This window comes from Macaca nemestrina, chromosome 18 (genome assembly GCF_043159975.1).
Source record: "Macaca nemestrina isolate mMacNem1 chromosome 18, mMacNem.hap1, whole genome shotgun sequence".
In the NCBI taxonomy this organism is placed as follows: domain Eukaryota; kingdom Metazoa; phylum Chordata; class Mammalia; order Primates; family Cercopithecidae; genus Macaca; species Macaca nemestrina.
The window spans coordinates 83,888,987-83,960,253 of NC_092142.1; the positions used below are offsets into that span (position 1 = coordinate 83,888,987).

The window sequence follows — 71,267 nt, forward strand, 5'->3', positions numbered from 1 at the left end:
GACTTTGCAGAGGAAATAGCAGACCTCACTCAGATTTGGCCTGAAATACTAAACTCTGAAAAACAGACCATTCCATGTCATAGGATCCTTCCGGGGGGACAGTCAGGAAGCCCTGGGTTTTGCCCTGGCTCAGCTCCTTTCTAGCTGTGACCTTGGGAACTCACATGGCCTCTTGGTGCCTCAGTTTCCCCATCTTTGAGGCGGGATAGTGATAACCTCAGCCTCTATGAGCTGTGGTGAGGATTAAGTTATTTTGTTAGCAGCAGTGAATCCATACGGGTCTGCAGCAACTTGATTCTTGTCGCCTTCGAAGAAAGAGTTTGGCCAAGGGGCATAAGGTGAGAGACCAAGGCAAGTGTTAGAGGAGGAGTGAAGGTTTATTCAAAAGTTTTAGAGCAGAAATGAAGTAAAGTACACTTGCAAGGAGGGCTAATCAAGCGGGTGGCTTCAAGAGATGCAGGTGCTCTATTCAGCCTTTGACTTGGGGCTTTGTATGTTGGCGTGGTTCTGGGGTTTGCGTCTCTCCTCCCTTGATTTTTCCCTGGGGTGGGCTGTCTGCACGCGCAGTGGCCTGGCAGCACTTGGAAGGGGCTGCCAGCACTGTGTTTACTGAAGTTACGTGCATGCTCAGTTGAGGCGAATGGAACGGTGGAGTGCTCCTCCTAGAGGAAGGTCATCGAGTGAAAGTGAAACTCCACCATTTTGCCTCTTAGTGTGCATGCTTGAGCCCGCTAGCCCCACTCCTGAGATCTTATCAGGAAGCTGCCGAGCACCAGCTCCAGGTGTTTCTTTATTCTTTCTTTTTTTTTTTTTTGGAGACAGTCTCACCCTGTGGCCCAGGCTGGAGTGAAATGGCATGATCTCGGCTCACTGCAACCTCCGCCTCCTGGGTTCAAGAGATTCTCATGCCTCAGCCTCCTGAGTAGCTGGAATTACAGGCGTATGCCACCATGCCTGGATAATGTTTGTATTTTTAGTAGAGACGGGGTTTTCACCATGTTGGCCAGGCTGGTCTCAAACCCCTGACCTCAGGGGGTCCTCCCTCCTCAGCCTCCCAAAGTCCTGGGATTACAGGTGTGAGCCACCACGCTCGGCCTCCAGGTGTTTCTCTCTCTCGGGAGCCTGCCTTTCCCTGGTGCTGGCTGCAGCCAATTGTTATTTTAGAGACGGTTTAGCAACTGCCTGACCATCACCTGAGGGTCTCCTGATATTCCTGGGGGAGGGGGCCTTTCCTACCCTGCTCATGTCTGCCTTGTAGAGACAGCCTTTATGGACGTAACCCTCATATGAGCTAGGGCCCCAGACAGCTCAGTCTGGAGAGAGTCACAAACATGCACAGTCCAGTCTTGGAAAGGAATCTGGGATTTGACTTGCATGTCTCTAGAACATTGAAAGGAATCCACAATTATGTTTCTCGAAATCCTGCTTCCTCCCTCCCTGCTTCTCCTGTATCCTGCACTGGCTCCAGAACCTTCAGTCACCTAGAACTGCCCCAGACATCCAGCCCTCATTTCTGCCTCTTGTCCTCCCCTCGCCTCCCTCAGCCTTTGCTTGGATTAGGGGAAGGAGTTTCCTCTCTCCAGTTCTGCTTGTTTCCTCATGGCCTCCTCTAGAATCTGGATTCCCCGCCATAAAGGACAGCCTCCTGTCCTCTCCTTCCTCTCTAGGTCCTGTCTCCCACGGCCCCTTCCCTGACTCTGCTAGAGGGGGACCAGCCTGGGAAAGGCAGAGCTCCTCTTGGAGAGCAGAGGAGGAGGAAAGCCAAGGGTCAGACACAGTGCTCCTTAACTGGTAAGGAACAGTCCCTACATGCATCCTGTGTTTCTCTGTCTGCCCTGCATCTGGTCCCCCTCGGCCCTGTCACTGTCTCCTCTTCTGCTGGAGCCTTTTCTTGTCTTTATGAGCCTTCCCCTGGTTAGGCATGTTCTTTCTCTCTCCCACTCTGCCCAAGAGAGGTGAGGGGGGGTGAAGGAGACCCTGAACTTTGTGGCCAGAACACGACAGAGGCCCCAGCTTTGGGAGGGGTGGGAGTGGGCGGACCGTCTTCAGTGGCTGCTTTCTCCAGTCTTCCAATACCCTCCCCCAACCCCCCCACCACATTGCTGAAGGGCCTTAGTTAGTCCCCAGCTTCAGGGCATGTGTTCCAATCAAGCTCCTCCGGCGGGTCTCCTTCCTCCCCACCGGTCCTCACCCTCCTCACTGGAGTTCCTGAGAGCCCCAGCATGCCGGGAGGTGGTGCCCACCCCCATAGCCCACCCTTGCCCTGACCCATGTCCTCACCCCTAGCACCTGGAGGTGACTTTGCTGATGACACGGTGGGAGCAAGATTCAGGTGGGGAGGAGCAGAGGGGTGGGGTCAGCCTCGGGACAAGCTGAACCTCTCAGAGCCTCAGCTTCCTCCGTCGAATCGGTGTGGTGACCTCTCCCACCCCTCATGGGGCGCAGTGGGATCTGGAGCCCTTAGGTGTGCTTCAGATATGGGGTTGATGAGACGGCATGGGTCATTCCCTTACTCTGTGCCAGCACTTGCTTGCTGTTCATTCACTGTGCTGTGCTAGGAGGCGATACTGCGAGGAACCAGTCTGGTGGCCGGGACGGACGCAGCAGCTGTCAACCACATACCTGGGGTTCAAGTGCTGTTATGAGGGCATGGGCCTATGGGACTCTGAGGAGGGGAACTAACCCTGCCTGGGGATGACCAGGGAGGCTCCCTGGAAGAGGTAGTGTCTGAGCCAGGCCTTGAACAATGACTGAGCAGTAGCCATTCATTTTTTCATTCATGTTGTTAACAAGCATCTGTTCCAAGTCTGTAAAGCACAAATGCGCATTGAGTTGGAAAACAAGGGCCCATAGGAGCTGCCCTGGGAGGGTTGGCCGGGAGGACAGAGGACATCTCTGACCTCCCTTTCAGGCCAGTACCAGGTCCAGGGCTTGGCCAGGCTGGGTGTGGGTATGGGAGTGGGCATGGCTGGCCCACCCCAGTGGGCCACAGAGCCAAGGGAGCCTGAGCCTCATCCATTAGGTGTGGTGTGGCCACGCGGTGGGGGACAGGAAAGGAGCTCTGTGACTGTTGGTAGGGATAGATCTTCAAGACATGTTGTAACATGCACAATAGCAAAGTGAATGCTTGCTACCATTTGTGCATAAACACATCCGTGAGCAAATGTGTGTATGCACACACACACACCTGTCAGCTCGAAACGCAGGTACGCACGCACACGCACCTGTCAGCTCAAAACGTGGGTACGCACGCACACGCACCTGTCAGCTCAAAACGTGGGTACGCACGCACACACACCTGTCAGCTCGAAACGTGGGTACGCACGCACACGCACCTGTCAGCTCGAAACATGGGCACGCACACGCACCTGTCAGCTCGAAACGTGGGTACGCACGCACACGCACCTGTCAGCTCGAAACGTGGGTACGCACGCACACGCACCTGTCAGCTCGAAACGTGGGTACGCACGCACACACACCTGTCAGCTCGAAACGTGGGTACGCACGCACACACACCTGTCAGCTCGAAACGCGGGTACGCACGCACACACACCTGTCAGCTCGAAACGCGGGTACGCACGCACACACACCTGTCAGCTCGAAACGTGGGTATGCACACACACACACCTGTCAGCTCGAAACGTGGGTACGCACGCACACACACCTGTCAGCTCGAAACGTGGGTACGCACGCACACGCACCTGTCAGCTCGAAACGTGGGTACGCACGCACACGCACCTGTCAGCTCGAAACGTGGGTACGCACGCACACGCACCTGTCAGCTCGAAACGTGGGTACGCACGCACACGCACCTGTCAGCTTGAACATGCTCGGAGACCATCTAGGCCCTGAGTGGGTACCACCCACTCAAAACATGAACTTACTAGTTTTCAAATAAATAGAGGTTAAAAAACCCTAAAGACCCTGGCTTTAGAGGGTCCAGGTTTTGACCCTGAGCCTCGGTTTTCCCCTCACAGCTCCCGCTCCCGCTCCCTGGCGCTTTTGTGAGGAGTTGGCACACGAGGGGTGGGCGGACTGGGAGCCGGCCGAGCTAAGGGTTTGACTGTTGGTAGCTGCTGCTGCTGCTGTTTCTGTTTCTGGTGTTACAGCTACTTTCCCTGCCCCCCAACCCCTCGAGTGATGGGGAAGAGCCGGGGAAGCCCCAACCTTCCTTGGGTCTGGGTGCCTCCCGTGTCTCCAAGATTTCTCCCACTACAGTTTGGAAACGGAGCTTCAGAGACCTGAATTCAGTCTCGTTCCAAGCACGCTCGCGCATACAACCAGACATACAATCTCACAAAATTGCATACACACATTCAGCCATGCAAAATTACATGTGCACACAATCATCTCACGATCACTCAAAATCACATACAAAACCACACAGGGATGCCAACTACACTTATGTAATCACAAAATGTCACACACAATCACACAATCACAATCACACAGTCACACAATCACACACACGCAATCACGAGCACAATTGCAAACAGTCGCACACAGAATCATGCAGCTGCACACAATCACAATCACATATTCACACGCACAATCATGCACAATCATGCACACAATGATATACACAATCACATGATCACACAATCACACTCACACTCACACAGTCACACACTCACACACACACAATCACAGACGCACAATGCAGCAAGCCCAGCTGCTGAGGTACTCAGCTCCTTCTGGATGAACAAGTGTACCCCAATCCCAGCCCAGTCCTGGCTGCCCAGGCCCCAGCAAGGAAGCGCTGGGCCAGGAGGGCAGCCCCAACGATGTTGTCCCCAGACCCCGAAGGTGGGGCTCAGAGCCTCTGGCCCAGCAGGAAGCTCGTCTCTAAAGCGCCCCAGCCCACTGACCACTCACAAGCTCTAGCTTAACGGGGGCCCTGCTGTGATCTCAGCCTCCCAGGGAAGGAGGGGCTGGAGGGCTGCGAAGAGCCCAGACAGGAAGAGGCTGGCCCTGTGGTGCCCTCCTGGGGTAGATGGAGTCATCTTACGGCAGAGGCAGATCCTACAAGTGGTGATGTTATGCCCAGACTGTTTGTTCCCCAAAGAAGACCACCAGAGTCCAGAGTCAAAGCCAAGCGGCAAGGATCTTTACTACAAGTTCGAACTTGGTCCCTCCTTTACACAGTATACAAGAGGGCCCTGAACAATGCGAGCGTTTGCTTTTTATAGCCCGAAAGTTGCAGGGGAACAAAGAAATTCTTTTGGCTCCTGCGCTTTCAGTAACCTTGAACGGCTGTCCCCTTATCGGAGACTTTCCAGGTGGTGGTTATACTGGGCTCAGGGAGTTTGATATATGGTGGTGGGATGGGAGGATGGGATGTGTTTGTGCTAGGCTCAGGGAGTTTTGAGCCCGGGGCTGAGGAATGTGCCCAGCTCCTTTCAGTGCCTGTCCACTCAGCCCCTTCCCCTGTGAAGCTCCAGTTCTTGGCAGGAAGCCTGATCTTTGTGATGGGGGACAGTGGTGGCCATGACTGGCACTCCCTGCCTGTTTACTCCCCCCTCCGGAGCTGCTTCCCCTGGAAAGGAGCAGAGGCCCTAGATGGGGCACAGCAGAACCTGGATGTGTTCCTAAGGGAGCATCAGACAATCCCCAATTGAGGAACATTCTACAAAACATCTGGCCAGTGCTAGGCAGGAGAGACTGAGGAACTGTCTCCAGCTGAGGAGTCCCAGGAGATGTGACCACTGTGAGAGCCGGACTGGATCCAGGGCCAGGTGAAGGGCCCCGCAGGACATTGTGAGATCTGGAGAAGGCTGTGGACGAGTTGACAGTGGTGCCTCCATGCCAGCTTCCTAGTGTCAATAATTGCCCAGGGGTTACGCCAGGTGCGGTGGCTCATGCCTGTAATCCCAGCACTTCGGAAGGCCAAGGCAGGTGGATCACCTGAGGTCAGGAGTTCGAGACCAGCCTGGCCAACATGGCGAAACCCCGTCTCAAAATACAAAAATTAGCTGGGTGTGGTTGCATGTGCCTGTAATCCCAACTACTCAGGAGGCTGAGATAGGAGAATCACTTGAACCCAGGAGGCGGATGTTGCAGTGAGCCGCAGTTGTGCCACTGTGGTCCAGCCTGGGCAACAGAGTGAGACTCCGTCTCAAAAGAAAAAAAAACAAAAATTAGCTAGGTATGGTGGCGGGTGCCTATAGTCCCAGCTACTTGGGAGGCTGAGGCAGGAGAATTATTTGAACCTGGGAGGTGGAGATTGCAGTGAGCTAAGATCATGCCACTGCACTCCAGCCTGGGCAACAGAGTGAGACTCCACCTCAAAAAAAAAAAAAAAAAAAAAAAACTACACACATACAAACAAAAATTAGCCAGACATGGTGGTGTGTGCCTATAGTCCTAGCTACTTGGGAGGCTGAGGCAAGAGAATCATTTGAACCGGGGAGGCGGAGGTTGCAGTGAGCTGAGATCATGCCACTGCACTCCAGCCTGGGCAACAGAGCAAGACACCATCTCAAAAAAAATAATAATTGCTCAGTGGTTAGATGGGACATTAGCATTTGGGGATGCTTGACATTTTGACCTGGATGATTAAAAAATGGGGGATGGGCCAGATGTGGTGGCTCATGCCTGTAATCCCAGCACTTTGGGAGGTTGAGATGGGCGGATCACGAGGTCAGGAGATCGAGACCATCATGGCTAACACGGTGAAACCCTGTCTCTACTAAAAATATAAAAAAAAACTAGCCGGGCATAGTGGCAGGCGCCTATAGTCCCAGCTACTCAGGAGGCTGAGGCAGGAGAATGGCGTGAACCCGGGAGGCGGAGCTTGCAGTGAGGGGAGATTGTGCCACCGCACTCCAGCCTGGGTGACTGAGCAAGACTCCGTCTCAAAAAAAAAAAAAAAAAAAAACGAGGGGAGATGCTGGGCCAGACACAGTGGCTTATGCCTGTAATCCCAGCACTTTGGGAGGCTGAGGCAGGCGGATCACAAGGTCAGGAGTTCGAGACCAGCCTGGCCAACACGGTGAAACCCCGTCTCTACTAAAAATACAAAAATTAGCCAGGCGAGGTGGGCAGGCACCTGTAATCCCAGCTACTCGGGAGGCTGAGGCAGGAGAATCGCTTGAAACCAGAAGGTGGAGGTTGCAGTGAGCTGAGACCGCACCACTGCACTCCAGCCTGGGCAACAAGAGTGAAATTCTGTTAAAAAAAAAAAAAAAAAAAAAAAAGGCAGGGGGTGGGGAGTGCTGTGTAAAGGGTAGGTAGGAAATCTCTGCTATATTTGCAACTTTTTTGTAAGTCTGAAATTACTTCAAAGTGAAAAGTCAAAATTTTTTTTCTAATAAAACACAGCATACAGCTAGGAGGGTAAGCACAAGGGCTGCCTGCATCCATCAGAGACTTGCTCCTTGGAGGACGTTTGCCGCCAACATGAGTGCCCCCTGGGGCAGTGAGCTAGCGAGGCCTAGTAGAGAAGGGGGTGAGGCCAGAGCAGGCAAAAAGGAGCTGGGATCAGGACCCACCCTGCCTTGAGCTTGCTGCAGGATACTGGGTGGATACCAGCAGTACAGACGCAAACACGTGATGCTGTCATGTTCCGCCATAAAAAGGCATGAAGTCTGGACACGCGCTACCACGTGGACGGAACCTGAAAGCATAATGCCGAGTGAAAGAAGCCAGACACGGAAGGACATATTTTGCAAGATTCCATTTCTATGAAATGTTCAGAACAGGCAGATTCATAGAAACAGAGTAGTTGAGTAGGGGCCAGGGGAGGAGACGGGGAAGAGGAGGAGGCGGCCGGGAGGAGGGGGAGGAGGCAGGGAGGAAGGGGAGGAAGGAGCCGAGGGGAGGAGACGGGGAGGAGGGGGAGGGACTGGCTGCTAATGAGAATGATGCAATGTTTTAGAACTAGATAGGATTGAGCTGGTACAAGATTGCAAATATATGATGTTAAGCGCTATTGACTTTATGCGGTTTAAATCAGTTGCTCTACGTCACATGAATTTTACCTCAATACGTTATTTTTCTAGACTGAAATGCTGTCCTGGGTGGTGTGCACAGGCACAGCCTCCAGCTCCAGCGAGTTCGGCAGGAAGAACTGGGGCCCAGGAAAGCAATAAATCTGAATTTCAAGATGAAATCTCCTGATTTGTAGATCTTAGCAAACTGACTAAAGGTATTTTATCAACACCACTGGAGGCAGATCTAGATCTCAGTTGCCAGCTTCCATTCTTAACCCAAGATGACCTGGGGTGGAGTGTCTGTGTGTTCAGTCCAAGCACCTGGGAGAAGGCCACCCCTCATCTCATCTCATTGGGGTTTACTTAGAGAAAGGAGGACAGATGGAAAAGTACCTCCAGGCAGAGAGAAAAGCTCTAGACAAACACCAAGATGTTCGTGGTTTTAAAAGGCAAGAGCCGCAGCCTTTTAAAATCCCGCAGGCCTCTCTGCCATGGATAAAACACTTTCTGGGAAGGTTGTAAATGTTTACTCTGGTGGATTTTGTTATAAATGGACTTGGTTTTGTTTGGTTGGTTATGTTCTTGTTTGCTTTTTTTCTTTTTTAAAAAACCCACAGAAAACTGCTAGACCATCTTAACTGCGATCACCATGTTATCCCCAAAAAACCAAGTAAGGGGTAAACAAGATGGGCACGGAATCAGGCCTCTCCCGCTCTCTGCTCCATGGGTCTGGCTTCCAGTGAGGCGAAGGCTACAGAGCCCTCTGCAGCCCATCCTGTGATAGTCCTCACCATTTCTTTTCTCTTCTTCTTTTTTTTTTTGAGATGGAGTCTCGCTCTGTTGCCCAGGCTGGAGTGCAGTGGTACGATCTTGGTTCCCTGCAACCTCCATCTCCTGTGTTGAAGCAATTCTCCTGCCTCAGCCTCCCGAGTAGCTGGGACTACAGGCACCCACCACCACGCCAGGCTAATTTTTTTTTTTTTTTTTTGTACTTTTAGTAGAGATGGGGTTTCACCATATTGGCCAGGTTGGTCTCGAACTCTTGACCTTGTGATCCACCCGCCTCTGCCTCCCAAAGTGCTGGGATTACAGACATGAGCCACCACACCCAGCCATCCTTACTATTTCTTGAGCCACCTATGTGCCCAGCATCCTCTTGCCCTTCAGGATTCATTATTGCTGATCCTCCCAGCAGCTGCATGAGGCAGAAGTTGTCGTTTTACAGACAAGGAAACTGAGATGCAGAGGCAGGAGGTGACCCCCTCCGGGCCTCACGGCTAGTGAGCCTGGTGCTGGGATCCTGAATAGCTGGCAGATGACCGGATTTGGCGGTTTCTGGCTGCATTGAACTTGAAAAGCCTATTCCCCTCCACCCAGGGAATCCCCTACTCTTTCTGACCCTGAGTCCCAGAGCTGTGATTTTGAACTTGGAGCGTGTTGCTAAAACACAGATCACCGGGTGGACATCAGAGTTTCTGATTGGAGAGGTCTGGGGTGGGGCTGAGAATTTCCATTTCTAACAAGTTCCTAGTGATGCCGATGCTCCTGGTCCACGGAGGGGGATGTGCTTTGAAAACCACTGTCCTAAAAAAAACAAGTTCATTCACATGAAGGTGTGGGGGACAGAAGACAGCTTCGGTATGAGGCTTCTCCCAGTTAGATGTGATGCTGTGGTGGGGAAGTTACAGGCTGAGGGTGGGAAAGGAAGGGACATGTTTTGTTTGGTTTTGTTTCGAGACAGAATCTCATTCTGTTGCCCAGGCTGGAGTGCAGTGGTGTGATAGCTCACTGCAACCTCTGCCTCCTGGGTTGAAGCAATTCTCCTGCCTCAGCCTCCCAGGTAGCTGGAATTACAGGCGCGCACTACCATGCCTGGCTAATTTTTGCATTTTTAGTAGAGACAGGGTTTCCCCATGTTGGCCAGGCTAGTCTCAAACTCCTTACTTCAGGTGATCGGTCCGCCTCGGCCTCCCAAAGTGCTGGGATTACAGGCATGAGCCAGCGTGCAGAAGGGACATGTTGAGGGAGGGAAACCCTCGCAGCTCCCACTCATCACACCCAGAGCCCAGAGGAGGGGAGGGGGTGCAGGGCGAGTCCTGGCTGCTCATCTCTGGCCTGGCTGGAGCAGGGCCGCTTGAATCACACACGTGTGTGTCTGGGGTTGCTCTCCCTGCCTATACAAAGCAAAAGCCCCAGCAGGTGCTGCTCTGTCCCCGAGGGACCCAGCCATAGTCCCACCTCTCCCTGCTTCTCTGGAGCAGGTGCTCTGACTGATCAGAGCTGGGAGCTTCCCAGCGCTGATGGCTACAGGTGGAGGCTTCCCGGGCTCTCCACGGAGCTGGGCAACAGTCAGCCTTCCAGGCCACCCAGGGAGCAAGTGTCTGTCCCCTGGTGCTGCAGATGGCTGGGCCTCACCCAACAGAGACCAAAGAAAGGCCATGCGCAGACCCCTCCTGGCCTCTCACACCACCCCTCCACCCCTCCACCCCTGCTCCAGCTGACCTCAGCGTTCCCACCTGAGAAGCCCTCACAACCCACCCAAGAGGGAAAGGCCTTTGATGTCACTTCTCTTCGGAAGCCAAATTTTGCTTTGCTCCTAGGCTTTGGGGGAAGAGCTAGCCCATCTCTTAAGAAACCTGGCTTCAAGGAATCTCTCCCATAGTCAGCCTGCGACCCTCTGTGTGGCGTTAACCCCTCGGCGCCTTCCCCAGGCCTGGCAGAATAAACTGGATGAATTTTGCAGCTCAGAGCCCCAGCATTCTGGGGTCTTAACCAGTTCTGACTCCACACTGATGTGGGGAAAAGAGAGATCAGACTGTTACTGTGTCTGTGTAGAAAGAAGTAGACATAAGCGACTCCATTTTGTTCTGTACTAAGAAAAATTCTTCTGCCTTGAGATGCTGTTAATCGGTAACTCTACCCCCAACCCTGTCCTTGCAGAGACATACGCTGTGTTTACTCAAGGTTTAATGGATTCAGGGCTGTGCAGGATGTGCTTTGTTAAACAAGTGCCTGAAGGCAGCATGCTTGTTAAAAGTCATCACCACTCTCTAATCTCAAGTACCCAGGGACACAAACACTGCGGAAAGCTGCAGGGACCTATGCCTAGGAAAGCTAGGTATTGTCCAAGGTTTCTCCCCGTGTGATAGTCTGAAATATGGCCTCGTGGGTGGGAAGGGAAAGACCCGTTCGTCCCCCAGCCCGACACCCGTAAAGGGTCTGTGCTGAGGAGGATTAGTAAAAGAGGAAGGAAGGCCTTTTTGCAGTTGAGATAGAGGAAGGTATCTGTCTCCTGCCCATCCCTGGGCAATAGAATGTCTCGGTTTAAAACCCGATTGTATGTTCTATTTACTGAGATAGGAGAAAACTGCCTTAGGGCTGGAGGTGAGACATGCTAGTGTAATGCTGCTCTTTATGCACTGGAAATGTGTATGGAGATGTTTGCATATGCACATCAAAGCACAGCACTTTTCCTTAAACTTATTCAATGTCACAGATCTTTATTCATATATCTTCTTGCTGACCTTCTCCCTACTATGACCCTATTGTCCTGCCACTTCCCCCTCTCTGAGATAGTAAAGATAATGATCAATAAATACTGAGGGAACTCAGAGATCGTTGCCCTGGGCCCACTTTTTCTTTCTCTATACTTTGTCTCTGTGTCTCTTTCTTTTCTCAAGTCTCTCATTCCACCTGATGAGAAACGCCCACAGGTGTGGTGGGGCAGGCCACCCCTTCACATTGACATTAAAGAGACTAAAACTTGGCTGGATGTGGTGGTTCATGCCTGTAATCCCAGCACTTTGGGAGGCGGATCACCTGAGGTCAGGAGTGGCCAAGATGGTGAAACCCTGTCTCTACTAAAAATACAAAAATTAGCCGGGCGTGGTGGTGGGCACCTGTAATCCCAGCTACTCAGGAAGCTGAGGTGGGAGAATTGCTTGAACCCGGACAGTAGAGGTTGCAGGGAGCCGAGACCTCGCCACTGCACTGCAGCCTGGGTGACAGAGCAAGACTCTCTCAAAAACAAAACAAAACAAAACAAAAAAAAACAAAAAGTCCCACAGGAGTGTACTGCAACCAACCCAGCCCTTACCTGCCCCAGGGCCTTTGCACGTCAGGTAACCCAGTTACAGCCCCTCACCTCCCGCTGACAACTCTGTCCTTCACAATATCCACGCTGATAGTGGATATCTCCTGTTCTCAGCACTGATAGCAGAAATCAGTCTACAAATTGCATATTTAATTTATTGTATTAGTATCTTTTTTTTTTTTTTTTTGAGACAGAGTGTCACTCTGTTCACCCAGGCTGGAGTGCGGTGGCACAATCTTGTCTCACTGCAACCTCCGCCTCCTGGGTTCAAGCAATTCCCCTGCCTCAGCCTCCTGAGTATCTGGATTTAAAAACATGAGTCACCATGCCCCACTGATTTTTGTGTTTTTAGTAGAGACAGGGTTTTGCCATGTTGGGCAGGCTGGTCTCAAACTCCTGACCTCAAGTAATCCACCTGCCTTGGACTCCCAAAGTGCTGGGAGCACAGGTGTGAGCCAATTTGTGTCTATGGAGGGCAGGCGCCTTGCTGGCACACAGTAGGTGCTCTGTAAATATCTGTGAACCTGCTGAGCAGATGAGCCAGCGGTGGGTGAACTCGTTCCCGCAGGCTGAGTAGTGCGTATTTGCTGTATCATGGCGCCCCCTGGTGGTCGTCATGCAGCGCACGCTGATGGGCCAACCCCTTCTCTCCCCGCAGGGTTAAGTCCCTCACCTGGCACCCTCCTCTCGTGTGGCCACCATCGGTGACGTGTGAAAATCCACAAAGTGGCAGCTCTTGGCCCCCATGGAGTTCTGTGCTTCTGGATGATCAGGTGAGTTGCAGGAAAGTCCCTGTTACAGTTTCTCACATTATTAGTAATGGCACCATTATTAAACAGCTAGTTTTGATAATGTTAAAACATAATATGATCCTTGTTTGCTACCTATGGGCCTCTGAGCAACCTCTCTCGACCTCAGTTTCCCCATCCATGAGATGGTGGTGATTGCGAGAGTTCAGGGAAACCGTACATGTTAAATCTTAGCACAGGACAGGCAGCTCTTCCATAAACAAGGGCTATGGTATTTGGGGAAATTTTCTCCTGAGCATGGGCTGATATACCGTGAGAGGTCAGCCCTGTTACTCCCCCAGCTGGGCATGTCAGAAAGCTGCTTGGCCTCCATTTCCCCACCTGTGAAATGACCACCTTGGCCACACTGCCTCCCAGGGATGGGGGGAGAGCACCAAGGAACACCGGAGTTTGACAAGTGGTTCCCAGATATGAAGGATGGGGAAAGAATTTTCTGTAGGAGGAGGTCAGACTCCTAGGTACCACCCCCCAGCACCCAAAGGAGAGGGGCAGCTAGTCCTGGTAGATCATGGAGTCAAGGACACCAGGCACTACTCGGAGCAGAAAAGGAGAGAGGGACGGGTCTATTTACTGCCCAGCGAAGCTTCTGGGCCCTTCTCTACCGAGCCCCAGGAAAGCCAGCAGCCAGTTTTCCAGTCAGGAGCTGGGGACCTCCTCACAGAAAAGCTGGCTCCCTGCACAGCCCTGCCAGGCAGTGGGCTGGTGACTCACGCGGAACGTGGAGGAGAGCTTCCAATAGGAAAGCCAAGAGCACGCAGAGTAGAGAATGCGGAGTGGGGAGGCTGGGAGAAAACCACCCAGGAAGCCAGGGGAAATGCAAAACAAAACCCCAGTATCCTTAGAGACAGCGAACGGCAGGGCATCCGCAGAAGACACTCGAGATGATGTTTCCTCAGAACCACAAAGGAAAATAAAAAGTTTCTGGAAATTAAAACTACCATAGCCTGAATTAAAAAAAAAAAAAAAAAAAATCCAGAAGAGCTAAAAGACAAAGCTGGGCGGGGCATGCTGGCTCACACCTGTAATCCCACCACTCCAGAAGCCTAGGTAGGCAGATCACTTGAGGCCAGGAGTTCGGCCAGCCCGGCCAACATGGTGAAACCCCGTTTCTACTAAAAATACAAAAATTAGCCGGGCGTGGTGGCGCATGCCTGTAATCCCAGCTACTCAGGAGGCTGAAGCAGGAGAATCACTTGAACCTGCAAGGCCAGAGGTTGCAGTGAGAGGAGATCATGCCACTGCTCTCCAGCCTGAGGGACAGAGCAAGACCCTGTCTCAAAAAAAAAAAAAAGCAGGCCGGGCGCGGTGGCTCAAGCCTGTAATCCCAGCACTTTGGGAGGCCGAGACGGGCGGATCACGAGGTCAGGAGATCGAGACCATCCTGGCTAACACGGTGAAACCCCGTCTCTACTAAAAAAAATACAACAACAAAAAAAAACTAGCCGGGCGTGGTGGCGGGCGCCTGTAGTCCCAGCTACTCGGGAGGCTGAGGCAGGAGAATGGCGTGAACCCGGGAGGCGGAGCTTGCAGTGAGCTGAGATCCGGCCACTGCACTCCAGCCTGGGCGACAGAGCGAGACTCCGTCTCAAAAAAAAAAAAAAAAAGCAAAGCTAAAGATTTTCCAGAAAACAGAGTGTACAATAAGAACATTAGAGGATCAGTCTAGGCGGTTCAACATGCAATCTTAAAATTAGAAAAGAAAATGGAGTGAATGGGATTCCCAAAGACTTAACACAGAATGTCTGCCAGAACCGGAAAGCTGAGTGTCAGCTGGAAAGAATCTACTGAGCACCAGCACAGCCAGCAGAACTGAGGCCAAGGCACCTTGTCGTCAACCCTGAGAAACTGAGGACTAAAGAGAGGCTGTGGGCCAGGCGCGGCGGCTCACGCCTATAATCTCAGTGCTTTGGGAGGCCGAGGTGGGCAGATCACTTGAGGTCAGGAGTTCGAGACCAGCCTGGGCAACACAGCGAAACCCTGTCTCTTCCAAAAATACAAAAAAGTTATCTGGGCATTGTGACAAGCGCCTGTAGTCCCAGCGACTCAGAAGGCTGAGGAATAAGAATCGCTTGAGTCCAGAAGGTGGAAGTTGCAGTAAACTGAGATCATGCCACTGTACTCCAGTCTGGGCTGAGATCCAGCCTGGGTGACACAGCAAGAACCTATCTCAAAAAAAAAGAAAAGCTAAGTCACATAGCACAGGGGCCGGGAGAGTGTGGGCTCTCCATGGCTGCTCTGGGAGCTAGAAGATGGTGGGGTTGTGTCTCCAACAGGCTGAGTGAAAAGTACTTAGCTACATCATCAACCAAAGGTGAGGCAGAATAAGGCATTTTTAGGTGGGCCAAAATACCGGAAACTTGAAGAATAAGGCACCCCTTCTCCAGCAACTCCCAGGGAGCGGCTGTACCATTGCAAGGATCTGGAAGGTGTAGACCCTGGGACCTGGGAGATTGAACCCACCAACCCTGGAGAAGCCAGGCCCTCTCAGCAGGGAATGGGGGAGGCAGTGCAGGTGCTGCCCGTGGCAGAGGCTGGCTGGGGTGCAGGCACTCAGTGACAGCTGGAACAGGAACACACGAGGCAGCTTCACCTCTGTAAAAGCAAAAGGTGGACAAAAAAATCATAGGCCCCTATCTGGTTTAGCAGCAAAGTATTCAGTCATCACAACTAAACTTGATGATGTACGAAACATGGGACGCACATATATTCGGTGAATAGGGACGGGAGAGCAGGCAGGAAACCCAGAGTTTTCTGGACTGCAGATGTGCTGTGCCTAGAACCTTCTTCAGAAACTTGCTGGCCCTTTTAGGAAGCCACCTGCACGGGCCCATCGGGCCTGACCGCTGAGCAACTCGTTCTCTTATAGCTCAGAGACTGGCTCAGCTTTCAGCTCCCAGAACCAGCCACAGGGAAAACCAGACGATTTTCCCTCAGCCTCTTCAGGTTGTCTTGGTTAAAATTAGCAGCTGGATAAGCAGCAACGCAGTTTTAAAGAGGTTCCTCAGGAGATGCTGTAGGGTGCCTGTGCTTTTTTTATGGGCACCCTGCTTTTTGTGTGTGGCTCCCAGGCTACCCTTCAAGTTTTTCCCCTGCTTCCACACCCAACCCAAGTTCACATACAAGAGAAGATAAGATTTAGCCACCTTCCTATTTCGGGGATATTTTTGTTTTGTTTTAATGCAAGCGTCATACTTCTATATAATGAGCCTACATAACAATCTAATAGAAGGAATACAAATAACATTGCAGCAACGTGCAGCAGAGCCACAAATACAAGCTGGAGGGCTGCTGCCCATGCAGTGGCCCAGCTCTGGTGCGCGCCTCCGCGTTCAAGTCTCCTTCCCATTTCTGCGTCTCTGGAATGCCACCAGGTGCCCCAAGGCACAGCACATGCAAGGCAGGGCTGTGGCACACACTGACCATCTGGCCTCTGGAAGTTAAGTGGGCATTTTGGTTCCCTCACAGTGCAAATATTAGACAAATTTGTTGAATGAATTAAAATCGTAGGTACTTGAGATTCTGGACTATGGAGAGAGATTTTGAAACATTGTTTTTAAAGTGCACTAAAAAAAGGACTAAGTAAAAAGATGGGAGTCAAACGTTCAACAAGCAGCAGTACTCACTGGGCAACATTTATGAGTTGCGCTTGAGCGCCCAGGTCACTGTCATGGGCATGAAAGCATGTAGAGGTTCTGGAAACTGTTTGGGAGTGACCTTAACAGCCTGAGGCTGGATCCACGAACCACAGAAAGGCACCCCCTGAAAACACTGCCATCCATGAAGAACGGGCACTTTGGAAGCCATTTGAGAACTGTCAATTGATTACTTTATTTCATATAAAAGTTACATTGAAAGAAGAGGTTGAAAAGTCAAGTATACTTGATTTGCACACACTTGCCAAGTCTCACAGGATTCAACCACTTGGATAATTGTTTTATTGATATAACAGGATATACATATTAAAAGCCTCACACTGAAGCCCACACGCATGTCCAACCCAGACAACAATGTGCAAATGAGTATGCAAAACAATCCTGGAAACTCGTGTCTCCAGGATCACCCACAATCTATGCTTTGTCCCGGTGGCTGTGACGCAGTTCTTCCCCCAATGACGCACACACTTCTGCGGTGACCAAGTCCACTTCCAAACCCCCTGCAGGTTTGCTCGCTTGGCTAGGACGGTGGCTCAGGTAGGTCCCTTTGTGGTTTTGCATCAGCAGCGGTAGAAGCCCTGATTCGGATGGGGTACAGAGTAATTAAAAACAAAACAGTTCACAGATGAACAGAAAGGCAAAACCGTTCCGGGAGGGAGACGCCAGCTTCTCTTAGCGTGGAGGGCACGTTTAAAGGAAGACCCTCAGACTTGGTCACAGATTGCTTCTTGATGCGTCCGGCAAAAAATGTACAAACCAGGCAAGTTTAAGGCAAGTCCCCACGGAGGGGAGCTGTTGGCTTTCTGGCGTCATTTTAAGCTCCGCACCAAGGATCCCATTTTATCACCTGTGCCGTGGGTGGAGAAGAAAACAAACGCTAACCAAAAAATCCAACGAGGGCGCCAATCCGACCATTCCCAGCTGGAGCGCTGCCTGTGTGGTGGCACGATCGCCCCTGCCAGGGGCTGGCTGCCTCATGGTCCCCTCACCTTCCCAGAGGTACCCAAGAGCTGGGCCCTGCCTCTCCAGTTGGGATGCCTCCCCTGGCCCACACACCACTAACAGGATCCAGCTGCCCAAAGTATCAAGTCACTGAGCCATGGCTCTGCTCTTACCTAGGTGCCATCTATACACTGCTAATTTGGCTGGAACCAAAAAAAAATCGGTTCCAAGGCCCTCAAGCACTCAAGATTTCTTTAAAAAATGAAAGCAGGAGGGCAACGAAGGGCCGCACAGGAACGGCTGTTCTTTGGATCAAGATGTCCTCCAACAGCAATACATTCATAGTAACCACGGGCAGGACCCCGTGGTTCTCTCCCCTCTTCCCTGAAACGTCGGTTTCTAAAAAATAGCTTGTTTGCTGCACACAGCCGGTAAATGTTACACTGCCTGAACAACACTGGCAATTTTGACACACGTGCACACACGCGCACACACGCACAGACACGCGCACACACAGACTTGCTGAGAGTCAAAGGCTGTCTCTTCCGGGGCAGCGGGGAGTGGGCCGGAAGCCACCTTCACTGTTCAGTGCACAGATCTTTTGCAACTTCAGTGCAAAGCATCGGAGCTAATCGAGACCAAAACGTCTTTCTATGTAAACGCCCTGCTGTGATCCGGGGAGTGCACTGCTGAGCGGCGGGGTCAGCAGGAGCCCCCTGAAATGACTGCTCGGAGAATCCCTGTTCACTGGATTGACTGTTTTTCATGATTGGAAACAGCAGCTCAGTACACAGGATTTGAATAACCCATGTAATAACCCAGTCTTCTCCACAGAAGTCCCAACTCTGCAGGAGGCCATGGTGGTTGGCTTCTTTGCATGGCCACATACCTTTCCGTCATTGTACAGGTGGGGACTGAGAGCCTCTTCCTCTGCCATCTGTGACTATAAATATATAAAACTCTGCTTGCTGCAAGCAATTGGTTTGTGTAGGTTCCAGTTGCCCTGTTGGTCACAGATGAGCTGTTGATACCCTTCAGACCCCAAACAAGTAAGTGGACGTCTGTGAGCCAGTTCCAGGCTGATGAGCCGGGCCTCACACTGAGAACTCCGGGCCACCTTTTCTGGGTCTCGTGGGCAGTCGCCTAAATCGGAAGCCGACAAAGGGATTCATCCAGAGGAGTGAGGGGGGGCCCCCAAAGACGGACTTCATCCCTTCCCATCGCAGCCTCCGCTCCCATGTGGGCTTCTCACTTTTCAATCGCTCGATCTCCTGGAAGCAGAAAGAAAAGCAAGTGGCAGCGGCTCCAGGAAGCTTGGCAGACCCCACCAAGCCTTGGAATCACACCGTGCTCAAGCACAGTGTGGGCTCGATGGAGGGTCGGTGAGTGAACTCTCTTTCCCAGCTTTGCCCCAGTCCAGACCCCCACGGCCTCTGTGAGCCCAGCCCCGCTGCAGCCATGCAGCCAGCCCCAACTACCATGATGGCCCTCCCAGCCAGGCACCGACGTTTTTCACTTGTTAGTTACTGTGTACAAACATTTACTGAGCGCCACTCCAGGCCTGCAGAGCCAAGCCCCAAAGGCAGTCAATTCCCTAAAATTTACTGACTGCACTGGGAGCTGGGAATCTGCCTGGCTCTGCTGACTCGCAAATCAAACTGAGACTAGAAATATGCACCGCACAGAATGAAAGAAACAGCAAACACAGGGAGCCTGTTGAAGCTCATCAAGACCGTCCCATTACGCTCCCGAGTCAGTCCACAGGCACCTGTTGTTGACATTAGGACTTTCCATTCAAGCTTGGACCACATATGAAGTCCACACAGCCGAGAACAAAGCTTACCGTCTCGTCGTTGCATATGGAGTGGATTTGGGTGCCAAACATAACTGCAGTGAAAGTGAAAAACAGAAGACCCTCAAGGCACAGGAAGATCAACAGGATTACAGTTATCGGAGGTGAAAAATCACTGCATTCTGCGGACAAGAGGAAGTTGGTTATAACTAGTCCTGAATACCCCGAGTGGCAGAGTGTTTGGCCGGCTTCCAGGGGGAAGTTGTTCACTTGCTAAATGGGCGCATTCATTGTTCTCCAAGGAGCAACGAAGGGCCACCCCTCCGAGCAAAAATTCATACCATGACTTCCTGGCCAGTGGTTTCAAAAGAGTCTGAGGTTTCTATTGACACTGTATTTGTGAATTAAATGGCAACTGAAGCCAAACCAGAGGAGTTGTGTGCACCCATACCAGTGAGCAGTGCTCCCACCTGGGGTGGGACGAGCCAGTCCAGACCTCACTGCATATCTAAGGTAGGATAATGAGCGCCTGTTTTCATTACATTTGATCAGGGTCGATCACTCACGCAAGCAACGCGAAGACTAGTTTGAACAATGGTAGAGCTAGCTAGCTGACCAGGAGACAGACACAAGCTTTCGAGGAAACAATATACTAGCAAAATGGTGGTGTTAAAACTTAATTCTTTAAAATTCAATTCCTAAAATAATTGCAATGATTTCCTTCAAAATTGGAAACCTGGTTCTTCCTTTAAAGCCTTCCCCTTTTACCCAAAAACAGCATGCACGGCCAGGAATGACACACAGCCAGGGAACTTACCAGTCCACTGCCCTCGGACACAGGAGATAAACTGAAATCCACAAAGGATCAGAGCATGAACTGAAGACAGAGCTATGTACATCTACAATGAGGGGGAAATTGATTAGTCATTTTTATTTTTTATATTTTTTAGAAACAGTCTCCCTCTCTTGCCCAGGCTGGAATGCAGTGGGGTAGTCTCGGCTCACTGCAACCTCCGCCTGCCAGGCTCAAACAATTCTCCTGCCTCAGCCTCTCAAGTAGCTGAGACTACAGGCACCATGCCCGGCTAACTGTTTTGCATTTTTAGTAGAGATGGGGTTTCACCATGTTGGCCAGGCTGGTCTGGAACTCCTGACCTCAAGTGATCTATCCAGCCAGTTAGTAATTTAAACAATTAAATCTTTCTAGGAGCAAAGGCTGATGACACATCATGTTTATACCTCCATCTTATTTGTCAGGGAAAAAAATGAGGGAAGGATTAAATTGCAGTAGTTGACATTTTCCTACCCAAGATCATATTAGACCAAGTGGAATAATTTTACAGAAAAATACAGCTGGGCATGGTGGCTCACGCCTATAATCCCAGTACTTTGGGAGGCCAAGGCGGGCAGCTCGCTTAAGCTCAGGAGTTTAAGACCAGTCTGGGCAACATGGCAAAACCCCGTCTATAAAAAAATAAATAGCTGCGCACAGTGGCTCACAACTGTAATCCCAGCACTTTGGGAGGCCAAGGCGGGCAGATCACCTGAGGTCGGGAGTTCAAGACCAGCCCAATCAACATGGAGAAACCCCATCTCTACTAAAAATACAAAATTAGCTGGGCATGGTGGCTCACGCCTGTAATCTCAACTGCTTGGGAGGCTGAGGCAGGAGAATCACTTGAACTTGGGAAGCGAAGCTTGCAGTGAGCCAAGATTGCGCCACTGCACTCCAGCCTAGGCAACAAGAGTAACACTCCGTCTCAAAAAAAAAAAAAAAAAAAAAAAAAAGCTCTAACATACTTTAGGAAGATTCCTGTTATTATTAATAAACGATAGTGATTGAGAACATCTGGGAAAGAATTACAGTGAACACCTAAAATAATACAAACAACATACTGTTTATTTATTGGGACTACTTCCTGCCAATGATAGCACAGTATTATAATTTGAATCCTGGAGAAAAGGTTGGAGAGAAACTAGTCTGACGTTAGTAGATATCCCTGCTCCAGGCAAGAAGCAGTTAAAGAATTTCAAATTCGATGTAAGTCACTACAAAAATATTTTTACTTACAGTGAAGAGCACAAAAAATCTTTGATTCTTTTCTCCTACACAATTGTTCACCCACGGGCAGTGATGATCCATTTTCCGAATACATCTTTTGCAAATACTGAAAAGGAGAGTTTGATTTTTCAGTATTCCATGCTCTGAGGAAACCAGAGTAACACAACCAAATAAAATCAAAGGTGGAGGAAAATTAGAATGCATATTCTAATACAGCATGTCAAAAAAATATCATACATACTATATTCCTTTAAGGTTTATCATTTTAATTAAATGTCTTCTGTTTCCTAAAGAAAATATTCAGTGGACCAACAGGCTGGGACGAAAGGTCACACTGAGCCATACTCCACGAGTTTTCAGACTCTCCCCCAGTAGAGCTCGATCATGTACACCTATCAATAACGTTCCTAATGTTGCAAGCTTGTAAGTCTATTTCAATAAAAAACAAAATTGAATTTTTACCTTCAGAGAAAGAAACATTCTTCGTATCTTCAAATAACTCCTACCATTCAATCCATATTCACTGATGAATATGCAATATGGATTGCATATTCATCTTGAATCATCAACTATACACCCAGGCATGAAGTCATCTTGTGCTTACGGCTATATTTTACTTTTGCCCAAAACACTCTCTATGTCCAATTTTAAATAACCTAATTTGATTATCAATCACTTTTTAGTCCGAGTTTGCACCATTTAATTACATCAAGCGGCATCAATGGCAGCAGCAGGTTCGCTCCAGGAAGATTTGCTATCATAGCGTCACCTGATTTTTTTTTTTCTTTTTTTGAGACGGAGTCTTGCTCTGTCGCCCAGGCTGGAGTGCAGTGGTGCGATCTTGGCTCACTGCAAGCTCCGCCTCCCGGGTTCACGCCATTCTCCTGCCTCAGCCTCCCGAGTAGCTGGGACTACAGGTGCCCGCCATCACGCCCAGCTAATTTATTTATTTATTTATTTTTGTATTTTTAGTAGAGACGGGGTTTCACCGTGTTAGCCAGGATGGTCTCGATCTTCTGACCTTGTGATCCGCCCGCCTTGGCCTCCCGAAGTGCTAGGATTACAGGCTTGAGCCACTGCGCCCCGCCCATAACATCGCCTTCCATTCATTGACCTCGGCTCCCTGCTCATCCTCCATAGCACCTGACTTCCAAAACATTCCCATTTTATCTTAAGAAACAGATTTATTGAAGTATAATTTATATATCATAGGCCAGGCAAGGTGGCTCATGCCTGTAATCCCAGCACTTTGAGAGGCCGAGGCAGGTGGATCACCTGAGGTCAGGAATTCGAGACCAGCCTGGCCAATGTGGCGAAACACCGTCTCTACTAAAAATACAAAAATCAGCCGGGCATGGTGGCAGGCGCCTGTAATCCCAGCTACTAGGGAGGCTGAGGCACCAGAATCGCTTGAGCCTGAAAGGCAGAGGTTGCAGTGAGCCGAGACTGCGCCACTGCACTCCAGCCTGGGTAAAAGAGCAAGACTCCACCCCCCGACACCACAAAAAAATTTACATACCATAAAAATCTACCTATTTGCAATGTACCATTCAATGATTTTTATTCTATCTGCAGAGTTGTGAGACCATCACCATCTAATTTTAGAACATTCCCACCATCCCAGAAAGAAACCTCAGCCCATATGCAGTCACTGCCCATTTCCAACCCCAGCCCAAGACAACCACCCACCGACTCTCCGATACCATTTCATCCTCCTTCACTTTCCGGCCAAACCATGTGGGTACGAATCTTTTACAGCTTTCACTCCAGCCATAAAGCAGTCGGCACCCTGTGTCTGGGCTTCCTCCCGTTGGAGGCCATCGATGGCTTCCAGCCTATTCAAGCAGGCCACAACCCCCCAGGAGAAGGGTACTGTCCAGGTGCAGCCACGCCCCAGCAGTTTCACAGTACAGGGATGTGTGACAACTATTTCCAGGAATGGAGAAATACACCCAGACATCCACACTTCAACACGTGAAATCAACGGCCAGCCCCTCCAGGAGCAGACAAAGGAGTCAGGAGCTGGCAAATCTGGGGGAAAAGGATAAAATACAGCCAAGACCAGCAGGAGTGAGGCATGAGGGCCAGGAAGGCTACTTGAGCCAGGCAGATAACTGGACTGTGGGGTTTAAAAATACAACTTGGTGTTTGAGAGCACACCCAAATAAATACCAAAAAAAAAAAAAAATGAGACCACGCCCAAAACAACCTGGTCTCTAAGCTTCACCACCGTAGGATGTGCCCAGGAGCTGTGAGCACACACGTGCTGGCCCGTAGCATGTGTGCCAAAACAGAGGTGGGAACCTCTTCACCTCCTCCGGTTTTTGAGCCACAGCGAGTCCCTCGGGAAGGAGGGGATCCCTGAGTCTATACTGTTTCCCAGTTCCCAAAAAGACTCTAGGGCACTGGCCCTTTACTCAGCTCCCTACCCCAGAAAGAGCGTGATACCTACAGACCTGCCCCTGCAGCGCTGCCCAGATGCTCGGGGCCCATGTACCTGCAGTGGTGGGCGCGCTCAGGTTTAATACAGCCGCGCACGTACCTGCAGTGGTGGGCGCGCTCGGGTTTAATACAGCAGCACTTCGGGCACTTGTAGATCACTTCCCCGGGCTTCAACTGCAAGCTCTCCATGTATTCTTTTGTAGCGTTTCCTTTGGGTACTGCCCCCTACCATATAAGAAGAATGCATTTTAGTTGGGGAGAAGGAAAGTTAAAAAAAAAAAAACACATCAGGCTGGGCGCGGTGGCTCACGCCTGTAATTCCAGCACTTTGGGAGGCTGAGCCGGGCGGATCACAAGGTCAGGAGTTTGAGATCAGCCTGGCCAACCCAGCCTGGCCAACATGGTGAAACCCCATCTCTAATAAAGATACAAAAAAATAGCCGGGAATGGTGGGGTGTGCCTGTAATCCTAGCTACTCAGGAGGCTGAGGCAGAAGAATCGCTTGAACTCGGGAGGTAGAGGTTGAAGTGAGCCGAGATCGTGCCACTGCACTCCAACCTGGGTGACAGTTTGAGACTCCGTCTCCATAAAAAAAAAATTCATCTTATATTTTCTATATCATCAAACAATAAACAAAAACTACTTTATTATCCCCTTTGATAAATGGCTTAACCACCTGCATTTTCAGAGGCAAGGCTTGTTCCCAGATAAGGGCACTGACTGTCCCCAGGGGGGCAGCGAACCTCTGCGTACAGCACTTCCCTGTAGCCCCTGCTGATGGGGAGGTAACTGACAAGCACTGCCCAGAGTTTGCTTATCGGGCAGTCAGGGAACAAGGAACAAAACAATCTCAAAAAGGACTTTAACTTCGTGTTGCTAAAGTGACGTGATACTTTTGTCTCTTGGCCAACTTCCTCAAAGGCATTTACACACAAACCTGGAGGTGGCAGCCCAGACCACCTGACCCGATTCATGTCTGGCAACGAGGCCACCCAGCAGGAGCAGCACCAGAAACTCGAACGTGCATCCGTCTGTGCCCCAAGTGCCAGAGGAGCTGGACAAGATGAGCGATGGTGAAGCAGTGGAAGGAGGAGTCGGGGAGGTCGTGAGCTGATGGTAAGGGGCAGAGCTGAAAGCCACGAGTCACCCTACCAGCACCACGTCAACTGAGGACCCGATGTAGGGAAGGTGAGGCCAGAGCTGGCTGCAACAGCAAAGGCTTTGTTCTTTGGGCAGTGGAGATATATCAAAACCATGTTTGTGGGAGACAATTCTGGGAGCTGTGGCGGGGTGGAATAAGATAGGCAGACCTGCCTGGGGGGTTCCAATGCCTCAAGAAGAGGAACAAGGCCTTGTGTCTGCTTCTTAGCCCAGAGTCTGCATTTCACGTAGAAATCACAGGTCTGGAGAATGAGACCCACAGACATTGGGAACAGCAGTCGGGGCTGCAGTGGTTGTGCAAAGACAGGGGATATAGGTGGGGTGCAAATGGAAGGTGGGAGCTAACAGCCTGGGAGATGGCAGACGTGGTGAAGGGCTCTGCCAACAGCAAATGGCCCTGCTGGAGCTCCTTAAAATGCAGGTGCCTGGCTGGGCTCGGGAGCCACAGATCTGAATCTCTGCAGGGTGAGGGTTGACATCCAAATTTTAGAAAGTTCAGCAGGTGAGCGCCCTGCAGAGCCAGAGACTGCGGCCCTCTGGATTCAGGGCTCACAATGGGCCAGAGCTAGAGCCTCGGGCAGCACAGGCAGGGGCCCCAGGAGGGGCTGCAAGGCAAATGTGAGCATTCACTGCCCAAACCTCCCCCGAAGTTTACTTCCTCCAAACAAGGCTCCGTCAGTCCCGTGGCCCTAATATGGGGAAGCTGTTTTGGTCAAAATCAAAGTGTTTCCTAACACACTGCCTCCTCAAAGAAGTTAGAAAAGGGTTTAAACTCATCTTTGAAAACTTAAATCAGAATCAGTAAAACATTTTACTGGCTGGGCACGGTGGCTCACGTCTGTAATCCCAGAACTTTGGGAGGCTGAGGTGGGTGGATCATGAGGTTAGGAGTTCAAGACGAGCCTGGCCAAGATGGCAAAACCCCATCTCTACTAAAAATACAAAAATTAGCTGGGCGTGGTGGCGGGCACCTGTAATATCCTAGCTACTCAGGAGGGTAAGGCAGAAAACCCAGGAGGTGGAAGTTGCAGTGAGCTGAGATTGTGCCACTGCACTCCAGCCTGGGCCACAGAGTGAGACTCTGTACCCCCCCACCCCTACCCCCCAAAAAAATTACATTCCACAATTTGGAGTCTTTTGTTGTTGTTATTGTTTTGAGACAGAGTCTCGCTCTGTTGCCCAGGCTGGAGTGCAGTGGCGTGATCTTGGCTCGTTGCAACCTCTGCTTCCAGGATTCAAGCGATTCTCCTGCCTCAGCCCTACCAAGTAGCTGGGATTACAGGCACCCACCACCACACCCGCCTAATTTTTTGTATTTTTAGTTGAGACAGGGTTTCGCCATGTTGGCCAGGCTGGTCTCGAACTCCTGACCTCAGGTGATCCAACCGCCTCAGCCTTCCAAAGTGCTAGGATTACGGGCATGAGCCACCACACCCGGCCTGGAGTCTTTAATCAACTTTCCTCCAGCAATCTAGGGATCTTAACACTGCTTTGATTTATAAAATCCCACAATGTTGCATATATGCCTCAGGTGACAGCTGAGTGTTATAAATCTCCTCAATAAGAGGAAATGGGCCAGATTTTAAAACTGCAAACACCGTAATTTTATGAGCCATGCATGCACTTTCCCGCAGCAGCAAATATGATACGATGTGGCACGATACTTCTGGAAAGTGGCCACCCCAACGCTACCCCAGTTTTTGGTCACTTATGAGCAAGGAAAGGCATTTCGAAGGGGTAGCCAAGTACGCACTGGGTGATCCTCAGGGACCTGAGACTGTGGGATTTCAGGCACTTGCTGGGTCCAGGGATTCCTTTTTGTTGCTCAGAACCCTGACAGACAGTGAACCCAGGCAGACAATGAAACTCTTCACGGGCATGGTCTCCTGGGGATTTCATGGAGGGGTTCCATCCACCTGAGGCCCCAAGTCTATCACTTACATTTTCATCCTGAGCCTTTCGAGGTGTGGTTTGACAGAAACAGAGACCATATGCAGAGGGGGTGTGCATGGCTGCACCATCTCAAAGGGCCTTGCCCGGATGTGCCCATGACAACAGCCGCAGGGGCTGCAGCACCATCTCCTCTGCACCCATGGGGCGTTCTTCCTCCCACCAGAACAAACCTTCCAAGTAATTGAGCACATTCCTCAGTTCCCATTTTAACCATTTTCGGGAGGTTTTTTCTAAAACACTTCTTGAATGTTTCCCGCCCATCTTCTTGTGGGACTGACCACAGGCTCCAGGCCATAGGATGCCTTCAGGCTCCTTCCTCCCACCCCAAACACCTGGCTGCCTCCCTTCAGAGGTGCTCCCTGATTGGCTGTTCCCTCTCATGGTGCCCCTGCCCATATCCCACTTCCAGTCTGCCCTGATGAGACAAAGCAGCCAGTCAGGCCCGGGCAAAGCACACACTGCCACCTCGCCCTTCTAGGGCAGTTAGGCTTTGCAGAGCATGCTTCCTGTCCTCTCTCCACTGCTCTCCACCCCAGCTCCCTATCATGCATTCTGGATCCCCAGGGCCTAACTAAGGGGCAGGTAAGAATGGGGCTGGGCCTGTGGATCTGCCTCCTAATTTATGGAAAATGCTGGGGAGGAGGAACATGTCAAAACCCAGTACAGGGATGTCAACTGCAAACAAAGAACTGTGTTTCTTCAACCTAAACCCCAAGAGAAAAAAAGAGATTGCAGCAACCACACAAATTAATTAAAAGAGATGTTATAGACATATAAACCAATCACATTGTGTGGATCCTTATTTGGATCCTGATTCAAGGGAAAAAAATTATAAAAGAATTGAGACAGGCCACTCACGGTGGCTCACACCTATAATCCCAGCACTTTGGGAGGCCGAGGCAGGCGGATCACTTGAGGTCAGGAGTTCAAGACCAGCCTGACCAACATGGTGAAACCCCGTCTCTACTAAAAATACAAAAATTAACTGGGCGTGGTGGCACATGCCTATAATCCCAGCTACTCAGGAGGCTGAGGTGACAGAATCGCTTGAACCCAGGAGGTGACTGTTGCAATGAGCCGAGATTGGGCCATTGCACTCCAGCCTGGGCAACAGAGTGAGACTCTGTCTCAAAAAAAATTGAGACAATTGAGGGAAGCTGAACTCTAACAGGATAGATGGTATTAAATATTGTATTGCTTTACATGAGCTACCAGTATTGAAGTTATATTTTTACAAACAGCCCTTTTAAAAGATACACACATTTACAAATGAAACGAAAGAATGAGTGAGATTTAGGTGGGTTATCTGGGCAGGGAACAGCATGGGCGAGGCCACCCTGTGAGGTGGTGACAAGCTCAAGGCGGAGTGCTCTTTTCTTCCTACCGTGCACATTTGGAATTTCCCATAAGAAGTGAAATTGTCAAGGCCGGGGCTCTGGAGACAGACAACCTGGTTCAAATCCCAGCCTGGCCTCTTACTGGCAGTGAGGTCTCATGTTCTCACACGGATGTTCCGCCTACGTCCCAGCACTGCTGTGAGGGTGGGAGGAAAGCATGCTTTTGGCAGAGCTCCTGGACGGCAGCCGAGGCCCCATGAAGGGTACCTCTGGAAGGCACTCGCACAGCTGCCGAGAAGGCTCACGGGCATCCACGGGGCTGGCACTGAAGACACAGGCTCCATCAGGTGAAGGGATGCGGGGCCCGGGGCCCGGGACCGTGGGTGGCCTTCCTCCCTCCCAGCCCTCTCACGATCCTAAAGTGAAGCTTGGGATCAAAGTCGCATCCTTCCACAGCAGGGTTCATTGCTCTATCAGCAGGCCTCCGACCCCATCTTCCCCTCCACGCCCCACTCAAAGCACCAGTGACTTTCCGCAAGTGACAATACAAACCCAGGCCAATCCCAGCAAGGATTGGTCCTATTGGTTTAGAAAAATGACATGAAGTCCCACTGGGGTATCTGCCCCAACCCCTTAACTGTTCAGTTCAGAGGTGATGTGATGGTTCTAGTTCGGCCTGGACTGGACCCTGGTAGGGTAAAGACATGATCTGTGGACAGAAGAAATCAACTCCCCACTAGGAAGACAGAGATGACACCTGACCCTCCTGGGCCATGCCCACTCTCCCCTTCAGAACAGTAGAGCTAGACATCAGTGACTGCCACTCCACCTGCTCTGGGGACTGCCCTTCTTCCCTGGGCAGCAGGAAAGCCAGGACTCAGACAAAGCCTGAGGGCAGCTGCCAGCCTCTCCCCTCTGTCCACCTGCCAGCAGCCAAAGGCGTCCTTGCCCTGGGGCTCTGCATACTCCCCCTTCCTCAGTTTCATTTACAGTGACTCCTGGCGGTTTCTGTCACTTGTCACCAGAGTCCTAATATGTGACATGGGTTAAACAGTGACATCCAAATAGACAAAGGACTCAAGCAGACATTCCTCCAAAGAAGACACACAAATGACCAACAAGCACATGAAATGATGCTCAACATCGTTGGTCATCAGGCAGATACACAGCAAAGACAGATACGGCGTCACAAAAGAAGGGCAATAATGTGTTGAAGACGTGGACACACTGCAGATGGGAATGTAAAATGGTGTGGACGCTTCGGTGTTTGGGTTTTTTTTTTTTTTCATTCCCTTCCCCACAATTTTTTTTCCCCTTTTTCTTTTTTCCCCCCAGACACTTTAGAGAATACTTGGCAGTTCCACAAAAAGTTAAACATAGAGTCACCATATGTCCCAGCGACTCCACTCCTAGGTATATACCCAAGAGAAATGAAACATGCATCCACACAAAAACTTACACGACTGTTCAGAGCAGCATGATTCGTAACAGCCGAAAAGCGGAACTTGCCCAAATGCCCATCAACTAACGACGGTTATAAGCGAGACAGGTCCGGCCAAAGCATGGAATATTATTCAGCCCTAAACCAAACGAAGCACTGATCATGCCACAGCACGATGGACCCTGAAAACACAATGCCTAGTGAAAGCCAGGCACAAAAGGTTACAGATGAGATGACTATGAAAGTCCCTGAACAGGCAAATTCCACAGAGACAGCAGATGAGTGGTTGCCAGGGGCAGAGGGCACTGGGGGGGAAGGGGCTGGGAAGTGATGGCTAAGGGGTGTGGGGTTCCTTTCTGAGGTGATAAAAAATGTCCTAAAACTGACTAGGTGATGGTTGGACACTCTGTGGATGCACTAAACACCACAGACTAGACACAAGGATGGATTTAGTGCTATATGAATTAAATCTCAATCAAAACACCCCTGACATCCAAGATCTCCAACTTCTCCCTCAGAATGTTCCATTCAACATTCTCTGCAGTAATACGACAAACAAAAGAAATCTGCCCCCCAGGGCGGCAGCATGCCCTGGCACACACCTTCTACCCCGACTTCCTGGCTGCCTCCAGTTCTCCAGGCTTCCGGGGCCTTTTCCCCAGGAGCAGGAGCTGGACTGCTGAGTAGCTGTAGAGTCCAAGCGCAGAGGAGAAAGGGGCAAACTGCTGAGGAGTCCCAGCCAGGCTGACCCTCCCCCGTGTCCCACCCCACACTCACAAGCAGGAGGCTTTGCACAGACTCGGTTCCCTCACCACAACTGCCCACAAGGGTTGGGTCCAGCCCAGTTTTCACTGTGTGGGCAGATGGTCAGAAGTCACTGGATTTTTCCTACAAGGCAATATTCCAGTAAAAATCGCTGAGCTGGACCTGGCCCTGTAGCTGGCCCTCTCCTTAGTCAAAGTGCCTGGGCACTTTGCTTGGGCAACAAGCAAGGAGTTTTACTGCAGCCAAGGAAGGAGAGGGCAGAGACCCACAGGGATCAGGAGCGGGGTCTGGCTCCTAGAGGGAGACTTGCTGCGTAAAAGGAAATGACGACACCGCCTTTAATTATCTGAAGGCACAAACCCGTCAGAGAAGAGACTCGGTAACCGTCAAAGACTCCACCGTCAGATCAGGCTACAAAGCCACTGGCAGACTTTGCTTCCAAGTTTGTCCCCAAGGTACCACCCCCCAGCTGCCCACTGGGTTGGGCCTGTAATACTGTTCCACTCCCAGGACAGCTGCCCACGACCTCTCCTAGTAAAACAGAAGAAAGTAAACAATGTACATCCAAACCCTGAATAATTAATTCAGATAAAGCAAAGACAGATAAAGCCACATGTAGACCACATTCTGTGAGCTCATCGGTTGTAGTTTATCCTCAAAAAAGAGTCCTCATCAGGCATGATGGCTCACGCTTGTAATCTCAGCACTTTGGGAGGCTGAGGTGGGTGGACCACCTGAGGTCAGGAGTTCAAGACCAGTCTGACCAACATGAAACCTGTCTCTACTAAATATACAAAATTAGCCGGACATGGTGGTACATGCCTGTAATCCTAGCTACTCAGGGGTCTGAGGCAGGAGAATAGCTTGAACCCAGGAGGCAGAGGTTGTAGTGAGCCAAGATCGTACATTGCACTCCAGCCTGGACAATAAGAGCGAAACTCCATCTCAAAAAAAAAAAAAAAAAAAAAGTCCTAATTTTATTAACTTCTGGGTACCTTCTTTAGAGAAAGCTTAGAAATAGATGATAGCCCAGTAGATTTTACATTGACAAATGGGGAGTCCCTATATCATGGTTTAAAACCACGGTTTTAAAGCAGTGGAAAGAACTTTTTTCAAATGAAAATCTACTGACTGTTATACCTGGCCTCGCACGCCTGCAGCTGCTGGGCGTCTCTCCTCCGAGCTCTGCGGGGAGCCTGGAACTCACTGACTACAGGTGACGGATGGCTAAGCTGCAAAGATCTGTACAATCGGCCCGAATGCTGTTCCCTGATTGAAGGATGTCTCAAAACTCAGGAACAGCCTCAAAGCCCAGGTGTAAGCTGAACCTGGTGGCCTGCAAGACGTCAGGAACTGGGTGTATTTCACTGTGCTAGGTCTGGCCTATGTTTATTCTCAGCCTAAAGGGAATCTGCTCCCAAAATGAGCTCAGTCCATCTCTCCTGTTCCACACCCATGTCAATCTGTCCCTGTGCACCGCTTCCTCCAACAGGTCAGCCACACCTGAGCACACTGCTAATTATGGAATCCTTCCTCTCTGCTTTTCAGGCAGGTTGAGCCTTTACCTTTTACCAGCTGGCTGAACACAACGTTTGCTTCAGGATTTAGCTGAGACATGACAACGAGAGAACTACAGAGCTAGAAAGAACTTAGGAAAAATATCTAACCTTCTAGCTCAGTGAAGTTCACATAGTTGCTTACAGTCAAATGACAACTGAAAAGACTGGTAAAGTGGTGACATCTAGAACCCAGGCTTCCCAGCTTTCAGTCTGTCCTTGGGAAAAACAAAATATTTAAACTAGAAGGGATTTTAGAAATTACCTAACACAGGCCGGGTGTGGTGGCTCACGCGTGTAATCCCAGCACTCTGGGAGACGGAGGCGGGTGGATCACCTGAGGTGTCAGGAGTTTGAGACCAGCCTGGCAAACATGGTGAAACCCTGTCTCTACTAAAAATACAAAAAAATTAGCCGGGCATGGTGGTGCGCACCTGTGATCCCAGCTACTGAGGAAGCTGAGGTAGGAGAATCGCTTGAAACCAGGAGGCAGAGGTTGTAGTGAGCCGAGATTGCATCACTGTACTCCAGGCTGGGAGACAGAGCGAAATGCCATCTCCAAAATAAATAAATAAATAAACTTAGCACTGGGTGTGGTTGTGCTTGTCTGTAATCCCAGCTACTCGGGAGGATGAGGCACAAGACTCAATTCAACCTGGGAGGCAGAGGTTGCAGTGAGCCATAGTTACACCACTGCACTCCAGCCTGGGCAATACAGCGAGACTCCGTCTCAAAGAAGAAGAAAAAAAAAAAGAAAGAAAAGAAAAAAATTAGCACAATGGGCTAATACATTCCATCAGCATACCATGATATCACTACTGTTTAAGCAATGTTTCTTCTCCAGTTATGACATGGAAAAGGCTAGAAGCTTGTGTCCAGGAATTAATAAAAACCTGAGGTCATTCACCACATGGTCTGCGTGCGACACTAGACCAGACACAAGAGAGCCACCCAGCGAGGCAGCCAGTACTCACAGGGTCGGTGAGCATGGTTCTCAGGTGGGACGACAGGGCAAGCACGGCCAAGCAGTTAAAGATGACCCCATTGACCACAGAGTACCAGAAGTCTTTGGAAGGCAGCAGCATGACGAAAGTCACCACGAAGTCTGCATAGGCGACCAGAAGCCACGTCATGACAGCACAGATCATGCCACAGCCATCACGGATGAACCAGACCCGGTCAGCCACGTCAGCCTCGGAGGAGGAGGATGATGAAGAGTCATAGTTGTCATTTTCAGCCAGGAGAGGATGATGCTCGACGTCCCGGAGCCTGTGTCCTGATGGCTGCATGATTTCCCTGACGCACCCTGGGGAGGGGGACGACACAGAGCTGGTGAGGCTCAAAAAGCTCACAAGCTATACCTTAAATATGATGTGTTATGGTTGGTCCTTGGCCATTTCATAAAGTTAGTCTAAATACACACAGTGGGAAAGAAGAACATAATATCTAAATTTTTAAATCTCTGACTTTATTGATTGCTTTACTACAACACAGTGAGTCCCACAGTACAGGTTATGCCTACATACAACAAAACCTATGCCAACCGTGGCCACAAAGATTATGGAAAGCACAAGCTAGACGCGAAGTCCCAGCACCAGGTTCCCCAGCAGGGTGGAGAGGAGCTCTGCTGTATCACTGCTGCACTCGCTCCCCAGCCCCACCTGTCCCTCCTCTGCTCAGCAGCTCGCCTCAGTGCTCCCAAGCAGGCGCCCAGCACAGACTTTAGCAAACAGCACGATGAAAGAACGACAAGTAAGTCACTGGTTCTCTATTCATCTTTACACCGCCTCATACACACTGACCTCATCGGTCTTACCTGTTTCTTCTCAATTTGATTCTCAGTTTATCCTCACTTCTCTGTGATGTTTTTGGAGCAGGCTCCCATTTTTATATCTCTGTTCGTTGACACTCTATCCTGCTTCTAGAATGCCCTTCATCTCTATCTTTTTTTTTTTTTTTGAAACCGAGTCTCATTCTGTTGCCCAGGCTGGAGTGCAGTGGCGCGATCTTGGCTCACTGCAACCTCCATCTCCCGGGTTCAAGTGATTCTCCTGCCTCAGCCTCCTGAGTAGCTGGGATCACAGGCGCCTGCCACCACGCCCGGCTAATTTTTTTGTATTTTTAGTAGAAATGGAGTTTCACCATATTGGCCAGGCTGGTCTCAAACTCCTGACCTCAGGTGATCCACCCACCTCAGCCTCCCAAATTGCTGGGATTACAGGCGTGAGCCACCGCACCCAGCCTCTATTTTAATCTTCTAAAAGTTTCCTGTTTTTGTTATTTTTGGGAACACAGTCTCCCTCTGTTGCCCAAGCTGGAGTGCAGTGCCACAATCACAGCTCACAGACGAGGTCTCACTATGTTGCCTGGGCTGCTCTGGAACTCCTGGGCTCAATCTTCCTGCCTCAGCCTTCCAGAGTCCTGGGATTACAGATAAGAGCCACCATGCCCAGCCTTTCCTTCATTTATTAATCCATTCTTTTGCAAGCCATCCTTTTGACACTTCTAACCTATTCCCCATAGCATCTGATTTCTAAGAACATACAAGATCTAAAGAAACTAAAGAGAAAAGTGGGACCAGGCACAGTGGCTCACGCCTGTAAGCCCAGCATTTTGGGAGGCTGAGGCAGGTGGATCACTTCGGGTCAGGAGTTTGAGACCAGCCTGCCCAACAAGGTGAAACCCCGTCTCTACTAAAAATACAAAAACTAGCCGGGTGTGGTGTCACGCGCCTGTAATCCCAGCTACTCAGGAGGCTGAGGCGGGAGAATCGCTTGAACCCGGGAGGCAGAGGCTGCAGTGAGCCGAGATCACGCCACTGCACTCCAGCCTGGACAAAAGAGCGAGACTCAGTCTCAAAAAATAAATAAATAAATAAATAAATAAATAAGTGGGCCAGGTGCAGTGGCTCACACCTGTAACCCCAGCACTTTCAGACGCCAAGGCAGGTGGATCACAAGGTTACAAGTTCAAGACCAGCATGGCCAAGATGGTGAAACCCTGTCTCTACTAAAAATACAAAAATTAGTCGGGCACAGTGGCAGGCGCCTGTAATCCCAGCTACTCGGGAGGCTGAGGCAGAAGAATCGCTTGAACCCAGGCGGTTGGAGGTTGCCGTGAGCTGAGATTGCACCACTGCACTCTAGCCTAGTGACAGAGCAAGACTCCCTCTCCAGGAAGAAAAAGAAAAAAGTGCACTTTTCCTGGTAACTATTTTGACTGCTTCTTTGATTGCACACCCTTCTCTTATCGGTGTTTGCTCTGAGAGCTGTAATATCACAGATAAAGAGCCAGGGAAAGGAAGAGACAGTCAATTTCGCCTTAGCTTTCCCATGGGGAGAAAACACTGACAAATATTATAACGAACTGACCCTGGCACTTTCTCAGAGCAGGAGCGCTCCTCATGCTTTAAGCAGGCAGAGTGCAGAAACCTGGCTTCTGAAATGCGAATAAAGGAGAGTAATAAGAATGTTCTCAGAGGTCAGGCCACTACAACTGAGTAACAGCACTGGGTGCTGTTTTTCAAATCTGGGTGTGACTTTTGCTTTTCTTAAATGCAACTGGAACACAGCAATTATGAAAATATTTGCCGAATGAACATGTGGTGAGGGTTCATTTGCCAAATACTTTACAAAATTTCCTCTCGATACAAAAATGCTGACTGGTACCAGAGCAAAATGAAATTGTTTTCCAAAGTCAGTAAAATAGCCCTATTTTTCAATCAGATAAAAGCAGCTTTAAAAAATGTTTAAGGCTGGGTGCAGTGGCTCACATCTGTAACCCCAGCACTTTGGGAGACTGAGGCAGAAGGATCATTTGAGCCCAGGAGTTTGAGATCAGCCTGGGCACCAGAGTAAGACCTCATCTCTACAGAAAATAAAAATTAGCCAGGCATGGTGGCTTGCGCTGTAGTCCCACCTACTAGGGAGGCTGAGGTGGGAAGACTGCTTGAGCCTGGGAGGTTGAGGCTGCAATGAGTCATGATCATGCCACTGCACTCCAGCCAGGGTGGCAGAGAGACCCTGTCTCAAAAAATAAAAATAAAAATAAATAAATGCTTAAGGCCAAGTGTGGTGGCTTACACCTGTCATCTCAGCACTTTGGGAGGCCAAGGTGGGAGGATCTCTTGAGCCCAGGAGTTTGAGACTGGCCTGAGCAACATGTGAAGACCCAATCTCTATAAAAAAAAAAATTTTTTTTTCATTAGTCAGGTGTGGTGGCACGCACCTGTACCCCTAGATGTGTGGGAGACTGAGGTGGCAGGATCGCTTGAGCCTGGCAGGTTGAGGCTACAGAGAGCCACGATCCCACCACTGCATTCCAGCCTGGTCAACGGAGTAAGATCCAGTGTCAAAAAAATTGTTTTAATTTAAAAAAATTTTTAAATAAGCATTTAAGTGAAATAGAAGAAACTAGAGATCAAACGAATTTGGATGGACCCCTTAGCCAGCCATTCCTTCAGCATTTTCTGAACCGACGTCTTCCGGATCTGTCTGCTCAACATCCCCTGCAAACACCTTTGCAGCGCCCATTTCCTCTACATAAACCCCATTCACCTGCAGAGCCTAACTTTTCTCTCTTCTAGGCAAGCCACCCTGAAAAGGGAATTCTCTTTCTTCTGAGGAGCAATTTGTGAAGGGGTCTCTAGACATCAGATGTGACCATCTGGACATGAAGGCTGAAACTGCTTCTGCCTGCACCACTAGTAAAAGCCTGACTGTCAGGGGGCTGAGAAAGTACCTGGAAGTTTCTCTGCCTCTGCTGAAGCCCTGGGCACGCTCACCAGCTCTCCCTCCCGGGTACTTACCACTTGCTACCCAAGAGCTCTTGCAGGTTCCACCTCCCTGCCTGATGTCAGCCCCTCCAGGGCGGTCTGGGTCTCCTCCCGCTCTGTTCCCCTTGTGCCTTGCATGCTGTCTGGCGCACAGCAAGGGCATGTTTGCTAAAAGGCAGACGTAACAAAAAGCAAGCAGTCCCTCTCTCAGATTCCAATCACCTCCTGCTGATTTCCATCTAAGTTTCTTGGTGAATCACATCTGTGGGCCTGGGTACATCAAGGCCGTAAGCTGAAAAATTCCTCTGACCAGAACCGTTTTGCTTTATGTTGACTTCTCTAATAGGACACATTCCATCAGAAAAGGAAGGGTGCTTACCAGGCAGTAAAACAAGCTGTACTTTTGTCAGAGCGCAATGTTTGGGCAGTCTGAGCTCTCTCCAGAAAGCAGGGCCCCTTGAAAGTCTTCTAAAGGCAGACATGTGACACCTGAGCCAGCTCAGCTCTGCCTTCCCAGTTCAGGTCGTGGTGAGACCTCCATGGAGTGCAAGATGCTGCTGTGGCTCCATGTCTGACCTGGGGGTGCGGATGGGCAGGCACCGCTGTGTAAGGAGAGCGCCCACAGACACCGAACACTGGCCATGGCAGGACATTCCCATAAGCACATATTAGGGTGACGTGTAACACTTGAGGGCTTTAGTGCCCTATCTATAAGATCCGTTAGAAGTCAACAGGAAAATAACATAAGATCCAAAAATCCCTTTATTTTCAAGAAAGCAACAAACAAATATCGCAAGGTTAGGCTGGACAAATACAGCTCTCAGTAACAAAGTGCACTCGCATCTCTGAGTCACTGTATTTACACTTGAGTAATGCAACAGGAAGGGAGGGGAAGAAATGAAGAAATCATTCCTTTACATGGAACCCTAATCTAAAAGCAAACAGCACAGCCATTTGAGATGCGGTATTAAAATGCACACACTCCTTAGGAGTAAGGGCACAGCCTTATTCTGCACTGAATTCCAAAACCACTGTTGACTTCATACTCAAGACAGTTTCTGAGGGAACCCTGAAAACACTGGGCACTGTCACACAGATGTCCCAGCACCACTTTTCTACTCCAAGGGCCGATTTAATGGGATTTTCTCAACACTCCTGAACCTAAGCTCTTTATCAGCACATTAAACAAAGCCATTTCCCAGAACACCAAAAGCAACACTACAAATCTCCATATTTAAAGGGACAACCACACAAGCAAAAAACTTTTCATTTCAGGCCAGGCGCAGTGGCTCATGCCTGTATTCCCAGCACTTTGGGAGGCTGAGGTGGTTGGATCACTGGAGGTCAGGAGTTCAAGACCAGCCTGGCCAACACAGTGAAACCCCATCTCTACCAAAAATACAAAAATTAGCCGGGCATGACGGTGGGTGCCTGTAATCCCAGCTACTAGGGAAGCTGAGGCAGGAGAATCGCTTGAACCTGGGAGGCAGAGGTTGCAGTGAGCCAAGATCACACCACTGCACTCCAGCCTGGGTGACAGAGCGAGACTCCGTCTCAAAAAAACAACCAAAACAAAAGAAAAAAAAAAACCCTTTCCATTTCAGGTGTAAAGCGGGGTATTCCCCTCATCTTGTAATACTGGCCAAGAACTCATCAATTCAATTCATGGAGTCCCCTCCACAGACACACCCTCCTTTTAGGACAGGAAGGCCGTGGCTGAAAAGGAAGGCAGGTCTGTCGGCCTTTGCACCACGCCTCTGCTTTGCCACATGCACAGGTTACCTTTTTAGTAATATACAAGTGTCAGCTGGGAGAAAGGAAAGTGATTAGACCCTAAATAATCATACTCTTACCTCACAAATTATTTCTGAACATCACTTGAACATTTTGTGCCTTTTCTTCAGGATCTTAAGATGCATACTGTCCTATGTGATCGGATCTGAAAGAGAATAAAATCTGATTAGAAAAAGTGATTTATGACAAACATTGTATCATATTTCTTAGGGTATGATTTTTGGAGTGTATATAAGCAACGTAACATTTGACACATCAAGTTCTGTCACTCACAACTATCCTTAAGTATGAAATCATTGCTCTTCTAAGTTTTGATTACTAGGTAAATTCACAATCCTGGAAACCAAGTAATTTATTTTAAATATTTCCATTCACCCTCCTACTCTTTTAGCCCCAGCATTAAATACAGATCTATAAGGTAAAATCCCTCCAGAAAAATCCCCTAGGGCAGACCAAATCTGGCTAGCCTGCACCTCTACTGTAGATAAGCTGATTTACTGGCCACATTAAAGGAATCACAGAACAGAGAGACAGAGCCCATGTGGCAGGAGGGGCGGACTGGAACAGCAGGCCCTGCTGTGGGAGGGGCGAGGAGATGAAGGAAGACACTGGAACCCAGTGAGGGCCATACAATGAGAGCAGAGACTCCCGGAGCGTATCTCCCACGTGGTTCCCCGAACTCTGACAGGTGGGAGGGTCAAGGAATCCTCTCTAGCACTAACAGGACCCAAGAAAAAGGTCTAAAGACTCTGCGATGTAGGGAAAACGCAAGAAACAGGTCAGATTCACTGTCAGACCTCCCAAAGTCGAGGGCCACAGGGAACCCCCCACCACGGACAGAGAGGTTCCAAGTGCTTGTCATAGCTCCATTAAAAAAAAAAAAGAAAGTCCAGGCCGGGTGCAGGGGCTCACGCCTGTAATCCCAGCACTTTGGGAGGCTGATGCGGGTGGATTACAAGGTCAGAAGTTCAAGACCAGCCTGGCCAAGATGGTGAAACCCCGTCTCTACTAAAGATACAAAAATTAGCTGGGCGTGGTGGTAGGCGCTTGTAACCCCAGCTACTTGGGAGGCTGTGGCAGAGATTTGCTTGAACCCGCGAGGCGGAGGTTGCAGTGAGCCAAGATCGCGCCACTGCACTCCAGCCTGGGCGACAGAGCGAGACTCTGTCTCAAAAAAAAAAAAAAAAAAAAAGTCAGTCGAAACATGGCTCATGAAACAGCACAAAATAGAAATGAGGGGTAAGAATCCAGAACACGCACGATGCACAGAGAAGAAAATGTCCACAAGGCACAAGTGTAATTCATATTCTTCAAAATAAGAGAAGAGATTGGTTCTCTGAAACAAAAAGAGGAACGGTTTAAGAACTTCCTGGTTATTCAACAACGAAAATACAACAGTCTATAGATTCTAAATTTTCTTAAACAGAATTGGACAAAAGAGTAGAAATGTCCCAGAGAGGAGAGCTAGAGGACAGAGAGAAAACCCTGAGGAGAGAATGTAAAATAAAATTAGAGGATCAGGTCAGGAGGTCCACCCTCCAAATAACAGAGGTTGAGCAAAGGGGTCCCCGGGAGAAAAGGGCGAAGCAGATCTCCTTGTGGTAGGTTTCACTCTGGCTTCAGCGCCTGCTGCCTGGCTCCTCCGCTCCATCTGTAGCTGAGATGCTTCCACGACAGTGCTTTTTCTGCCTGAGTCAACCCTCAGCTGCTGTCTGTTGTCTGAAACCAAGAGCCCTGACTAGTTTCTGAAAACACATTCTGGGGTGCTTCCCAATAACCCGAGATGGCTCGCTGTCTCCTGCCCCAGTGTGCCACATCTCTACCTGGGCCAGCTCTGTGGAGGTCCCTGCACCCATCGCACCCACTACAAGATCCCTCAAGGGTCGCTTCTCCCTCAATCTGCTGCTCAGGCCCTAGACAAACACTGACACAGCACTGGTTCCCCAACAGAGCTCCAGTTTTCAGTCCCTTCTGAATCTTTTTTTTTTTTTTTGAGACGGAGTCTCACTCCTTTGCGCAGACTGGAGTGCAGTGGCGTGATCCTGGCTCACTGCAACCTCCACCTCCCGGGTTCAAGCAATTCTCCTGCCTCAGCCTCCCGAGTAGCTGGGATTACAGGCGCACATCACCACTCCCGGCTAATTTTTTGTATTTTTAGTAGAGATGGGGTTTCACCATGTTGGCCAGGCTGGTCTCGAACTCCTGACCTCAGGTGATCCACCCGCCTCAGCCTCCCAAAGTTCTGGGATTAGAGGCGTGAGCCACCGCACCCAGCCTAAATGCAGTATTTATATATAGTAACTTTATCCAAATATCTATGCACCAGCCAGAAACTTGAAATGCTTAGTAATATTTTGAACTGTTTTCCAATGAGCTTATCTTAGCAATGCCTTAAAATCGAAAACTGGTTTAAAATTCAGGACTGTGAATCACAAGCATCAGGTCTACACAAGATTTCCTACAATGAGATCAAATCTCCAATTAATTTTATAAATTTAAAACAGTAACCAACACAACCACCACTTTGGAAAGCAGTCTGGCACTTTCTCAAAGTTAAACAAATATCTACCCTGTGACTCAGAGATAGAACTTCCAGGTATTTACCCAAGAAAAATAAATATGAATATGAACACAAAAACTTGTCCGATACTGTTCACAGCAGCTTTGTTCATAATACCCACAAACTGGAAACAACCCAAACCCGTCAACAGGAAATAGATAACAAACATTGGTATATTCACATAACGGCAGACTTCTGAGCAAAAAAGCAGGAAAATATTCCTGATACAAGCAACATAGCTACATCTCAAAAATACTATGCTAAGTGAAAGAAGCCAGACACGGAAGAATATATACGGTGTGATTCCATGTGTATGATATTCTAAATGAGGCAAACTCGTTTATTTAGAAAGAAATCAGAATAAGGATTTGAGCACAAGTAGAAGTGACTGTGGAGAGGGCCAAGGTAACACTGTAAGTTGAGAGGCATGCCTGTATCTTAAGACAAGTGGGTGACACAGGCATATGCGTTTGTTAAAACAAAATACAATCCACTGTTTAAAAAACACCCAATTGACTATATACTTTAAATTGTGGGGCTGGGTACAGTGGCTCATACCTATAATCCCAGTGCCTTGGGAGTCCAAGGCAGGATCGCTTGAGCCCAAGAGTTCGAGACTAGCCTAGGCAACATAGCAAGACCCTGTCTCTACAAAAAACTTTTTTAAAAATTGGCCAGGCAGGGCCTGTACTCCCAGCTTCTCAGGAGACTGAGGCAGGAGGACCACTTGAGTTCTGGAGGTCGAGGCTGCACTGAGACGTGTTTGTGCCACTGCACTCCAACCTGAGCAACAGAGCAAGACCCTGTCTCTAAAATAAAATGAAATAAAATAAAATAAAATTGTGCATTTCACCGTACATTAATCATGCCTCAATTAAAACCATGAGTAGGAGAAAAAATACCCAGCACAGGCATGCATGGCAGGTGTGAAAGTGCAAGGGTGCGGCACGAGGCAACTCCCAGCGAGTGGTGGAGACACTCTTCTTCCTGGATAACCTGTATTCCTGAGTCAAGACCCTGTCTTGGATTTACTTGTATCTGTAACTTCAAGCGAGTTTCTTAAGCTCTTCGCCCTTACTTTTTTCCTTGGCTATAAACAGAAAATGTATTTCTCAGGAACACACTGAAAACAAGTAAACAAAAGATACCAGTATTCTCTGGTGATCAGTGACTACAGAAAAGAACCAAGACATAATTATTTTTACCACTGCACTGCTAAGTATGTCCACCCTACAGTCTGGTATTCATGTTTATATTAAAACACTATTTAAACTTGCCATTGCTTCACTATTCATACGCCCACTTTGGCCCCATAAAAAACGGAATTAAGCAAACCTGTCTTAGAATAGAAGCATACAAAACAAACTCAACCCCTGCCATGAACAGTCCATTCAATTCAAACGTCAGGTTGGGGAGTTGGGGGTGGGCATCCAAGCACATATCTGTGCAGGGCCCCAAGGACAGGCAGCCAAAGACAGTTCCAGCCACAGGAGCAGAGTGCACACAGCAGCGGGGTGGGGATCCGACGTGCAAAGTGCTTTCCCCAAGTCAGGAGCAAAGTGTGAGCAGGGAGAGAGATGAAAACAGCTACTTCTGGAGGAACCAGAGAAAGTGTCAATAAAGACGACAGACAGCATGGGTGGCCCCAACAGACCAGCAAGATATGGACAAGAGAGGACAATCTTGTGAGACAGCGCAGGGGCAGAAGGGAATTCTGCATTCCGGTGGGGAATGTGACCAGAAGGACAAACCTGAGGCCCACTGGAACCACAGCCTGAATGCCAGGCTAAGGAACCTGGAATTCTGGACTTCATTCTGCTGGAAAGGGAGGCACCAGACCTTAGGTAAATCAGATGGTTTAAAAGATAACTGGGGCCGGGCGCGGTGGCTCACGCCTGTAATCCCAGCACTTCGGGAGGTGGGTGGATCACTTGAGGCCAGGAGTTCAAGACCAGCCTGGCCAACACGGCAAAACGCCATCTCTACTAAAAATACAAAAATTAGCCAGGCGTGGTGGCCCGTGCCTGTAATCCTAGTTACTTGGGAGGCTGAGTCAGGAGAATCACTTGAACATAGGAGGCAGAGGTTGCAGTGAGCCAAGATCGCGCCACTGCACTCCAGCCTGGGCGACAAAGCAAGCCCCCATCTCACAAATAAATAAAAATAAAAAGATAACTGGCAACAAAGTGAGACTAGGTTGGCAGAAGGAAGACTGGCAACCAGGAGCCCACTGCCCTAAGCAGCAGGGCCTCTTCCGAGGCTGGGGACCGTCTAAGAGACAGTCACAGAAAGAAAAGCAATACAGAGACTGATGGGACAGAACAGAGGGGAGCACAGCAACTACAGCAAAGAGGGACATGGAGCATTTGTGCCCTGGGGGAACACTCTTTTGGGACGTGGGCGCTGCAGACTCAGGGAGAGTGCCAAGACTGGGGCGCACTGAATTTGAGGTGTCCATGGGCCAAGCTCACAAAGCTGACCAGCAAGCAGACAACGAATGCTCTGACCCAGAATGAGAGGCCCCAGCACAGAGGTGACAGGTAAAATGGGACCAAAGTGGGACCGGATGAGCTCCCCAGGCTGGGACCCTGGGGAGCAGAGACATTAAGTGAAGGAAGCTAGGAAAGGCAGGGAAGGGAGTTGAGGGAAGCAGGAGGGAAGGGAAATGAGGAAGGCTGGAGGAGTCAACAACCCCAAATAAGCCAGGGGAGAGGCCAATGGGATTAGCGGGTACCTTTTGCTGACAGTTTCAGTAAGTGTTACAAGACTGGGAGACTGGGTAGTGAGAAAATTAAAGAAGCCAATTTTATAAACTGTTGTTAAGTGACAAACATCTGTAGCTAGAGGGAAAAGTGGAGGAAAATCTTTTTTTAAACTTCCCCTCATATATTATCTGATTTAATGCTTAGGACAATCCTCAAGAAGTTCTTGGTCTCCGCATTTTACAGAGGAGCTCCTTGGACCTATGGGATTGAAGTGTCACCCACAGTGACAATTAGTCAGTGAGTTATCAGAGTCTCAACCCCGGGTCCCTGTAACTCCATGCAAGTCCCACCATGAGGCATTTTAGTATGACCATGCCACACTCTTAAAAAGCCTGTGATAGCCCCAAAACTAGATTTAATGGAAACAAGAATTTATGCCTAGTTAAGCCAATTAAGTTACTAGACTAAGAGTACGTAAGCTAAGAGGCCCTGCCACACTGGTCCCATTTTCTTTTTCTAATTTTGTACTTTTTTTTTTTTTTTTTTTTTTTTTTTACCTTTTCTTACAACTACAAAAGCAATATAGGCTCACTATAGTTTTCTGTTTTTAAAGAATGAGATTCTGGCCAGGTGCAGTGGCTTGTGCCTGTAATCCCAGCACTGTGGGAGACCGAGGCAGCTGGATCACCTGAGGTCAGAAGTTCAAGACCAGCCTGGTAAACATGGTGAAACTCTGTCTTTACTAAAAATACAAAAACTAGCTGGGCATGGTGCCGCATGCCTGTAATCCCAGCTACTCGGGAGGCTGAGGCAGGAGAATCACTTCAACCTTGGAGGCAGAGGTTGCAGTGAGCCGAGATCGCACCACTGCACTCCAACCTGGGCAAAGGAGTGAGACTCTGTCTCAAAAAACAAAAAAAACAAAACAAAACAAAAAAACAGAGATTCCAAGTTTGCAGACACAGGGAATGAAACTCTAGAGAAGGAAAGACAAAAGGTGAAAGACAAAACTGTTCAGAGAATGAAAAGATAAGCCACAAACTGGAAGAAAATATTTGTAAATCATTTATCTGATAAAGAACTCATACCAAGGATACTGAAAGGACTTTTAAAACTTAACAGTAACAAACACAATTTTTTAAATAAGCAAAAAGATCTGAACAGACACCTTACTAACAAGGTTATACAAGTGGAAAATCAGCACATGAAGATGCCCACCATCATATGTCATTAAGGAATTGCTAATGAAGACAATGAGGCACCACTACCTGCGTATGAGGATGGCTACAATCAGAACAACTGACCAGGTCAACTGCTGGCGAGGATGCCGAACAACAGGAATTCTCCTTTATTTTCATGTGAACACAAAATGGTACAGCCACTTTGTTTGTTTTTTTTTTTTTTTTTTTTTTTTTTTTGAGACGGAGTCTAGCTCTGTTGCCCAGGCTGGAGTGCAGTGGCCGGATCTCAGCTCACTGCAAGCCCCGCCTCCCGGGTTCACGCCATTCTCCTGCCTCAGCCTCCCGAGTAGCTGGGAGTACAGGCGCCCGCCACCTCGCCCGGCTAATTTTTTTTGTATTTTAGTAGAGACGGGGTTTCACCGTGTTAGCCAGGATGGTCTCGATCTCCTGAACTCGTGATCCGCCCGTCTCGGCCTCCCAAAGTGCTGGGATTACAGGCTTGAGCCACCGCGCCCGGCGGTACAGCCACTTTGGAAGACAGTTTAGCAGTCTCTTACAAAGTTAAATATACTCTTACCATAAGATCCAGCAATCACGCTCTTAGGCATTTTCCCAACTGATTTGAAAATTTAACATCCACACAAAACCCTGCACAGGATATTCATAGCAGCTTTCTTCATATTCACTAAAAAGTGAAAGCAACCAAGATGTCTTTCAGTAGGTGAATGGATACCTGTGGTACATCCATACAATTCAGCAATAAAAAGAAATAAAGAAATTAACTATTAACACACAGTGGCATGGATCAATCTTTTTTTTTTTTTTTTTGAGACAGAGTTTGGCTCTGTCGCCCAGGCTGGAGTGCAGTGGCCGGATCTCAGCTCACTGCAAGCTCCGCCTCCCGGGTTTACGCCATTCTCCTGCCTCAGCCTCCCGAGTAGCTGGGACTACAGGCGCCTGCCACGTCACCTGGCTAGTTTTTTTGTATTTTTTTTTTTTTTTTTAGTAGAGACGGGGTTTCAATGTGTTAGCCAGGATGGTCTCGATCTCCTGACCTCGTGATCTGCCCATCTCGGCCTCCCAAAGTGCTGGGATTACAGGCTTGAGCCACCGCGCCCGGCCTGGATAAATCTTAAAAGCATATTGTTAACTAGAGGTCAGGAGTTCAAGACCAACCTGGCCAACATGGTGAAAACTCGTCTCTACTAAAAATACAAAAAATTAGCCAGGCGTGGTGGTGCATGCCTGTAATCCCAGCTACTTGGGAGGCTGAGGCAGGAGAATCACTTGAACCCAGGAAGTGAAGGTTGCAGTGAGCCAACAAGAGTGAAACTCTTTCTCAAAAATAAATAAATAAAGCATATTGTTAAGTAAAAGAAGCCCACGAAAAGGCTACACATTGATGACTCCAATTATATGACATTTTGAAGAAGGCAGAGCTAGAGATGACAGTAAATGGATCTGTGGTTGGCACAGGCTGAAGAGTGGGTAAAGCTCAGGGGTTTGCTTTAGGGCAGTGTAACTTTATGACCCTGTGATGGTGGATACATAACATGATGAACTTGCAATAACTCACAGAACTTTATGACACAGTGAACCTCAATGCATGCAAATTTAAAGGAAATATTCTAGGAGGTCGAGATCTCAGGACGGAATGCAGGCTGTGACAGAAGAACCTAACTATATTCCGAATCCACGAATGTACGAAAACCTTACTGCAGAGGGCACAGGGAAGGTGCTGACCTAAGAAACTTGGGTAGTGAGTGGAATCTGTGAGACTAAGGTCTTACACCATATGCAGGAGCCATATGCACCGTATTCTAGTGGATAAACTTGTTTCCCATGAGGTATGATGAACAATCCTGAAACTATTATATTAATACTTACATTCTGCAATTTAACAATGAAGTATGCAGTGGCTCATGCCTGTAATTCTGGCACTTTGGGAGGCCGAGGCAGGAGGATCGCCTGATCCCAGGAGTTTGAGACCAGCCTGGGCAACACAGCGAGATCTCGTCCCTACAAATAAACAAAATAGGCCAGGCACAGTGGCTCACACCTGTAATCCCAGCACTCTGGGAGGCCGAGGTGGGTGGATCACCAGAGGTCAGTAGTTCGAGATCAGCCTGGCCAACATGGTGAAATCCCATCTCTACTAAAAATACAAAAAGTAGCTGGGTGTGGCGACGCACGCCTGTAATCCCAGCTACTCTGGAGGCTGAGGAAGGAGAATCACTTGAACCTGGGAGGCGGAGGTTGCGGTGAGCCGAGATCGTGCCAATGCACTCCAGCCTGGGTGACTCCGTGTCAAATTATATATAGAGAGAGAAATTTAAAGCAAAAATGAGCCAGACATGGTGGCACACATCTGGGGTCTCAGCTACTTGGGAGACTTAGGGGAGGGAATTGCTTGGGCCCAGGCAGTTAAGGTTGCAGTGAGCCATGATCACACCACTGCACTCCAGCCTGGGCAACAGAGCAAGACCCTGTCTCAAAAAAAAAAAAAAAATTAAGTAAATGGATGGCAAGAGCCAGGCTTCTCACTGTTGGGGTGCAAGGTTCCAGGTAAGCAAAAGGAGGAAGCTAGAATGACCTACGCTTTTGGTTTAAGAAAGATACAAGCAGTTACATATGGAAATATCTATAGATACGTATACACACATGGGTTAGCATCCACACATATTTATACTTGCTCTGTCAGCTGAGACGGCCTAGAAGCAACACCCCAACAGCCACCAGCACACCTAATTCTCAGATCTTGGTTTGCTATTGTTGCTTAACATTGAAGATGGGATCTTGCTATGTTGCCCAGGCTGGTCTTGAACTCCTAGGCTCAAGAGATCTTCCCACGTCAGCCAAAGTGCTGGGATTATAGATGTAAGCTACCACAGATCTTGGTTTTTAATACCATTCTCTAATAAATAAAAGGAACCAGGACTGAGGCAAAAATATATATACAAGATGAGCTTGGAGCATCTTGTATTGCCAGACAGTAATGAAGTGTTCACAACACACACACACAATCATGGGGACAGGTGGACACATGAAAGGGATATAGGAACCAAGTAAAAGAGCTCCCAATGGCCAAAGCTTTTTCCAGGAAAATAAAATAGTATTGCTTTATAACCCGAAGCATCAAGTAAACATGCAAGAGTCCAGACTGATATAAAGCAATAGTTGAATAAACAGAAAATAGACAAATACCTAGTGCTAGCGCCGCGAGTCCGAGGAACACCCGCGGCTCCTCCTCCTCCAGGACGGAAGACGCCGCTCCCCACCCCTCAAGTATGGCCATTCGCAGGGGCGGTTTCTAACGAGTGGAGTACAGAAAGGAAGAAAATAATTTTACCAAGGAGAAACTTGGCAAACACCACCTCAGTCAGCCAGGTGTTCAAGGCCATATCCACAGCAATGAGTCGTGTGGACAGAACGCAGCCTTGACAGGTTGTGGCGGGACAGGCCCTCTAACTGTATCACCCAAGTCTAGTCATGAGGCAAATACCAAACAAGTCCCAAGAGAAGGGCATCCTACAGAAAATCCCTGACCCGCAGCACTGCTCTCAACTGCCAATCACCCAAACAAGGAAGGCCTGAGAAAGCACCACAGCCAAGAGGGGCCTAAAGAGACGTGCCCACTCATGTCCTGTGTGATCCTGGGTGGGATCTTGGGACAGAGAAAGGATATTAAGGAAAAGCGGAAGAAATCGGAATCAAGTGTGAATTTTATTGACATGAGAAAAAGCGTGGGTGGAGTGGGGGATGGTCGATAAAGCAGAATGATCCTTCCTCCCCGGAGGAAGAAAGGAGAACCCCGGGATTAAGAGAAGTGAAAGCAGTTCACACTCAGGAAGACCTGAGTGTCTCAGCAGAGAGGAGGAGCGGGGCCACAGCGCTGGGAGGGCCTATGGAGATTGCAAAATGGAGATGGGGTGGAGAGGTGGCAGCCAAGAGGGGCCTGAACCTTCACCCTGTGGGGCCCAGACAATGCTGACACCTTAAGTGTCTCATAGAGGATGGGAATGGCTGGTCCTTTTATCCAAAGGCCCAGTCCAGCACCGTAAACTTACCCAGGACTGGAGATTAGCCAGGATGATGGGCTAGAAAAGCAGAGTAACGAAGGCAAGACAAAGATGCAAGCTGGAGAGGCCAACCTCAGAGTCCAAGGGGCAGGAGGAGAGGCCTGGTAAGCCAAGGGACCGAAACTCAGGGCACTGAGGGCCTGAGGAGCCTGAGAAACAGACTCAGAGGAAGTGAGGGGCAGGACTGAGGCTGGGTCCAGCGGGGAGCTGTAAGATCCAGAGGCAGTGGTTCCTATGGGCTGGGCAAACAGGGGGCCGCACAGAAGCAGAGGTGAAGGTGCCCACATTGCAGGTATGTCACCAGACCAGATGAGTCAGGGAACCTGAGTCAAGGTGGGGAAGGCTACAGAAGTCACGTCCTCACTCAACTCGCAAAAGGAGCGCAGCACTCAGCTGACTCGCTGCAGTGAGCCAACAGCGATCGCGCTTCTAAGTGCTCTTGCCATCAACTGGCAATCATGAAATATTCAGTTTGTCCTTTCAAATCCTACCATAGGAAATCATGCTCTATGAAACCACGATTTTCTACTCAAATTACTGAATCCAAAGATCAGAATATTAACTTTTAAGGAATAAAAATCCACACCAGAATATTAACCCAACTAAAGCCACATCTCAATGATATGCTGGCACATAAGCCATACGGCGAATAGTGACCTCGCCTGACCTTTCTAGAAGGGCATTTCATGTTAAAATACTTAATTACTCTACAGTAGGACACAAACACTGCAGATCAAAAACATGGCAACCTGGGGGAACACACACAGCACACGATGGACCATGGACGTGGGAGAGGGAACGCCAGTCTCAGGAGTGAGGGGCCTGGGGGACAACCCTGGCTTTCCTTCCCCGTAGCTGCACCCTGTCTCTCACTGGATACTTCTCCTCCACCATGTTAACGCTGGGAGCACCCAGGCTTAGTCCTCGGTCTTCCCTTCATCTACATGCTCTCCACAAAGGAGTTCATGGGGACCTCAATTTCATGAAGTTTAAAAAAAAAAAAAATCTGGAAAACTCTCGGGCTGACAATGCATCGCTAAGTGCGTCTATCCAACTGGCCACTCCACAACTCCAGGGGAGGAGGTCAAAGCACAACCTTCCCCAGTCAGTCACCACGCCACACTTTCCCATCTCAATAAACGGCACACTGAGGTCAAAAAACAAGGACCCGCCCTTCATGTATCTCATTCCCCACCTCTCCACATCTAGCTGATCAGCAAGTCCTATAGGGTGCACCTCTAAACCTACCCCAAATCCGACCACTTCTCTCACCTCCCCACCTGCCCAGACCAAGGTCTCATGAGGCTCTCACCTACGGAGCGTTCAGATCACCTGCTAACCAGTCCTCTCTACTCTCACGCCTCTGCTCACCCAACAGTCCGGTCCCCCATATGGCACCCAGCGTGGTCTTCTACAGATATAAATCAGATCATGTCACTCCCCTGCCTAAGCTCGTGCAATCACTGCCTTTTCAGTGAGAATAAAATCCCCACCACCACCACTCCACCCCACCACCATGGCCTAGAAAGCCTCACTCCATCTGCAGCCTGCTGGCCTACCTTCCTAGCAGCCTCTCCCTGGCTGCTTTTTCTGCCATCACCTCAATGGAATGTTCCTTGTAGTATCCCCAGCACTCCCGAGCTCACCACGCACTCCACAAACATTTGTTGAGCGAATAAGTAAGGGAAGGAGGGTGCTTGAGGAAGACAAGAAAAAGTAGAAAGGAAGCCCACAGGCAAATGATAGGGGCATGTGATCAGATCTGCCAGGGAAGTGGGCCAGAGGCCCGAAGCAGCCTGGGAGGAAAGGAATAGAAGAGAAATGCACCAGGGTTACAGAGAAAGAGGGAGAAGCGGGTGAAGGGAAAAACCTCACCTGCAGGGAAGTCACAACTTCAGGTCCAGAAAACATGCGCACGGGACCTCACTAGAGCACGCAGGCCAGATGAGGCGGTCTCCAAGGAATGCTTACTCGCACCCCAAAAGTTCCCCTTTCATCCCTGGACGACAACTTTGACAGTCAAATGGAGCAGCTATTTTTAAAAATCCCAGCATGGTAACTAAACCCTCAAGAAATCCAAATCCAGAAATAAAAAGAACTCTAGAGTTCCAAACCTCATTAAGTGTTCATCCCAGGGAATAGCAGAGCCTGAATCAGGCTGGTATTCCCAACCTCCTTCCCTGTCTTCCTAGAGTTTCCCTGTTTAATACAGAATGAGCTTTTATAATGCCAGATTAACCAGAGTTCAAAATACTAAGAAAATATGACATGCTAATAATACACTTAGCTCTCAATTACAAGTTAATGACAACATAAAATATGAGGGTGAGACGAAAGGCTATTTACTGAGCATCTACTGTATGTCAGGAGATTTATGCACCTGACCACCGCCCTAAAAGCCAGGCGTATCGTGAGCTCATTTTCAGGATGACAAAATTGAGTCTTACAGGCTAAGTGCCTTGCTCAGATCCACAGCCAGTTAGGGTGGAGTCAGAACTGTTTTGACTCCAAAGCTCGTGTTCTTCCATTAAAATACATTGGCTTCCAGAGCACTCAGTTTTAGAAAGTGCATTCTGTAATGAATAAACTGAATGTGGGAAATATGGAATCTAAGAATTCAAAACATTTCAGTGAACTGTAAAAGCTGGTCTCCAATGAGACTGGAAGCCTTTCTAGCTGACTGCCCTTCCTCGCACGGTGCTGCAAATGAACTGCAGTGTTTCCCGTTGAACCAAACCACCAGCTTAACAGAGTGTCTTTTTCCAAATCAGAGACATTCCTCGTGCAACCAGAATTGATTCACCACCTTTTAGCCTCTGGACACAAAATTCCTCCTCCTCCTCCTCCATTCCTGCATGCATGACACCACTTCCCACTTACAGCTCTGATCCTTCTCTTCTCACCTTTCCCACAACCCAAGTTTAGGCAGCCCTCATCTCTAGCCTGTACCTCTGCAGAACGCTAACTTCAAGGGTCACTAGATTCCACTGACTCTCCACATGGCTGCAGGAGTCACCATTCGAAATCACAGCACAGGCCAGGGGTGGCGGCTCACACTTGTAATCCCAGTGCTTTGAGAGGCTAAGGTGGGAGGAACACTCGAGTTAAAAGACCAGCCTGGGCAACATAGCAAGACCCTGTCTCTACAAAAAAAAAAAATTTAATTAGCTGGGCGCAGTGGTACACAGCTGTAGTCCCAGCTACTTGAGAGGCTGAGGCAGGAGGATTACTTGAGCCCAGGCGCTCAAGGCTGCAGTGAGCTATGACTGCATCACTGTACTCCAGCCTGAGTAACAGAGCGAGACCCTATCTCAAAAAAATTAAAAACCTAAACAAAAATTCCTTGAAAAATAAAATTAAATAATTTAAAAATAATATATAGGGCTAGGTGCAGTGGCACCTACCTGTAATCCCAGTACTTTAGGAGGCTGAGGTGGGCAGATCATTTGATCTCAGGAGTTCAAGACCGGCCTGAGCAACAAGGCGGGATCCCATTTCTATAATTTTTTTTTTAAAAAGGAGCCCGGTGCAGTGGCGTGCACCTGTAGCCCCAGCTACTCAGGAGGCTAAGGTGGGAGAATCGCTTCAGCCCAGGAGGTTGAGGCTGCAGTAAGTTGACATCATGCCACTGCACTCCAGCCTAGGTGACAGAGTAAGACCCTGTCTCAAAAATAGCAATAATAATAAATAAAATAAAACAAAACCACAGCACAGGTCACAAAATCAACCTGTTATGAAACCTTCTGGCTCTCCCAACCTTTCCAGGCTCAACATTCCCCACTCTCTTCCATATGGTGCTCCTTTGGATTCCCCTTACCTCGCCTGTCATACCTCTGTGGTTTTGCTCCTGTTTCCTCCAATTAGAATTCTCTCTTTCTCTGCCTTGCCAAATTATTCATTCACCAAACAGTTTTCAAGCACCCACTACCTATAATACACTATAGAAGAACACAGCATTTTCAAAACCATAAGATGCTGAACCAAAATCTGGCACTGTCTGGGCCCCATGCAGAGTCTGGGTTTGATTAGAGGATTAATAGGATTCCCCTGAAATGTTTTTCAAGCATGGAATGGAGGCTGGGTGCAGTGGCTCACGGCTGTAATCCCAGAAATTTGGGAGGCCAAGGCAGGTGGATCACCTGAGGTCAGGAGTTCAAGATCAGCCTGGCCAATATGGTAAAAACTCATCTCTACAAAAATACAAAAATTAGTTGGGCATGATGGCAGATGCCTGTAATCCCAGCTACTCGGGAGGCTGAGGCAGGAGAATCACTTGAACCTGGGAGGCGGAGCTTGCAGTGAGCCAAGACCATGCCATCGCACTCCAGCCTGGGCAACAGAGCAATACTCCATCTCAAAAAAAAAAGAAAGGAATGGAATGGAATGGAACTCAGTAGCAAACAGGGCTGAGATTACCAAGACAAGGATATGTTTGTAAATAGAAGTGAAGAAACCAGCAAATGGAAAAAACAATCAAAAAGGCAAGAGATAGTAAACGATAATCCACAGACCCATAACGAGCAGACCAAAGCAGACACAAGAGTTAACATCAGGAAGGAGGGACTGTCTCTTCCTCAGAGGCAAAGCAGAAGAAAATGACTGATGGATAGATACTCAAAGACATTTTAGTTAGAAGGAAACTAAGGTTGAGAGCTCTCCCTGTGGCCTGTGTCTCCTCCATGTTCTAGAAGGGACAGTCATTTGTCAATGGCAAAGCACAGTAGCATACAGTATTTTCAAGTAGGAAGGGACCAGGAAAGAAGTAGGATATGTAGTAAATGATTTCACCAGGCCAGGCACAGTGGAACATGCCTGGAATTCCAGGCCGAGGCAGGCGGATTGCTTGGGCCCAGAGGTTTCAGACCAGCCTGGGTAACACAATGAGACCCTATCTCTACAAAAAATAGGCCAGGCATGGTGGCGTACACCTGTGGTCCCTGTTAAGTGGGAGGCTGAGGCAGAAAGAACCACTTGAGCCCAGGAGACCAAGGCTGTAGTGAGCCATGATTGTGCCACTGCACTCCAGCCTGGGCAAAAGAGCAAGACCCTGTCTCAAAGCAAACAAACAAAAAACAATTTAACTTTATTTAATCTTACCCAAAAAGAGGTCTGACCTTTGTCCTCAGCTAATAATACGATGTAGGGTGAGGGGGGAGCTGTTTGTCACAGGATATCAGTCTATCTCGGAACTAAGATCAACCATGTAGGCAATCAATCAATCAATCAATCAATCATGACTGCATAATGGAGCCTCAATAACAACTGACCACCAAGGCTCAGGTGAGCTCCCCAGGCTGGCAATACTCCATGCATACTGTCACACATCAATGCCAAAAAAGTAACGTGTTCTAACTCCATAGGGAGAGGACAATCGTGCCTTTGGTACTTCCCCATCTGGTACTTCCCTGGACTCCACCCAAGGGTAGTTTTGGGAACCACCACCTACAACCCCCACCAAAAAAAGAGACAACTTGCAGTTGGTATCACAAGTGAGGGCAGTCCTGTGTGGACTGGTACTATTCCCTCTCAACTTTATAGCTAGCTAAGTGGCACAGTCCAACTAAACTCTTCTCAGATGTTACAACCGAAGGGTCACACAGCAAGTTGTTAACACTGACCCTGGAGACTAACTTTGGGAATAAGAACTTCCAATGAAAATGACAGTTCTGACTTTATGTTCTGCTCTAGGGTTTCGAAAAAAAAAGGGTCAGACGCAGTGGCTCACGCCTGTAATCCCACCATTCTGGGAGGCTGAGGCACGCGGATCACCAGAGGTCAGGAGTTGGAGACCGGCCTGACCCAACATGGAGAAATCACGTCTCTACTAAAAATATAAAATTAGCCAGGCATGGTGGCGCATGCCTGTAATCCCAGCTACTCAGGAGGCTGAGGCAAGAGATTCGCTTGAACTCAGGAGGTGGAGGTTGCAGTGAACCAAGATCGAGCCATTGCACTCCAGCCTGGGCAACAAGAGCGAAACTCCATCTCAAAAAAAAAAAAAAGTACTTCTTAACTTAAAATATTATTTTAAAGAAACATACCCCAAAAAGCAGCTTTAGTAAAATTATCTTGTATAGTTGTCCAATCAGGAAAACTACTCAATGTTCATCTCAAACATTAACTTTCTATGTGAACTTATTTCTAGACCCATTTCCTTTGTTAATTTAACAAAGATTGTATTATTTGTATCAACAAAGCATCCAAGCCAGCAGGTAAGTTTCAGTAAGAATGTAAAAGTACGTTCATACTTTAGACTGAATCAAGATTGTTCTTATATAAAGTTCATTTCAGTGCTTTCTTTCTCACTGAAAGGGCCATTCTATTCATGCTAATACTTTTCTGTTCTTGAAGAGGATTTGTTTTTTACAGTTCATTGGTTAGCAGGGCTGTAAAGTTTCAATTCATTAATTTGTCAACTGAGGCAGGCTCTGAGCCAATGGTAGCAGAAGAGTTCCCATTATTATTTAGTGAATCCTTTAGGAATTACCTTTTCAAATAGTCGTCTTCTCCTTCAACTCTCAAATCAGAAGTCAGCGTGGGCCCCTAACCTTCTATTTTCCAGAATGTTCAAGACCTGCAATTTAGTTAATACTTCTGTTCCATTCCATATTTCAAATATCCCAAGAGCCTTTCACTTTAACCAAGTTCTGACTTTTAACAAGCAAATTTAACAAAGTGATTTTTTTTTTTTTTTTTTTTTTGAGATCGGGATCTCATTCTGTTGCCCAGGCTGCAGTGCTGTGCCATGATCTCGATCTCAAGTGATCCTCCCACCTCAGCCTCCCAAGCAGCTGAGACCCCAGGCGTGCACCACCATACCCGGCTAATTTTTGAATTTTTTTGGTAGAGATAGGAGTCTCAGTATGTTGCCCAGGCTGCTCTCCAATTCCTGGGCTCAAGCGATCCTCCTGCCTCAGCCTCTCAAAGCGCTGGGATTACAGGCATGAGCCACCGTGTGCGTGCCTGCCAGGCCACAAAGTGACTAAAAGGTCATTTCAGGTATGTCAACACTGTAAAACATAACAAAAAAGAGATTCTTCATCTGTGAGGTGAAGAGTTCAGAAAGAAATATTAATACACATTGACCTAAATCTCTAAACCGCTTGGGACAGTAACAGTAACAGAGATAAATACGTGCGCTTAAGTGCATACACTAAGCAGACTGCAAATGCAACATTGCAGCAGCGATATGACCAGCACTGTATACAGCCCAGACAGTAAAAGAAGCTACAAGGCAAGGAGCCGCATCAACACTGCTTCTTACACTCCAATTTAACTGCCACAATAAACTGGTTATTTACAAGCTAATAAAGAGTGTGTCTATCTAACCGAGTGTGACTCAGTTGCAGAAGGAACCACACCAGGAGAGGTGAGCCTTACTGCCCTCAAAGCTGACCTGACTGTCCCAGATGCCCTTTCAGGCAACTAACACCCAAAGGTGACTGACGTGGAGCAGGAGGGAAGATAACTAGGAAGATGGGCAGAGAATAAAAAAGTTTACAACTTAAGAGGAAGAGAAGCCACAACGCGAGGTCCGAGACTGTTCATTGTAATACATGCCTATAAAAAAACTCTTTACAGCTTACACAGGGTTTATGGCTGCTCTGTAACCACCACCCCGTCATTAGTCACACAGAAAACCAGCGCTCGGAGAGCTGAGTGTCACGCCCAAGGTCAGGCAAAAAGCTGGGGCTGCAAGCTAGTCCCTATCCCGAGAGAGTAACTAAGGAATGACAAGGAGGGGCCGGGCGCGGTGGCTCAAGCCTGTAATCCCAGCACTTTGGGAGGCCGAGACGGGCGGATCATGAGGTCAGGAGATCGAGACCATCCTGGCTAATACGGTGAAACCCCGTCTCTACTAAAAAATACAAAAAACTAGCCGGGCGAAGTGGCGGGTGCCTGTAGTCCCAGCTACTCGGGAGGCTGAGGCAGGAGAATGGCGTGAACCCGAGAGGAGGAGCTTGCAGTGAGCTGAGATCCGGCCACTGCACTCCAGCCTGGGTGACAGAGCAAGACTCCGTCTCAAAAAAAAAAAAAAAAAAAAAAAAAAAAAAAAAAAAAAAAAAAAAAAAAAGGAATGACAAGGAGGCACCTGGAAGGGAAGTCAGGTGCGGGAACCGAGGTGCCCCTAGGAACTCCAGAAGGTCGCAGGTGCGCGGCGGGGTGGAGGAGAGAGAGCGGCGGGACCGACGGAAGGATAGGGCAGGCCGAGGGCCGGGAGTGGCCGGGAGACCCGGGAGTGAGCAGCCCGCCGGGCCCAGCCCGCCGCACTCACCCGAGGCCCGGGCGGGGTCGCCCGGCGCTGCGGCTCCTCCCGGCCTGCGGCGGCGGCGGCGGCGACTGCAGCGGCCGAGGCAGGGACGCATCATGCGGCCGCGCTCATGGCCGGGCCGGAGCGGGCCCCGCGGCTCGGCTCGGTCCCCTGGGTCCCGCCAGGCAGGTCTGAAGGAGGCTGCCGCCGAGCAGATGCCGGAGCCCGGAGCCTTGGCTGAATAGCGGGGCCGCGCGAGCCCCGGAAGTGAACCCGGCGAGGTCAGTGACGCCGCAACTACGCAGTTCCGGCCGCGCCGCTCCCGCGGAGAGGGGCGCTCGAGGCGGTTTGAGGGGACCCGGAGGCTCTTGCAAACTGGCAGTTCATTGAGAAAAGGCAGCTTTTAGTCACAGCCCCTCTCGCTAAGACAGAGATGCAGCCAAACTGAAGTCCGGAAGGAGAAAGGATAGTGGCTACGGGCTGCTGCAGGGTCCAAGCCACGCTGTTAGGCTGCCGAACCCGCGGCGGTGTCTCAGGGCCAGCTCCAGGTGTGGCCTGTACTAGGTGCGGGGATGTGACCTAAGGAAATGGGAAAGTACGGGAGCGGGAGTGGAAATTGCTGAGCCAGAAAGCAGTGGGGAAAAGAGGGAAGCGCCCTGAACTGGGGATTGGAGGCCTGACTCCTGAGGTCCGCGGAGCCCCCGGCCTCCTCCTTGAAGGACACTAGAGCATCCACGGTCCCTTCCATATAGTAAGCCCTAAGGTGTTTGAAAGTAGGAAAATGTTTTTTAAGGCCAGGCGCGGTGGCTCACGCCTGTAATCCCAGCACTTTGGGAAGCCAAGGCGGGCTGATCACTTGAGGTCAGGAGTTCGAGACCAGCTCGGCCAACAATGGTGAAACCGCGTCTCTATTAAAAACACATAAATTAGCCGGATGTGGTGGTGCACGCCTGTAATCCCAGCAGCTACTCGAGAGGCTGAGGCAGGAGAATCATGAACCCTGGAGGCGAAGGTTGCAGTGAGCTGAGATCACGCCACTGCACTCCAGCCTGGGCAACAGAATGAGCAGTCTCCAAAAAAAAAAAAAAAAAAAGCATATCCTTTTTTTAAAAAAAAAGTAAAATATGACTCTTTCACAAATATAAAATGAACGTATGTCAAAGATTTCATTTAACTCATTAATGATGGTATATATACAATGCTCCACTAGAACTCTAGATAGCTTAAAGATAAAAATAAGACCCCATAAGACAAGATAACCCAGAAGGGTATGCCAGACAATACCTGCTTGTTCAATGAAGACACCTAAAGAAAACTATTCTGGTTTTCTTTAGGCCCGGGTGTGGTGGCTCACATCTTTAATCCCAGCACTTGTGGGAGGCCCAGGCGGGCGGATCACCCGAGGTCAGGAGTTTGAAACCATCCTGGTCAACATGGTGAAACCCCATCTCTACTAAAAATACAAAAATTAGCCAGACACAGTTTTGGGCGCCTGTAATCCCAGTTACTCAGGAGACTGAGGCAGGAGAATCGCTTGAACCTGGGAGGCAGAGATTGCAGTGAGCTGAGATTGCGCCATTGCACTCCGACCTGGGTGACAGAAACTCCGTCTCAAAAAAAAAAAAAAGAAAAAGAAAACCAGAATATATCACCGCAAAATATGCCTCTTCGACATAAAAATTATTTTCAGCTGAAGGCAATTAAGAAGCAACAAATGCAGGAAAAGTTCTCTTTATCTTCCCCCTTTTCTGCCTAAAGGGCAGGTGTAAATTCAGTTTTACTGGACACTCTAGACTTTTCTTAGCCCAGAGAGGGCACCAAAGGAATCTGTAAACAAACCTTACTCTATTAAAGTTTCTTCCCATGTGTAAACCTTCCCACAGTTTGCCACCCTTGGAAGCTGCAAACTACTTTCCTTTGTCCTGTCATTTCTCTACAAAAGTATTGTTCTTTTTTTTTTAGATGGAGTCTCGCTCTGTCTCCCAGACTAGAGTGTAGTGGTGCAATCTCAGCTCACTGCAACCTCCACTTGGTTTAAGCAATTCTCCTGCCTTAGTCTCCTGAGTAGCTGGAATTACAGGGGCCCACCACCATGCCCGACTAATTTTTGTATTTTTAGTAAAGACAGGGTTTTGCCATGTTCGCCAGGCTGGTCTTGAACTCCTTACTGCAAGTGATCCACCCACCTTGGCCTCTCAAAGTGCTGGGATTGTAGGCATGAGCCACCATGCCCGGCCAAAGGTATTATTCTTTGTCGAAGGTACTGTGTGAAACCACATTCTAAGCTACCTCTTCGAGTTACTCTTTCCCAAGTTTCTCTTATGTATATATGAGATGTACATGTTAATAAACTTCTATTTGTTTTTCTCTTATTAATTTGTGTTTTTTTGTTTTGTTTTTGAGATGGACTCTCCCTCTGTCACCCAGGCTGGAGTGCAGTGGTGTGATCTCAGCTCACTACAACCTCACCTCCCGGGTTCAAGCAATTCTCGTGCCTCAGCTTCCCGAGTAGCTGGGATTACAGGTGCCCACCATCACACCTGGCTAATTTTTCTATTTTTAGTAGAGACGGGGTTTCACCATGTTGGCCAGGCTGGTCTGGAACTCCTGACCTCAGGTAATCCACCCACCTCGGCCTCCCAAAGTGCTGGGATTACAGGCATGAGCCACCGCGCCTGGCCTAGTTTGTCTTTGTTACAGGGACCCCAGCCAAGAGTTTAAAAGGGTAGAGAGATAAGGAGTTTTTTTTTTCTCCTCCCCTACACACCCAATAATCTTTGCACTCATTTTAAAGTCTTTCTCAAAAAATGAAGAGGGCTCCTCACCGCATAATGCTCAGTCCCCATGCTTTTGTCAATGCAAAATAATCAAAGGATTGGAATCTAAAGAGAGTTTATTCAAGCTCCAAGTTTGAGGATGGCCACCTGAGAAGCACAGTTCCCAAAGAATGGAAGTCACTGTATGGAGTGTAGACGTTTGGGGATCGTTTATAGAGAAATAGTTTAGGAACGCTTAACAGAATTTCAACATCTTTCTGTAGCAGGCTTAATGCACGGTTACAATAATCTGATTCATCAACGTGCTCCTTTTAGAAAAGGTTTATTTAACATTCCACAGTGAAGGTGTGACAGCCAGAGTCTTTGTGGCATCTGGTGTGACTTAGGTACAGGACAATAAAGAAGGCAGTTAATCTGTAACAAAGATTTTAGTGATTGGAAGGGGAGGACGTCTTTCCTAGTCGTCTACAGAACAAAAATAGTGAGGAAGGGGGTTAATCTACAGTCTATGAAGCAGAAGTTGCAAACATGCTACATGATCCAGTCTCCAGGGCTTAACTTACCCCTTGACAAATTTAGAGGGTCCTGTTGACAAAAAGAGTCAAATAGTCAAACTCTGTGAAATATCTGAAGAGATTTATTCTGATCCAAATATGAGTGACCAATGGCCCAGGACACAGCCCCAGGGGATTCTGAGAACATGTCCCAAGGGGGTTGGGTTACAGTTTGTTTTTTACATTGTAGGGAGACAAAACTTCAATGAATACATGTAAGATGTACATTGGTTCAGTCTGGAAAGGTGGGACAACCGAAATAAGGTCGTGAGGTTGGGGGAGGGGTGCTTCCAGGTCATAGGCAGATTCAAAAATTTTCTCTGGCAATTAGTTTGCAGAGTTATTATCTAAAGACCTGGAGCCAATAGAAAGGAATGTCAGTTAAGGGGTTGTGGAGACCTTGGTTTCATCATGCATGTGAAGCCTCCAGGTAGCAGGCTTAGGAGTTTTTTCTTTTTGAGATGGAGTTTCACGCTTGTCACCCAGGCTGGAGTGCAATGGCGCAATCTCAGCTCATTGCAACCTCCGCCTCCCAGGTTTGAGCGATTCTCCTGCCTCAGCTTCCTGAATAGCTGGGATTACAGGCACCCGCCACCACACCCAGCTAATTTTTTGTATTTTTAGTAGAGACAGGGTTTCATCATGTTGGCCAGGCTGGTCTCAAACTCCTGACCTCAGGTGATCCACATACCTCGGCTTCCCAAAGTGCTGGGATTACAGGCTTGAGCCACGACGCCCAGCCTCAGAGCTCCTAACAGAGCTAAAAAAGGGTCCAGATTCTTAGTAAATTATCTCTTGGATCAAGAAAAACACCTGAATAGAAAAGGGGATTCTCAACAGAATGTAGACTTTCCTCACAGGGGACAGCTTTGCAGGGCCATTTCAAAATATGTCAAATAAATACACTTTGGGCCAGGGACGATTGCTCACGCTTACAATCCCAGCACATTGGGGGGCCAAGGCAGGAGGATAGCTTGAGGCCAGTTTGAGACCAGCCTGGGAGATATAATGAGACCCTGTCTACAAAAATTTAAAAATTGGCTGGGCATGGTAGTGCATCCCTGTAGTCTCAGCTCCTCGAGGGGGTTGAAGCAGGAGGACTGCTCGAGCCCGCGAGGTTGAGGCTGATCATCCCATCACTGCACTCCAGCCAGGGAGACAGAGCAAGATCTTGTCTCAAAAAAAAAAAAAGAAATATACTCTGATTTCTCTCGGGGCCTGCTATCTGTCATGTGATGCCAGAGTCAGGCTGGAATTTGGTGTCTTATGACAAAAAGTCTGTTTCTTCGTCAGTTTTAAGATCTCTGTTTCAATGTTAGTTCTGATCAGCTGCGCCTAAATTCCAACAGGAGGAGGGATTATATATAGTTAGTGAGGCATTTCCAACCCCCACCGTCATGGCCTGAACTAGTTTTTCAGGTTAACTTTGTAATGCCCTTGGCCAAGAGGGAGGGTCCATTCAGTTGGTTGGGGGCCTTAGAATTTTATTTTTTCAACTTTTAAAATTTTATTATTATTATTATTATTATTTAAATTTATACAGATGAGGTCTCACTATGTTGCCCAGGCTGGTCTCGAACTCCTGAGCTCATGTGATCCTCCTACCTCAGCCTCCCAAACTGTTAGGATTACAGACATGTGCCAGCACACCTGGCCTAAAATTTTATTTTTGGCTTACAGTCCTGAAATGTTCTTTTATACTTGTTTGCATTGCCTGTGCTTTTAGTTACTGGTATAGCTTGTGTAAAACTATACCCTTGCTAAAAGAAACAACAATTAAATCATTAAAATTTAAATTAAAATTTTTGTTTATTAAATTTTAATTAAATCATTAAAATTTTTGTTTAGAGAGAGAGACAAGGTCTTGCTCTGTTGTCCAGGCTGGAGTGCAGTAGCCCTGTTATAACTCACTGCAGCCTCAAACTCCTTGGCTCAAGTGATCCTTATGCCTCAGCCTCCCAAGTAGCTGAGATTACAGCTGCCGGCTACCACACCTGGTTAATTATTATTATTTTATTTGTAAAGATTTGGGGGTGATGGCAGTGGTCTCACTATATTGCTCAGGCTAGTCTTGAACTCAAGTGATCCTCTCACCTTGGCCCCTCAAAGTGCTGGGATTACAGGCATGAGCTACCGCACCTGGTTCATTAAAATACTTAACAGAGATGCTAGCAGTTGACAAAAATAATTCCATTCTTATCAAGGATCTTCATCTGTTTCTCAACGGAAGCAATATGTGGTCTTCTGCAAGTCATTTCCCCTCTGTATCCCTCAGCTTTATACAAAAATAATCTCTAAAATATGAGATTAGACTTGATTTCTTTTTTTTTTTTTTTTTGAGATGGAGTTTTGCTCTTGTTGCCCAGGCTGGAGTGCAATGGCATGATCTTGGCTCATTGCAACCTCTGCCTCCTAGGTTCAAGCAACTCCCCTGCTTTAGCCTCCCAAGTAGCTGCGATTACAGGCATGTGCCACCACGTCCAGCTAACTTTTTGTATTTTTTTAGTAGAGATGGGGTTTCATCATGTTGACCAGGCTAGTCTCAAACTCCCAACCTCAGGTGATCCACCCGCCACGGCCTCCCAAAGCGCTGGGATTACAGGCATGAGCCACCACACCCGGCCTAGACTTGATTTCTTTTTTTTTTTTTTTTTTTGAGACGGAGTTTCGCTTTTGTTGCCCAAGCTGGAGTGCAATGGCTTGATCTCAGCTCACTGCAACCTCTGCCTCCCATTTTCAAGTGATTCCTCTGCCCCAGCCTCCCAAGTCGCTGGGATTACAAGCATGCGCCACCACACCCAGCTAATTTTTTTTGTATTTTTGGTAGAAATGGGGTTTCACCATGTTAGCTAGACTGGTCTCGAGCTCGTGACCTCAGGTGATCTGCCCGCCTCAGCCTCCTAAAGTGCTGGGATTACAGGTGTGAGCTACTGTGCCTGGCCCCTAGACTAGAGTTCGAAGGTTTCTTCCTGTTCAACTGGTTCAACAGAATTTGTGTTTGTTCTGTTTTTGCCTCTCTCTGATTTCACTGAAGGCCTAGGAGCAGAAAATCTCCTCTACAAGTTGTGTAGGGATGCAGAACGTCCCATTTACAGGATGTTTTGTGTCTCCCTCAGGCAAAAACCAAATCTTCAGGAGCTGTTTCCAGCTAAGCCCTCATCACAGGAAATATAGCCCATTTAAAGTAGAGGCTCAGGCCTGGCATGGGCAAGTCTCTACTAAAAATACAAAAATTAGCTAGGTGTGGTGGTGGGCACCTGTAGTCCCAGCTATTTGGGAGGCTGAGGCAGAAGAATTGCTTGAACCTGGGAGGTGGAGGTTGTAGTGAGCCAAGATCACGCCACTGCACTCCAGCCTGGGCAACAGAGAACCTATCTCAACAACAACAACAAATTAAAGTAGAGGCTTTATTTGAATATGTGAAAAGATGCTTAGCCACATTCAGAAAGGAGTGAATACAAATTTAACATATAAGGCAATACTTTTTTTTTTTGAGACAAGAGTCTCGCTCTGTCGCCTAGGCTGGTGCAATCTTGGCTCACTGCAACCTCCACCTCCTGGGTTCAAGTGATTCTCGTGCCTTAGCCTCCCGAGTAGCTGGGATTACAAGCACCAACCACACCTGGCTAAGTTTTGTTTTTTTTTTGTTTTTTTTTTTTTGAGACAGAGTCTCGCTCTGTCGCCTAGGCTAGAGTGAAGTGGCGCTATCTCGGCTCACTGCAAGCTCCGCCTCCTGGGTTTATGCCATTCTCCCACCTCAGCCTCCTGAGTAGCTGGGACTAGAGGCGCCTGCCACTGCGCCTAGCTAATTTTTTGTATTTTTAGTAGAGACGGGGTTTCACCGTGTTAGCCAGGATGGTCTCGATCTCCTGACCTCATGATCCGCCCGTCTCGGCCTCCCAAAGTGCTGGGATTACAGGCTTGAGCCACCGCGACCGGCCAAGTTTTGTATTTTTAATAGAAATGGGGTTTCACCACGTTGGCCAGGCTGGTCTCGAACTTCTGACCTCAGGTGATCCGCCTACCTTGGCCTCCCAAAGTGCTGGGATTACAGGTGTGAGCCACTGCATCCAGCCTAAATACCATTCTTCACCTAGCAGATGGGTAAAGATTTGGTAATACAAGTACCCTGTGTTTGCAGGGCAAACCAAATTAGTACAATTTCACATTTGTTGCACTCTTTGCAGAGTAAGTTGGCAACACAAGTCACAAACATGTAAGTTCATATACCCCTTGACCCAGGACTTCCTCTCTTTGGAAATCCCAGATGCAAACATCTTCGTGCAGATGGGTGAGTCTATGTATAGGATGAATTCCTGTAGCATGTTTGTAAAAGCTGACAATTGGCATCACCCTCTGTGCCCATCGGTATATTAAAGTCTTATATGTTGGACTCATGAATGGAATACCGTGCTGTGCAATTGTAAAAAGAAACTGAAACAGATTTTTATGAATCGATATGAATGGTCTTCAAGGTTTGTCAAGTGTACTGTGTAAAACTGTATTTGTGTAAAAAAGAATAGTTGTGGATTATGTACATTTTATATATGTTTCTTTGTGCACAGAATCTCCCTGGAAAAAAATATACAAAAAATAGTTCTGTAACTCGTTCATTTTTTTTCCTTTTTTTTTGTAAGATGGAGTTTCACTCTCGTTGCCCAGGCTGGATTACAGGTGCCCGCCACCACGCCCGGCTAATTTTTTGTATTTTTAGTAGAGACAGAGTTTCACCATGTTGGCCAGGCTGGTCTCAAACTCCTGACCTCAGGTGATCCACCAGACTCAGCCTCCCAAAGTGCTGGGATTACAGGTGTGAGCCACCGCACCTGGCCAACTTGTTCAATTTTTTAATCATGAGCATGTATTCATTTTTACATACATTAAAAAATTTATGTAAAAATGTAATTACAAAGAAATAAGACAACCCAGTAGAATAACTGGCAAAACACCGAACATACTTTATGAAAGAGAATATCTGAAAGATATGAAAGTGAGGCCAGGTGCGGTGGCTCACACCTGTAATCCCAACACTTTGGGAGGCCGAGGTGGGCAGATCACGAGGTCAGGAGATCAAGACCATCCTGGCTAACACGGTGAAACCCCATCTCTACTAAAAATACACAAAATGAGCCAGGCATGGTGGGCGCATGTAGTCCCAGCTACTTGGAAGGCTGTGGCAGGAGAATGGCGTGAATCCGGGAGGCGGAGGTTGCAATGAGCCGAGATCGCACCACTGGACTCCAGCCTCAGCAACAGTGCAAGACTCCATCAAAAAAAAAAAAAAAAAGAAAGAAAAAGAAAGTGCTTATTCTCATTAGTCATCAGGGAACTGAAAACTTAAACCACAATGAAATAGTATGCAGACACCCACTAGAATGGTTAGAATGAAACACCACCAAGAGTTGGCCAAACACGGAACAACCAAACTTCCACACACTGCTGGTGAGAAAGTAATTGGTTTTTGTTTGTTTTATTGAGGTGGAATCTCGCTCTGTTGCCAGGCGGGAGTGCAGTGGCGCAATCTTGGCTCACTGCAACCTCCAACTCCCGGGTTCAAACCATTCTCCTGCCTCAGCCTCCTGAGTGGCTGGGATTACAGGTGCCCACCACCACGCCCAGCTAGTTTTGTATTTTTTTTAGTAGAGATGGGGTTTCATCATGTTGGCCAGGATGTTTTTGAACTCCTGACCTCATGATCCACCCGCCTCAGCCTCCCAAAGTGCTGGGATTGCAGGCGTGAGCCACCATGCCCAGCCAAGAGTAACTGTTAAACTGCCCCAGACAACTCATAGGAGGAGCTGCTCAAACTGAACATGCACATCCTATGCTCACCAAAAGACTTGTACTAGAATGTTCGTTCATGCAGTACCATCCATAATGGCCCCAAACTTGAAACAACCTAAATGTCCATGAACAGAATGAATAAATTGTGGCATATTCGTGCAATGAAATACTGTGCCACAACAACAATAAACATACATGCAACACTCAACATGAATCAACCTCACAAATATAATTGATACCAGTGGGCTAGGAGAGATCCCCAAAAACCAATGGGACCTCAACCCCAGCTGGTGTCCAGGCTCTTGAAACTGTTGTGAGAAGGAATTCAAGGATAAGTCAGAAAATAGTGAAAGCACAGTGATTTATTGCGAAGGGAAAAGTACACACTCAAGGGAATGTGGGCGTACTCAAAAGTCACGTGTAAAGGGGTTTGAGGTTGCTACCTCTATGGGTTTCTTTAACCAAGGGGTGGAATATTCATGAAAATTCCTGGGAAAAGGTGGAGATTTCTTGGAACTGTGGTGCCACCCATTTTTACACCAAATCTGGGTGTTCTTGGAACCGTCAAGACACTAGTGGGTGTGTGTTTAGGATGTTAATGAGTGTATATTGAGGTCCTAGGAGAAACCTGGTCACGTCCAGTGCCATGTTGGGTCCAGTTGATCTTAGCCAGCTTGACCCACATCCTGGTTTTCAGGGTCTTATAAGTCCATAGCCTCTAGTCATGTGAAACTACTGACTGAAATTTAATTCTCCTGTGGCCACCCTGTATTATTCCTGTCTCATAATGTTGAGTAAAAGCAGCAAGACACAAAAGAGTACACACAATATAATAAAAAGAGGCAAAACTGATCTTCGGTATAGGAAGACAGGGCATGGCAGTGATTCCCATTGAAGGGAAGGGAGCATGGGGGGCAGGGTGCTAGTGATGTTCTATCTCTTGGTCTGGGTACTGGTTACACGGATGTTCATTTGGTAAAAAATCATTCAGTTATGTACATTTATTTGTATTCTTTTTTTTTTTTTTTTTTTGAGTTGGAGTTTCACTCTTGTTGCCCAGGCCAGAGTGCAATGGCGCAATCTTGGCTCACTGCAACTTCTGCCTCCCAGGTTCAAGCGATTATCCTGCTTCAGTATCCCTAGTAGCCGGGATTACAGGCATGCGCCACCACACCCAGCTAATTTTGTATTTTTAGTAGAGACGGGGTTTCTCCATGTTGGTCAGGCTGGTCTCGAACTCCCGACCTCAGGTGATCCGCTTGTCTCGGCCTCCCAAAGTGCTGGGATTACAGGCGTGAGCCACCGCACCTGGCCGGTGTATTCTCTATTTCAAGTAGATGCTGGTGGGGAGAGAGAAAAACTTGCAAAGGTTACGCAGTGGAAAATCAGAGGCTTGTTCCGGACGGGTATTTGGGTTGTTTCTTATTTTTCCCACTGAGTTTGTGATGTTGAGTTCAACAGCCACGCTAGGAAAGCCAGAAGACTGAAATTCCACAACCTGTGGTGTTAAACCCAAAGGGGGTGATGTGTCCCTGAATTCCTTTTCTGGAGGCCACCTCACCTCCGCTGTGGGTGGAGCAGGTCTGGAATTGGAGGGAGGATGCTTGGCAAAGCCTTGTGTGGGGCCACTCATTGAGTGCCAAGCATGCCCAAGATAGTCCATGCTCACTCCCTCGTGGCCGTTAGGACTTGACTCAGAAAGTGTTTTTCTCCCGGAGCCCCTGTGCATTCCTGCAACATATTTCACTTCCCTTCCCTGGTTTACTCCTTGCCACGTCTCACGTCTCACCTGTATCCTTCACTTACCCCACTGACTATTCCTCATCAGAACACAAGCCTCACAAAACGCAGGGAGTTTTGTTGGTCTTGTTCACTGTGTCCCCACTGCCTGTCCAAAAGTAGGCACTCATGTGAATAGCCGCTGCATGCCAGTCCGGGCAACATAGTGAGACCCTGCCTCTAAAAAGAAGTAGTCATTCAGCCAGGTGCGGTGGCTCACGTCTGTAATCCCAGCACTTTTAGGAGGCCGAGGTGGGCAGATCACCTGAGGTCACGAGTTCGAGACCAGCCTGTCCAACATGGTGAAACCCCCGTCTCTACAAAAAATACAAAAATTAGTCAGGCGTGTTGGCAGGCACCTGTAATCCCAGCTATCCAGGAGGCTGAGGCAGTAGAATGACTCTGTGCCCAGGAGGCAGAGGTTGCAGTGAGCCAAGATCGCACCTCTGCACTCCAGCCTGGGTGACAGAGCAAGACTCTGTCTCCAATAAATAAATACTAAAAACATTTGAAAAAGTAGACATTCGGCCGGGCGCGGTGGCTCAAGCCTGTAATCCCAGCACTTTGGGAGGCCGAGGCGGGTGGATCACGAGGTCAGGAGATCGAGACTATCCTGGCTAACATGGTGAAACCCCGTCTCTACTAAAAATACAAAAAACTAGCCGGGCGTGGTGGCAGGCGCCTGTAGTCTCAGCTACTTGGGAGGCTGAGGCGGGAGAATGGCGTGAACCCGGGAGGCAGAGCTTGCAGTGAGCCGAGATCACGCCACTGCACTCCAGCCTGGGAGACACAGCGAGACTCCGTCTCAAAAAAAAAAAAAAAAAGAAAAAGTAGACATTCAATAGATATGCGCTGAATGAATGAGTGAACTCACTATGATTGGTCCCTTTTCTAGACAAATAGGACCAGAGAGGATGAGCAGTGTGCTCCCAGTCACACAGTGAAGAGGTGGAGAGTCAGGATGCCACCCTAAATGTGTCTTGAACTTGTTAGCTGCTGTTATACCGCCCATAGACTCACTTCATCCTCACCACGCTGTGAAATCTTTGTACAGCTGCAGAAACCGAGAGTCAGATGTAAGCCACTGACCAAATGAAGTACAGAAGCAGAGAGAGCTGGCAGGTGAGCAGCACTGGGCTATGAAAGCTCTGCCCTTTCAGCTGCGCCACACCCCTCTGGAAAGAGCCCACAATCCTAGCTCTGTGCCAAGCCAGCCTCCTGGAGGGCTTGCCTTAGGCACGGTTCTCCTAAAGTGGGTCCCATGACCACATCCACTGAGTCCTTTAGAAGCAAGCCCCTGCCCATTTGTCCTCAGGCTACAATAACCCAGTCCTCGTCTTGTCTACCTTCTCCCTGCGATCCTTGTTTTAAACTCATATTTATTCATTCAAAAAGTGTGCCTGGCACCATGCTAAGTGCTGCAGACACGTGAGTGAGCAAAACTAGGCAAAGCTCCTGCCTGTTATGGAGCTTAGGTCCATTTTCACAAATGCGTAATCGCAAACATGTGCTTCTTTGGAGGAGGATGATATTATTTATTTGCTGAGATGATACACCCAGGACTCTGACCTGGTCTGGAGGTCACATGCAGGGATTCCTTTAGGATGTGACACGTGAAAGACATGGATATTTGTTGAGCAAAGGAGCTTGAAGTGAAAGGAAGTGAGTTCCGGGCAAAGGGACTCACAGGAAGGTCCCATGGTAGAAAGGAGCATAGAATCTTTGACGCCCTGCGAGGGTCAATGTGTGGAGGGCAAGGGGAAGCGACTCAAGACCACGCAGACAGCTTGGAAGGGGCCAAGTCATGCTGGGCCCTAGCAACAGTGAAGGACGCTGGCATGTGTGAGGGGCAGAGGGAAGCCACTGAAGGACTAGAGCACATTTGTGGTTTCTAAAGGTCACTCCAGGCCAGGCACAGAAGCTCACACCTGTAATCCCAGCATTTTGGGAGGCTGAGGGGGGAGGATTACCTGAGCCCAGAAGTTTGAGACCAGCCTGGGCAACATAGTGAAACCTTGTTTCTACTAAAGAGAAACAAATACAAAAAACTAGCTGGGCACAGTGGCGTGTACCTATAATCCCATCTACTCAGAAGACTGAGGCATGAGAATCACTTGAACCCTAGAGATGGGGGTTGCAATGAGCAGAGATTGTGCCACTGCACTCTAGCCTGGGCAACAGAGCAAGATTCTGTGAAAGAAAGAAAAAGAGAAAGAGAGAAAGAGGAGGAGATGAGAAGAGAAGAGAGAGGAGTGGGGAGTGGGGAGGGGGGAGGAGAGAAGAGAGCCCTCCAGCTGCTTTGTGGAGAACAGATTGGAAAAGGGCAAAGACAGATACAGGGAAATGTCAACTAACAAATGCAGGTGGAGCAACAGAATTAGAAAACTCGGCCAGGCACGGTGGCTCATGCCTGCAATCCCAGGACTTTGGGAGGCCAAGGTGGTTGGATCACTTAAGGTCAGGAGTTCGAGACCAGCCTGGCCAACATGGTGAAACTCTGGTTCTATTAAAAATACAAAAAAATTGGCCAGGCGTGATGGTACATGCCTGTAATCCCAGCTACTTGGCAGACTGAGGCAGGAGAATCACTTGAACCTGGGAGGCGGAGGTTGCAGTGAGCTGAGATTGTGCCACTGGACTCTCGCCTGGGCAAAAGAGCAAGACTCTGTCTTAGTAATAATGAGAAGAAGAAGAAAACTCAACATTTGGGGACCACTATAGCCTTATCATTAATGGATGCTAAACCACTAGCTGAAAGTACATTGAGTTTGTTGAAAGACAGCGTGTCTAAATAGCCTCAGAGTATCTTCCCCACAAATTTCTGATTACTTACACAGGAAAAAAAGGTACCTTTACAGTGGAGAAATATATCACCATTGGTCAAGCATAGTATCACCAATAATGAGACAGATAATATGTGCCTCCTGATATGAAGCACTGAGATCACAACTTAATTATGCATCACTGTTGCTAAAATGTGTTACCTGACTCTAATAATAAGGGAACAATCAGGAAAATCTAAATTGAGGAACATCCAATGGAACAACTGGCCTGTACTCTTAATAAATGTCAGTGTCTTAAAGGACAAAGAA

At 48.6% G+C, this 71,267-nt stretch overlaps 1 protein-coding gene across 5 annotated transcripts; it reads right to left on the reverse strand.

The window, feature by feature from the left end:
* Positions 1–16,636: 16,636 nt before the first annotated feature.
* Positions 16,637–57,551, reverse strand: LOC105496784 (zinc finger DHHC-type palmitoyltransferase 7). 5 transcript variants are annotated; one of them, XM_011767382.3, is made up of 8 exons: positions 57,306–57,551; positions 38,565–38,650; positions 32,912–33,243; positions 23,825–23,949; positions 21,292–21,388; positions 20,038–20,119; positions 19,272–19,402; positions 16,637–18,699 (listed from the first exon to the last, which is right to left on the reverse strand). In XM_011767382.3, the coding sequence occupies exons 3-8, from the start codon at positions 33,224–33,226 to the stop codon at positions 18,523–18,525; spliced, it is 927 nt and encodes a 308-aa protein (XP_011765684.1). In that variant the 5' UTR covers positions 33,227–33,243; positions 38,565–38,650; positions 57,306–57,551; the 3' UTR covers positions 16,637–18,522. The 5 variants fall into 5 exon arrangements, with proteins under 5 accessions (XP_011765684.1, XP_070941133.1, XP_070941134.1 ...); XM_071085032.1 differs by having other exon boundaries at positions 23,780–23,949; positions 57,306–57,513; XM_071085033.1 differs by lacking the exon at positions 57,306–57,551 and adding an exon at positions 57,123–57,255 and having other exon boundaries at positions 23,780–23,949.
* Positions 57,552–71,267: the final 13,716 nt, after the last annotated feature.

What these genes read in the sequence shown, in the direction of transcription:
- LOC105496784 (XM_071085032.1), bottom strand. Translation starts at nt 33,226, where the DNA reads ATGCAGCCATCAGGACACAGGCTCCGGGACGTCGAGCATCATCCTCTC. An exon ending in GAACCATGCTCACCGACCCT is followed by an intron (nt 23,950 to 32,911) that starts GTGAGTACTGGC and finishes CTTATATGGTAG; the next exon opens with GGGGCAGTACCCAAAGGAAA. An exon ending in GATTTTTTGTGCTCTTCACT is followed by an intron (nt 20,120 to 21,291) that starts GTAAGTAAAAAT and finishes CCCTCATTGTAG; the next exon opens with ATGTACATAGCTCTGTCTTC.